Genomic DNA, 72089 nt, shown 5'->3' with positions numbered 1-72089 from the left:
GAGGATCCTTGGCACAGGGTGTGTATATTTTTAATGTAAACCTACTCAAACGTTGATGGGTACCTAAAAGTCTCTCTCCTGCTCCTCTTGTTTTTTAAATGCTGATGTGTGCTCTGAATACACAATCGGTGCTATTTAGTCTAAACTGGCAGATGCCCACAGAGAGTAAGGCGCTGCTTGCAGAGCAAGATGAGGGGCATTTATAGATAAAATATGACTTGATCCAAGCCCTTTCCCATAACAGATGCCAAGGCCAAACCAAAATTGCTTTGAAGAACTGAACAAGAAAAAAATTGGAACTGAGTTCACTTTAGGTTTTATTGCTTTTAAATAATCCTTAAGCTGAAGTATCTGTGCTGCTGAATCCTTGTAGCAGCTAGGTGATGTGAGAGAAACAGCAGACCAAGAAGTTGACAGATGCACCTATCATGCACCACATAACCACAAACAAAACAACAAGCAACTTATTGGTAGTGGAGGAGGGTAGGGCAGGGCCCTCTCTGAAAGAGCCGATGCTTGGAATTCCAGTTTCAACAAAATGGAATGTTGGGTTCCTGGTCAAAATGCTTCTGTAGGAACCCAACATTGGGGCATAGCAAATTAAGCCACCATCTATGATGCCAGCATCCAGCATGGTTGTTGGTTCATGTCCCAGCTGTTCCACTCTCCATCCAGCTCCCTGCTAATGTGCCTGGCAAAACAGCAGAGTCGGCCTCTGTCACCTACACGTGGTTTCTGTCTCCTGTCATCAGCCTAGTCCAGCCCTGGTCACTGAGGCCATTTGGGAAGTGAAACAACAAATGAAAGAGATCTCTCTGTCCCTGCCTTTCATAGAAACAAACCTTAAAAAAAATTAAAAACTGCCAATATAAGGACATGTGTTTTTCCACGTTTTCTAGATAGCTCAAGTTTTCTTAAAGAAAAAGATCTTGTAGCCTGGTGTACTTCCTTGAGAGGCCTGTGGCCACAGTTATACACAGCTATTTTGCCCACCCAAGGAATTCAACATGAACAAATACATGGCCTGTGAGGAGTCTCCATTTGTACACCTCAGAGACAGTGTGTAATCAAAGCAAAGAACCTTGCTTATCTGGTGCTCAGAAGAGAATCAGTGTGGTGCATGCTGCAAGAGGAGACCCCTGCCAGGATGTGAGGCTTTCTGCCAAGCCCTTTGTGCCTGTGTCAGTGCTGCCTAAACCTACTCACAGCAGCAGGAAGAGTCTCAGATCAAAACTGATGGAGCAGTCCAGAAAGTCTGCTAGGCCTGTGTCCACTCATCCTACCCCACCACCATCCCATCCACTCCCACATCCAGAGCAAGTAGTTACCATCAGCTGAAGGCTTCACCTTTCTTCAACCACAAGTAACAAACAAGCTAATTCACTAGTAGAAGTCAACCTATGATTTAGTTAGTGGCAACTCAGAAAATGACTGCTATGGAGATGGAAACACTTTCTGAGACTGAAGGGAGCTTGGGTCGACAGCATGATTATTCACAACAGGGCATTCCACAGCCCAGTCCCTAAGTGTTACAGGAACAACTGTAAAATACCTGCTTCAAGCCTGGCGCATGGTAAGTGTGCTGTGCTGCCTGCCTCCTAGGCAGCAAATCTCTCTCTGTTCTTTCTGATAGGATGTACTGCTGATGTCTGCCTACCTTGGGGAAGCTAGTCTAGTCAGATACAGGCAGGTGACCCAATTTGGGCCAGCAAGATGACATGAGGAATGTTCTAGAATTAGCTGCTCCAAACAGGAGAGGAATGCAGAATGTGAGAGCAGACATCCTAGGCTCATTCTCACTCTAGAAAGGAACAAAAAATTACCCATCTTCCAGCATTACTATAGGATTTTTGTGACTCTCTTTATAAAATCAGTTTCCCTACAATCTGATTTGAGAGGTTATTTTTTCTTAAATTATGAGTGAGCATTAAATGGTGATTGTGTGATATATTTTCTTTAGCTTGCTAACATGACATGGAGCTTTGATCAGTTTCCAGATACTGATCCAGGCTGGTCTCCACACTAGTTTATGGTGCATCATCCATCTTTTGTATTTCTGACTTCTATTTGCAAGTATGTTGAAGACTTCTGAGTCAATACCCAAAGGAGACTGGTCTGTGGGTTTCTTTTGTCATGCTCTTTTTCCAGCTTTGACTTCAGTACAGTGAATAGCAATGGGTCTTTCCTGTTCTGTTTTTCTGGAAAAGCTGGGTCATAGTTTATGTTCATTCTCTGCAGGTTTGCTAACACTTGCCGTGGGAGCTGTCTGTGTCTTGAGAGTTCTTTGGGGAGAGGTGTTTAATTATACAGTGAATTTCCTTAATAGTTGCAGGCCATTTAGATTATGTATTTCATAACTGGTGAATAGTGGGGAATTATTTTCAAGTACTTGGTTCATTTCAGCTGAACTTTTGAATGTATTAATATAAAACCATTCATTTCACTTTTTCATTTTACCTTGTCATCATCAGATGTCTGCAGAGTCCAGTTCACAGGATGTACCACACACGCTGCATCGAGCTTCATTTAGGGAGGGAAAAGCACCTGTAACTGTCACCAGGCCACAGATGGTCAGTCTTCACCCTCTGCCTCTGTGGTCACACCAGGGCCGCACAGAGGAGCAGAAGGACCTGGGCAGCAGCACCTAGCTCACTGCTGAGCTCCTTCAGTCCCTGCCCACATTACCTTCTTTTCACGGTAGGATCCCATTGCTGGTTTTGTTTTGGGATTGTTTGTTATTTTTAAGCAAGGATCATGGCATTTCTGAGGAACATAGGTTTAATATTTTCCTGAGCTTGAAATGAGCTCATAATTTTCTGATTGAAGTGAAAACGATTTCAACAAATAAGTTGAGAGGAAAGACATTTGTGGCGGTGGGGAAGACACCTGCTGGGACATTCCCACCCTGTATCTGAGTATCTGAGTGCCTGGATTGCAGTCCCTGCTCTGCTCATGATTCCAGCCGCCTGTTAATGTTCACCCTTGCAGGCAGCAATGATGGTCCAAGTAGGTGGGTCACTACCACCCACATGGAAAACCCAGGCTGAGCTGGATGTTCCTGGCTTCGGCCTGGCCCACCTCTGGCTATTGAAGACATTTTGAAGAGGCAACTACTTCATGGAGGAGATCTCACTGCCCCCTTCTCAAATAAATAAAAACCAATCACTTTTAAAATTAAGTGACTAATTCAGCCAAACTATCCTAAATAAATGTTTTATTAATGAAGTAATCATTCAGTCCAGCTACCTAAAGCAAATGAATCAGATGTATCCCTTATCCTACATGTTCGCTATTAAAAATGTTTCTGATTTGGCATTTTTCAGGTTGCGGCATGTTTGCACATATGTAATGAGATATATTGAGACAGTACCCAAGTCTAAACATGAAATTCATTTATGTTTCAGCTATGCCGTACACACATACTCCAAAGCAATTTCACACAGTATTTTTGAAACAGTTTTGTGTACAAAAGCATAGTTTGTGTAAACTGAACCATGGAAGGTCCTACAGGGAACCTTCTATGGGTGGTGTCATGTCAGTGCCCCGAAAAAGTTTCAGAATTTGGAGCGTTTCAGATTCTGAATTTTCTGGTTCGGGATGTTTAATCTGTCCAGACAATAAATGAATGGAATAAGTAAGTGAACTATACAACCAGCCTACCTTTAGGATTAACCATGCACTCAACCGTTCGATGCCTATTAGTGAGCATCGAGGTAAATGCGCCCGGCAGCATGCCTACCGCCTCGGTGAATACTTTCATTTCTGTTGAGGCTGCCATGAAAGTGTGCCACTTTTTCACAGCCCTGCCAGTAAGCAGCTTGTATGGTTATTCAAAGGGAACAGTCATTTTACTGAGGTGACACTCCCCTCCTGAGACACAGGCTTGCCTGTGACCTGCGGGTAGAGAAATGTTCCAGCATATTTGACTCAAACGTTTCCTCCAGGGTGTGTGTGTTGGGACGTGGAGGGGGGGGCGGGCAAGATTAGGGAAACAGTTCAACGCTACAAAGAGGGTTTGGTTCTCAAGGTGTTGAGCTCTGCCAACGGGCATTCTGGAAACACAAGAACCAGCCCAGATGTGAGGTCTGCAGCTGAAGTGTCCCCCGGGGCTCTGTTCCCAGCCTTCCCGTGCCGAGAGAAGAACAAGTGCATCTCAGGCAGAGTTTCCAAACCCACGCTTGCCCCAGCAGCAGACACCAAGGGATCCCTTGGCAGAGTGGGCTCTGTGGGTGTCAGGGTTGAATGCCCCATGACGCTGTCAGTGGCCCGTCAAAAACAGAACATGCGAGACAGGTCAGGCTGGACCTGGAAGGATTCCTTTTGCAGAATTTCCTTTCCAGGCAGTGCTTCTCAGGCCACACAGAGCACTAGAATTCATATAAAAAAAAAAAAATCAGTGGTTCCCAAACTGCTGAATTCAGACTCACATCTGGAGCTGTTCAGAAATACACTTCCCACGGGGTATTTCCCAAATCCGTTTAGACTCATTCTCTCCCACAGCAACTTGTGGTTGGGAAGTTCTGTGTGTTCAGCGGGTCCCCTGGATGACTGGAAGGAACCAGCAAAGGTGTGGGGCCCACGGGTACACCTGACTCCTCTGTCATCCAGAGAGTTAACAGCAAAGCCAGAAGCAGAAATGGGGCCTCCAGAGGCCGGGGTTTGTTTCCCACCGTCCAGCCTGTCTGGAGTTACTGCTGTTGTTGCGGTGCGCTGCAAACCAGACACTGCTTCCTCCTGGGTAGGTTGACCATAACCCCAAGGGCTGAAATCCTTCCCAGCAATGCCTGGGTTGAGCTAGGACAGCAGGGTACGTCCCTGGCCTGAAGACCTGGGCAGGAGGGAAGGTGTGAAGCTGGGAGCAGCCTTCCCAGGGTTGTCGACAGGAGGATGAATTACAGGTTCCACAGCCAGAGCCAGCTCCAGAAAACAGGGGCTGGCAGGTACGTGTTTTGTATCTGTGTCTGCCGTGCCGGAGACAGATCCAGGGGGAAGTCTGCTTTACAGAGACCAAGTTGAAGTTTCCAGTGAAAGATGGCAGTGAAAGCTTCTCTTATTATTACTATTAATTTTTTTTTTCTTTCTGGGCTCCCTGGAAGAGAGTCTACAGAACACTGATCCTTATCCAAGCAAGAAAAAGAGTGTGTGCTGAAGCCCTCGCGAGCAGGAGCCTGTGGGTTTGGGCCAGGAACAGGAATTTCCCGCACAGACACTGAGTCTGCTGCTGGAGACAGGAGGGGCGGCTCCAAAGAAGGCCACTGTGTTGGCTGCCACCGAGGAGCACGCATGCGCACGGCATGCACGCGGCCGCGAAGAAGGGATGTTTGAAAGGAGTGTTTTTTTTCCCTAGAATACACAGTGCTCTTATTTCCTTAGGGGTGCAGTAAAAACCCGCCATGAATAGACTGCCGCACGCATGTCAGGGAGACTGTTTATCTCCCCAGGCCAAGGGTGCTGGGATGGGTCACTGGGACAGACTTTGAATACTCAATAAATCTAAATGAAAGATTAAAATAAGAAAGCATTGGCTAAACATGTTTGGAAGGAGGATTTGGAATTGCTATTTTTTCCCTACCAAGTACTTCTTAGGGATTTGACTTTTGGAATCCAATAGAAAATGTATCTGTGCTTGAGGTAAAAGGCAAAAAAAAAAAAAAAAAAAAAAAAGCAACCAAAAACGTCGAGGGGGGGCGGGCGGGGACGGGAGGAAACAAAAGCATTTGATACTTGGAGCTCTTGTTTGCATGCATTTTTGAAGTCCAAGAAAATCCAGTTGCTATATCTAGCTGCATATGTTATACTAATAAGAAAAGCAAACAAACACACACACAAAACCTGAAACCTATTCTTAGCACACATAAATCCTTAAAAGGACCTATTGCAATACATTGTTTGTTTTCTATTTCATTCAATTATAAAAATCAGGGGACGTCATGGTGGCAAATAAAATTAAGCTATCTTCCATATGGGCGCCAGTTAGGGTTGCAGCTGTTCCACTTCTAATGGTTTGGAAAAGCAGAAGATGGCTCAACTTCTCCCCATAGAAGAACCAGATAAAGCTACTGGCTCATGGCATCAGCCTGGCCCAGCTCTAACCATCGTGGCCATCTGAAGACTGACCCAGCAAATGGAATCTCTCTCTCGCTTTACACATGAATAAAAAGCTCTCTTTTAAACACAGGGAAAACCCTAACAATAACTAAAAATATGATGGCACATGTGCTGAGAGCACACATTGGACATCCCTGGACTGCCAGAAGCTTGTTGCTATGGCCTGCTCTAGATAACACAGGCCTGGAGGGTCTCCGCACCCTCTGTTGTAACCTAACGAAGTCTTTGTTAGTTAGCGTAACAGGATGAGCAAAGCAAGACTGAAAGTCCTCCCTGAATTAGAAGCCAAAAGTCTGGCCTCACCTTCCCTGGACACAACATCCCAGCTGCCTCTTTTAGTGAGCCCCTCTGTGCAGCCCAGTGTGCTGCCTGTCTGCAGCTCCAAGCTCAACAAGGCACTGATAGCCTTATGATTCCGTCAAGGGCTAAATGTTTCTCTTACAAATTCCCACGGTGAGTAGGCATTACGCATCATGGTTACGGTGCCATTGAGGACCCACGTCCCATTTCACAGCACTTGGGTTTGAGTCCTAGTTCCAGTTCTGATCCCAGCTTACTGTTTTGTTTTATTTTGTTTTGTATTTTTTTTATTGGAAAGTACAGAGAAGAGACAGGAAGATCTTCCATCCTCTGATTCACTCCCCAAGTGGCTGCAATGGCCAAAGCTGAGCCAATCTGAAGCCAGGAGCCAGGAGCTTCTTCCAGGTCTCCCATGCAGGTCCAGGGTCCCAAGGCTTTGGCCCGACCTTGACTGCTTTCCCAGGGCACAAGCAGGGAGCTGGATGGGAAGCAGGGCTGCTGGGATTAGAACTGGTGCCCATATGGGATCTTGGCATGTGCAATGCAAGGACTTTGGCTACAAGGCTACCATGCCAGGCCCTCCAGTTTAGTGTTAATGTATACCTCAGCAGGCCGCAGATGAAGGCTCAGCTAGCTGGGTTCCTGTCACCCACACGGGAGACCCAGTTTGAATTGCTGACTCCTGGCTTTCACCTAGCTTAGCCCTAACTCTTGGGGGATTTTGCGGGGTGAGGAAGAACTAACCAAATAGATGAGAGTGCACTCTATCTCTCCATCCCTTTCTCTTTCCTTTTCAAAAAAGCACTAATTGTTTCAAAATGCATGTGTTGTATACCTAACCTTAGGATGCTACTATATGTGGTGACAAAGTCTTTAAAGTTATAATTATGGCAGTAAATAATTCTTTAGGGTGCACCCTGAGTCATTCTGACTGGTGTTCTTAGAACAGGAAATGACGACACAGATACTCACAGAAGGAAGATCACATGCAAACCTATGTAGAAGCTAGCTATCTGCAAGCCCAGTGAGGGGCTTCAGAAGAAATCCATCACACTGGCTTCTTGATCCTGGACTGGGAGAAAATAATTCCTGCTGATTGAGCACCCAGTCTGTGGGACTGTGCTAGAGCTGCCCTAACCAACAAATGGGACTTTCTATGCCAGATACTCTGAGTCCTGAGCAGAGACAGAGCTCAACATCTGTTGATGGATTTAACTGTTCAACTAACCTACACGATTTAGGAGAAAAGAAAGAAAAAACAATACGAATAAGCAAAATGAAAAATAAAATGGCAGTCTTAGGCCTTAACAACTCAAACATTACATTCCATTTAAATGATCTAAATATATGAATTAAAATAGATTGCTGGGTGGGTATTGTACTGTAGCACAGTTGTAATGGTGTTGTACTGCAAGTGGGTTAAGCTACACTCACAATATTAGCATCCTATATCAGAGTGCTGATTTGAGTCCTGGTTGTTCCATACTGATCCAACTCTCCGTGAATACAACTAGGAAGGCAATTGGGGCTTTGGGACTTTGCCTTCATGTAGGAGACCAGGGTGAAATTCCTAACTCTTGGCTTAAGTCTGGCCCAGATTGGGCTATTGGGACCATTTGAGAGGTGTAGGAGATCTCACCCCGTTTCTCTGTGCCTCACTTTCTCTCTGTCACTCTGCTTTTCAAATAATTAAATCACTCTTTTTAAGACAGAGAAATTGGAAAAATGAATATAAAAGCATGCCACAATTATATGCTTGCTACAAGAAACTAAATTCAAATGCAATGACATAAAGAAAAATAACAAAATGGCAGTTTAAGATGCAAATATGCATCAAAATAAAAGAAACATAGGTAAAGCAATGTCTTATGAAGTAGACTTGAAAGCAAAGAAAATTACCAGTGACACAGAATATCATAAAATGATAAAACAGACACATTAAGATGTGAGCAGTTGTAATGTATGTCTACATACCTAACATGAAGATGTCTGTTCTGTGAAGCACAATGGAACTGAACTGAAAGGAGAGGCAGAAGAGTCAAAGTTGTAGCTGGAGAGCTCAACATCTGATGGAACAACTAAATAGAAAATCAGCAGGAGCAGAAAGGAATTCAACACCATCATTAACATGATCTACTCATCACAGCAAGGGAAAACATATTTTGGGTCAGAAGTCAAAGCTCAAGAAATTTAAAAGACCTGGCCACTCTCAATGGAACTGAAATAGACTTAACAAAGGAAATATATGTAAATACTTGGAAACAGATGAATATACTTTTAAATCGTCCATGAAAATAAAGGGAAAGTGTTCTTAAGACAGAAAAAGTTCATCAAACTAGATGTAAATGAAAACACAACACATTCGAGTTTGTGAGGTACAGCCAAAAAAGTGTTGGGAGGTAAATTTATAGCACTAAATGCTTAAATTACGAAAGAGGGAAAGTTTTAAATACTAATTTGATCTTCCATCTCAAGACATTGGAAATAAACACAAAGCAAGCAAAAAAAGGAAAAGAACAAAAATAAGTGAAATTAAAAAAAAAAGTAACAGTAGAGAAAAAAAAATGAAATAAAAGGCAATTTTTCTTCTTTCAAGAGAGCAAAAAACTGACAAACCTTGACCAAGAATTATAGAGGCCAAAACAATGGAAAATCACAAATTATCAATATCAGAAATAAAGCAGGGGGTAGTTATTACTGAAGAACCTTGAGATATTAAAATGATAAATGAGCAAAATGAACAAATCCACATTTATAAATTTTAACAACTGAGGTAAAAGGGACATTTTTTTTGAAAAGAGCACTGTAGTCTTTAACTCAGCATCTTGAATCGTGCAATTTGCATAGCCCTATAACTATAAAGTACTTTAAAACATTCCAGAAAGATATCTCTAGACACAGATAATTTCTATAGAAATAAATTTTTAAATAAGAATTAACCCAAACTACTGAGAAATTAAATGCAGTGTGCATTGGCAAAGACAATAAGCATGTATAATTAATACTCAGGTGTGTATTGGTTTTTATTTTTAAAATTTAAAAAGATAATTTTTATTCTTTTAAATTATTTTAAATGAAGAACAAATCAATTAAAATGGTTTAACAGGTGTTCCAAACTACATATGTGGGTTATAATAATGAGAACACAGTTCAGGAAGGGATAATATCTACATAGCAGACATTCTGAAATACAGTAACTTTTAAAAACTTTAGTGTTAGTTATTTATAGTAACTGCACATCTAGTAATTGGAACTGATAAAAAATTTACAAGAAGTTAATGAACAACCAATTCTGTACCACGATTAATGACATGATTTGGATATAAGAGAGTATGTCGAAAAGTCCAGGGAAAATATATATTATGAAAGAACGATATGTGAACTTCGGTCTGTTCTACATCAAAATAAATGTGAATTCTAATTCCATTTCCCACAAACTTTTTGAAATACACTCACACATACTAAAGAACACAGAAATGGTGCCTTTGAAATACTTTATGGAGCCCGAGACCCTGTTTATATTGTGAACTTTAAGAAGTAATTCTTCAAGTGTATTGCAGATTGAAGCTGTGGCCAAACTATGATGACATGACCTGATAAGGCTGACTTAACGAAGTTCTGCTATAAACACAGACTATGTTCTGATCTGTTTTTAAAACGGTGATTCCTTCCTACCAAGGAAGGCCCAATATGAACTTAATATAAAATGTGATAAGCTCACACAGTATGCACGTGAGCTTACGTACATGGCTATTTTCAGCTATGCAGCTTCCATTGGTTCCCTTTTGACTTGTCTCTGCAGGGCAAAGCCTGCTATGCAACACATATAAATCTGCACTTGGGCCAAGACATAAAAACAGTCTGCAAACCAGACTCTAAGCAGGACTTAGGGCTCAAATGAGAGCATGTCCATGTCTGCTGTGAACACTCCGTGGTCGGGTGGGTGGAAACAACAAGCTCTTTACCCAAACAAGCTTGAGCCACATCCGTCTTCCCAGAGCCACAGCCTTCCAGGCACTGCAGCCGATAAGAAATGGCGAGTGATAAATGAAAGCTGTGGCATCCAAGGACAAACGACCTCTTGAAGAAGAGAAAGCCGGAGAAATTTCAATGAGAGTGATGCAGGCAAAGACATGCCGACCACAAACATCACATTCATGTGCACATATATGCTCAGTGCAAGCACACATGTGAACACACGAGGCATAGCCATCAGCCCCTCAACAGCTGCCCTCCTTCCTTCTCTAGCTGAGCAACTTCACCAGCATATCTGAGTTCCAGTGTCCTTCAGTGCAGAATAGGCAGAATCACGGTCCGTGCTGCACGGGATTCTCATGAGGACCAGCACTCTGTCAAGAGACAGCTGCTCAGAAAGGTGCCTGGTTTTACAGGACACAGTCACAGAATCTTAAATTAATCATACAACAAAAAAGGTAGATTTTTTTTCCCACCTTACTGCCTCGCAGTTTTCACCTGTTGTAACAGGAGTCTCATTTGATCTGTTGACAGAAGATTAAAATACTTGCAGATTCCAATTAGGAAAGCTCCAACTTCCTTCATGGAACAAATCTCTACCCTTAGTCAAGTTCTTCAGGTACCTCCACTGTGTTTTTAGAGGCTTTCTCAACACTCGCAATTCCAACTTAAGGAAAAAGAGAGGAAGCATCCTCCCCTCTGGCTGATCAGCTCGTCCCTTTGGCCCCAGGCAGAAATATCTGGGCACCAGCGGGAAATGAGAAACCTTGCCCCCACTTCCGGCAGCTTCCCTCCCACCCGCAAGGCCCAGTGCATTTTCAGTGCCAAATCTCTGCTGGAAAAGCACCAGCTGTTTGTGAAACAAAGTACTTCCTGAGACCAAGACAGTCCTTATTAGTCCAAGCACTGGGGAACGCCCCCAAGGCTCTTCCTCTGGAACCTCCTTCCCAGTTATTTTTAGGAATTCCTTTCTGCCTGGGGAGTTTCTCCCTAGCACAACACCCCTGACTTTGGGTCTTCTGCTTGGGAGTGAGCCTTGTGCTGGAAGACTCAGATTCCAGTGTGATGCTGTGGGCAGAAACCTCAGCCTTGCCACCTGTGCCATCCCAGGAGAATCCCATGATATCCCTGGGCAGCTGTATCCTCAGGCTGCAGTGCTGAGTAGCGTGGAGGTTAGAAGGTCTGGTCCGGTGCTTGCAGAGTAAGCCCAAAGGTGGGTGACATATTCTTCCCAGACCCCTGGCAAAACACACCCAATTATGAGTACAACCTCCAACCACAGAGGGTATGTTCCGAGACCTCCAGTGCATTCCAGCAAGTGGGGAAGCATCACCACCTCATGGCACTTGGTGAGCCTTGTGACAAGGTGTGGAATTCTTTGGAGAAGTTGGCAGTTTCCACTCATGCCTTCTTTGTTGGCTGTGCTTCCTGGTGAAAAAAAACAGGGCTGAGTGATATTAGACCAACCACCAGCCAGCAGAGCTGCGTCAAGCCTTCTGTGCACCTGTGACCCACAGGACTGGCCAACTCAGTTGAGCCTAGAACTAAACACCAATAAATGGCTGCGACTCAGGGTGGTACGTTTCACAGGGATCGACAACTGAAATCACCATAGACAGTTCCTCAATCATCCCAGCCTTGCTCTTTATGCAGGGGCCTGGCACCACTGCCTCCTCTCTTTCCAGTTTTCTTCGGTGTGCTTGACTCTCTCCTGTTTCTGATATGCTTGCTCAAAAGTAAGGACTTCCCTAGTACTCTAAAACTGAGCCTTCTCCCTTGAAATCTGTCATCTTCCTTTCTGAAAGCCTTGAGCTCATTTATCTAACACAGGCTCTAGTCTAACTCTCTGGTGGTGTGCTGTTTGTCTCAAGCAGGGGAATATCCAGCGGCTTTGGTCCTAGAGCAATCTCAAGCATACTAAGTATTGTTAGCTCAGGACAGCCTGGTTGCTGAACAAAGAGTTCAACAGCAATCAGGCATGTTGTCCAGGCTGGCAGGTCTCTTCTCCAAGACCCTTGGGGACATGAGATCCTTTTTGTGAACTACCCACAGCCATCTGCAAGGTTGAGTCCAAAGACAGGAAACCCTTTAGTCTCAGCTCTCAGGAAGGGAAAGTGAACCATAGTGGTCACAAGTTTACAGAGTCAGAGAGGCATGGCTCCCTGCTGCTCCACCAGGCAGCCACAACACTCAGCATTGGGGAGAAATCAAGACCAGGCCAGAGCTCCACCCACATGAGTACCTTTTCTGGAAATGATGCTGGAACATGATAAAAAGAAGAAATAAGATACAAATGTATCCCATTTTATGAAGCTCCTCAGGTAGAGCTGAGAGACCCAGGACTTAGTTGTTGGACTCTACCAAAGTCATTCTAGGAAAATGATCGCCAGGACTCACATAGCACAGGAAAGCACAGCAGGTAAGAAACCTGGATCCTGCCCTGCACCTGACTGGCTGGCTGCAGAACAAACTAACTGGCCACTCTGACCATTAGTTTTTCTCTCTAAGACATTAGGAAATACCTTTGAAGTATATGTTTGGTCATGAAATTATTTCATTAAGTCAAATGACTATGACATCAGGTTGAAGTTCAGAGGCAGCAAAAATATTGGTGACATGGAGAGGCGCCAAGTTTGGGGAAATACCCAATTCTCTGGAAGAACAAATGATTTTCTGATGTGGCCATCACCCTTCTCTCTACATAGTGGTAAGAAGGAAACTAAACTTAGGACCATCACAGAGGTCAAGACATGGATGATTTTACAGCCTATTTTCCTTAAATGTAAACAGACACTGTGTTTAACTGGTGAACTAACACAGGCCAGGCAATGCTTAGCGACATGTGAACCAAGAAGGGAAAAGTAATAGGGAATGCAACCAAAGCTTTCTGTCCAGAAGATGGCCCAAGCAATAAAGATGGAGTGGAGAGGGTGAGCTCTGGCCAAGCAAGCTCTATTGCCCATGTTGCAATAAGCCCACAGTCCTGTTGTAACATGGGACTGCTGGAAGCCTCACTGGAGCCAGTGGAGTAAGACTTAGCTCATGGAGAGTATGTGGCTTGCATTTTTCAGGGGAGATTTGCATTCAGAAACAACTTACAGCAATTGTTATCAGGGTAACCCTCAAAGTGTTGTGAAATATATTTGTTTATACTAAATTCACAATTTTACTGTGAGGACTGACCTTATTTTAAAAAATAATGCAAAACCTTACAGCAGATCTTCCTCAAAATCCAGAGAAAAGACTGAGAATGCTTTAGCAGCATGCCATTATTCCAAGCATCATAAAGGGCTTTTATAAGTCAGTTACCCTTGTGTTGTGTTTGTCCATTTTCCAAAGCTTTATTTTTGATCTAAAGAAGAAATGACTTGATTATTAACTGTTAGCTTGTTGAACTGTTTATACACACACAATGGCAAAAGAATGCTTTAATAAACATGTGATAGACATCAACAATTCAAACAAAAATTTGAAACAAACTTAAAAACTTGAAATCAAGTACATGAAATACTGTAAGAGTTAATCAATTTAAAAGGCTGTAACTACTCTGGCTTTGGTTTCAGTATGTAGCTCTGTGACCACTAGAAGGAGAAAAAAAGTTTTTAGATTGAGTTTGAAATTACAAGATTTCCCCAATTATCCAAGAGCAGCACAGTCTACTCTGTAAGAACCTCTTTAATGATGAATCATAGGTTACCCTCAAGTAGGTGCTTCTTGAATCACTCTCTTTCTGGTAAGGTCTACTAGTCTGTAATGTCTCAAGTACTTGCTAGACCCATAACAATCACTAAACTCATGAGCACCCACACTTCTCAGTAGACAGCTTTTTAGATGCAGCAACTGTTGCCTTGTAGAGAAAATCAACCAGTTAATGTCCAGGCAGTGATGAAGCTGTCATGTCACATGGCCAATAATTTAGCCTTCCCTCCCTAAACCATCTCCACCAGTTGCTTGCAAACAATGCTCTCTAAAATCAGCATTAGTCACACATTATTTCCTTGGACCATGGGTCTATATTGAATGGCCCCATTTCATAGGAATCCAAAAGACACATCAGTTGTGAGGTTTTATTGACAGAGAGCCAATTGATGCACATTTTCCACATGCCACACAGTTGGAGGAAAGAAGCAGAGAGACTTTGCACCCTGACCTTTTCCCTGTTGTGACTCCTGCAGTCATACGCATACAATCCAAGTTTCAATAAGAAATTCTTAGATTTGCCAAACCAAAAACTTGACCTCAATCAGGAATTTCCTTTATGGAGAATGAAGGAATAGAAAGAAAAATATCTTTGGCTCCTCCTTAAAAATAATAAAGCTAATGTCATTGTGAGGCCCCTGTAAAAATTAACATTTTATTAAATAACCTCTTGGCTTTGTCTCTCTGGTGTAGCTGAATTGTGTGTATGACTACAAGAAAGCAAAGAACGAGTAATGCTGTTTCCATTCATTATAAAGTCAGTGGGTAATGTAGAAGGGAGAGCTCAGTAATCCTGAGGCTGAATTGCCACCACAGCTAAAGAACAGGATGATGAGTAGCCAGAAAATTGTAGGAAACTAATCATCTGCAAGTTCAAACCAAATGTTGACATGTCAAATGATGTCATGACCACTAGAGCTCAGGTTGGAACTTTGTATTGTTCAGCACGATGTATCTTTAGTACAGGACATGATATCACTTTGCAGAACACAAAGCAGCTGGAGGTGGCACATGCTCAAAAACAATAGGAATGAGAAAAAATAAGAAAACTGATTTCCAAAGTTTCAAGGACATCATTTACTTGAAAGTAAATGAAAATAAAATGAAGACAGTTTTAGGTGATTTTTAGAAACATCAAGATGATGATTCTTGTCAGGAACAGAATACCTCTTCCCTTAAGACAGGAAGGAATGGAATGTGATTTGCAGAAGGGAAGACGGAAGAATGTGGGAGCTTCCTGTGGGATGGCTTCCACTTCCTGTGTGAAGCCAGAGAGGTGGCACCTACTGAGTGTTGTGAGGAACAAGTGAAACAGCAGCAGGAAAAGGCCTTCCAAATCACCGACAGCAGCATTTTTCCTGCTGTCACTCATTACATCACAAAGAGTTAGTGGAGGAAGGTTTCAAAGTAGCAGAGCCTTGATTATGTGAACAGCCACAAATGGCTAAGTCCTTTTCAGCTGCTGTAACAAACGGACAAACAGAGAGACTCAGATGGCAAATGTTCACTACAGTGCTAGAGACAGGGCTATCCAAGATCGTCTTGGCATATCTAGTATCTGTTGTATGGCCAGCCTTTTTCTCACTGAGGCAAAGGGGCATAAGGGACCTGTCCCTCAAAGTTAAGGTTTCAGTATTTGATTCTAGGGGAACACATACATTCAGTCCACTGGATATCCTAAGTTGAATATTCTGAAAAAGTAGAGGAAGTAATGGCAGTGCATTTGCTTCCAGAATGCCATAAGTGTTGGGATTCAAATTGCTTTCTTAAGCAGAATTGTGGTAGACTAGTTCTGAAAAACTGATAGAGAACACATACCACTGCATCTCAGAAAGCACTAATACTCAAAGTCCAAGAGTGGCAAAGCTTCCCTCTCTCCATCCCCTATACGCTCTCTGTCCACGAGGCAAAGTAAGAACCCCAATGGGTAGATATGCAACACACTGGCCTAAAGAAACACAAATATATTAGAAAGACTGATTGATAGGGAACAAATGAAGCACTGAAGAGGAAACTTGCAGTAAGTATGCACAAAGGCTTAAACTGTAAATGAAGGATGGCATCAGTGTGATAATTAAAATAAGTGTCTAAAACATGGCAGGAAATTTTCACAACTATTGAAAGATATTTAAACTTGGATATACGCAGTATTGTTGATTACAAGGTCTTTATTAGCATAATGAATCTAGTTTGAGGTGTTTCAGTGTTAAAGGGGGAAGGTGACAGATACATTTTTCGAAACACTTGTTCTTCCCATTATTCTGTATAGATATGGGTCAATGGGGATGGTTGTAATGCACAAGTTCCAAACACTAATGTTGAGAGCAAGTAACTATTTTTTTTTAGATGTATTCACTTATTTGAAAGAGTTACAGAGAGAGAGACGGGTACAGAAAAAGAGAGCAAGAGAGAGAGAGAGAAAAAGAGAGAGTGCTTCTACCGACTGGTTCACTCTCCAGATAGCAGAATTTGCTGGAGTTGAGTTCATCAGAAGCCAGAATTCAGGAGCTTCTTCTGGGTCTCCCACATGGGTGCAGGGACCCAAGTACTTGGGCCATCCTCTGCTGCTTTCCCAGGCATATTTGCCTGGAGTTAGATTAGAAGAAGCAGGGCCTGGCAGCGTGGCCTAGCAGCTAAAGTCCTCGCCTTGAACGCCCTGGGATCCCATATAGGCACCGGTTCTAATCCCAGCTGCTCTACTTCCCATCCAGCTCCCTGCTTGTGGCCTGGGAAAGCAGTCCAGGACAGCCCAGTGCATTGGGACACTGCACCCGTGTGGGTGACCTGGAAGAGGTTCCTGGCCCCTGGCTTCGGATTGGTGCGCACCGGCCATTGCGGCTCACTTGGGGAGTGAATCATCGGATGAAAGATCTTCCTCTCTGTCTCTCCTCCTCTGTATACCTGACTTTGTAATGAAATAAATAAATCTTTAAAAAAAAGAAGAGGAAGAAGAAGTGGCCCATATGGGATGTGGGGGCTGCAGGCTATGGCTTTACCTGCTATGACACAGACCCAGCCCAGATCTATTTCCTACTGACTCATTGTAGATTACCCTTGGGCCAAGGCTGCTACCACTGTTTCCCCACATCGCACAGCATCCTGTACTTCCTTTGCTTCTAGCTGCACCCAGGAGGGAAACTGAGACAGAAAACCAGAAAGATTACATGGCCAGGCCTAGATGAGGTTTCTCTAACTCCTGCCCATATTCCAGTGGCCAGAGGTAGTTACATTGTCCCAATTCAGCACAAAGCAGCTGAGAAATGCTGGATTCCATGATTAGCAGGAAAACTGTAAGTGTGTTTCAAGCATTATGAGCTTAGGAATTTTAGTTAATTTTAAAAACAATGTTTTACTGAAAACCTGTGAGGCTTTAACCAGAATAAAATACAAAACAACAAAACAAAAGCCACAGGGAAAGGCAGAAGAGAGAGCATCAGAATAATATAAATCTATTGCACAATTCACAGGCAAAGTACTCTAATTCAAAGAGAACTCAGTTGTATAGCTACTATTAAAAACACAAGCACTTAAAAAGGTTGTGAGATCTTAACAGTAATTCAGAATGGTAGAGGTGTAATGATGTGCCTTGGTCTGTCACATTGATTTTGCTGATCATTGAGTGCCAGAGTACAACAAGCTTTCAGAACTGGTGTTGTGACCCAGTGGGGAAAGACATTGCCTGTGATGTTGACATTCTGTCTCAGCACTGCTAGCCCGAGACCTAGATGCTCCACTTTAAAGGGAGGCAGTAGAAGACAGCGCAACTACCTGGGCCTCTGCCACCCGTGTATAGGCTGAGATGGAGTTTCTGATTCCTGGCTTTGGCCTGGCCCAGCCCTGGCCATTACAGTCATCCAGGGAATGAACCAGCACAGGCAAGTGGAAAGAAGGGAGGAAGGGAGGAAGGACGGAAGGAAGGAAGGAAGGAAGGCAGGCAGGCAAGCAGGCAACAAAATCAGAGCACAGAGCAATGTGATTGCCTGTCTCAACTACCAAGGAGTTTACAAACTGACTGCTAGATCTAAATGAAGCACATGTAGCAAATTTACAAAATACAAGATCAACAAAGATTGTGCCTATAGGTCCTGGCAAAAAGTAATTGGAAATGATTTTCAACTTTCTGAATTACGAGTTCTTTTGAAAAAGAAGGAATTACATCTATCACAGAATCAAACACATAAAGCATGGAGCAATAAATTCTTTAAAGTACAAAATACTGCTGAGAGAATTACAAATGACTAACACAGAAGAGTACAAGTGCACCATCAGATTCAGTATTTTTATAGCCTAGGTTTCTTCAAAATTAGCCAACAGAATTAATGTTATCTTTAGCGCAGCTATGGCAGGTTTTTGCATAAAAACCAAAGCTGATTCCACACATAATTTTGAAATGAAAGTGCATTTAATCACACTGCTCCACCAAGGAATAATTTTTAACGAGATCCAAAATAACATTTAGAATTTTTACTTCCAGTCTGTTCTATTTTTGTATGTGTGTGCTTGTGCATTTTATAATGTAGGAGTGCATTAAAATAAGTATCTATGAACATACACAAGAATCTGAACAAACATGTTTGGAAGTGTATGCACCTTTTTTGCTCAAGGGATGGCAGAAAAGCATAAACGTCTGGAGACTCAGAGCAATTTTAAATGCTGAAAAGTATATTAAGGCAATTTTCATGAGACTATCATAAATTAGAGAATTATTATTATTCCATTACAACCTCCAAAAACCTCAGGCTTCAAGCACCTAACGCGCAGTTCTGCTTTGTAAAACATAATGGGAATTTGCTTCTGGCTCAAGTTGAGTAACAGGGATCAGATGTGCCCTCCTAATTAAACCAGCAGAAGAGCTGGCGAAATACATCCAAAAGGCTTCAGGCTTTGGGCAGGAAGCAGCAGAGGATTGTGGTCCCAGGGAGAAGGGAAACAAAGGGTTGAACACTTCACCCTCCTTGGAGGCACTGCCCCTACCAGAGTGCAAGGGCAGCAGGTTCCTGTGTGAGTTGGCCACAGCTTCGACTTTGTGGAGTCCAGAATGCCTACAAGCCAGGAACACCAGTGTACACAGGCAGGTCACTTTGATTTTTGGCTGACTCTTGATCTATGCAAGTGAGACAGGGAATTATCCAGCACTGGAAAAATGAGTTTCAGAAAATAAAAGACAAAAACAGAGCTTATGCAAAGCTGAGAATAGTTTGCGGCCTCCCAAATCTCACTGCCTGACTGAAAGAACTCCAACTGGGACAGCAGTTTGAGTCCTCAGAGGAGCACTACCCTTGCTGGTGTGGTACACTTGTTCTAGATAAAGGACTGCTCTGGGTTCCTCTCAATAAAGTGTAAAAGAAGATATCAGGAATCCAATAGATTCCAAGTAGCATAACTGGGCACAAGGAGAAAATCATATCACATTGCAAGCAACACAGAAAAAGTAGTTTAAAAAAAAGATTTACAATATTTAGTGTCTACCCCAATAGATTGGAAATGAACATGAAAACATAACATACCAGTTTTGTGAAACACACAGTTAGTTTGAACTTAGAGGAATTTGTAGAATATTAAAGTTCCCTTTAGAAAAAAAAATATCAATATTTAAGTTTTCCTAGGAAAATTAGAAGAAGAGCATAGTAAACCCTGATTAACAAAAAGGAAGGAAACGCTAGAGAGGAAATCAGAAAATAATTGAACAGGGACTGAAAAGAGAGATAATCAATGAAACCAAAAGGCAATTCTTCAAAAATAAGCCTCTATCCAGACTGTGTAGAGGCACAAATTGTCACTAACAAAAATTTAAAAGGAGACATCACTATAGATCTCACACTCCCTAAAAGGACATTAAGGTGATGTTATGAACAACTTTATACCAGTGAACTTAACACTTCATGTGAAATGGACAAATTATTTAAAACACCCAAGGCATCATTGCTCACTTGAGAAGAGGTAACCTGTAACCTCCTAACCTATGTGTTTAAAATTGTTTTAAACTTCCTCTAGGAGAAAAATTCAGGACGAGACTGATTTACAAATGAATTTTATCAACCACTGAAGTAAAACAAAAAATCATTCCAGCGTTGTATGACCACTTACAATAAATACGAAACCAAGAGATACTTGTAAATTAATTTGATAAGGTCACCATCACCATGAGACTAAAGCCTATCATTTCACAAGTAAACCATGTATCTCAAGAAGAGAGCTGCAAATATTGGAAAACTACATATAGTAAAACTGCAAGCAGGTGGTTAGCCTCGTAGTTGAGATGTTTATGCTGTAAATCAGGGTACCTGAGTATGATTCTCGGTTCCTGCTCCTGACCCTTTAGCCTCCTGTTAATACAGACCATGTAAGGTAGCAGTCAGGTCAAGTAATTGAATCCTTGGTACCATTTGGGAGTCCTGATTGAATCATTGGCTTCCAGCTTTGGTGCCAGCCATTTGAGAGTTTGAGGCATGAGCCAGAAGATAGTGCAGATCTCTCTCTCTCTCTCTCTCTCTCTCTCTCTCTCTGCATCTTTCTGCTCACTCTAAAGTACATAAAAAGTTACTACATGTATGTTTAATTGAACACAATAGTGTATAAACAGAATAACACATTATAACCAAGTGTGTAGTTTAGAAACACAGAGTTGATTTTAAATTAAAAATTAATAAATGCAGTATTTTCTAGCAGCAAACAAAAAAAGAAAAACCCATGATCATCTCAGTAGATTCATGAAAATTGACCCTTTGGTTATGATAAAAATATCAATAAGATAATAATGGATGATATCTTACTTATCTTTGTAAATGATGATACAAAAATTTATACCTAACATTAAGCCAAAATTAAAAAAAGAAAAAAAACAATAAAACCTCCCAAGCCTTCTTTTCTCCTCTTTCTCTGAAAATGAGATATGGTAAGGATGACCAGACAACACTTCTATGGACGATAGGTTCTAGCCAGGACAAAAAAAGATAACAAAGTAGAACTGCCTTTTTATATGTAGACAACATGACAACTCTATATGGAACTTAAAAATAATCAAATAGGAGTAATACATGAGTTGATCATAGTTCCAGAATATGTGATAAACATATAAATAATTATATATGCTATCAAAAAACAATAAAAGGCCTGTTGAATATTGCATTCATATCAGAATGAGAACATTTGAGAGTGTACCTAGTAAAACACTTACAAGCCTGCATATTTACACAAAAATAAGTAAGACTTGAATAAATTAGGTAAATGTCATGTGTATAGGCCATAAAAATCAATATTGCTATGATGTCAATTCCGTATGATTCAATACATAAATATAATGCAGTCCCAATCAAAACCTTAGCAGGAGTCTTGTAGAACAAGACAATCTGATTCTAAAATTTATATACAATGGAAAAAGTGTTGATAATCAAAACTATCTAACTTTAAAGACTCTTAATAAAATAACCAAAATCAATATTGCATGATAATGTCTTAGGATAGTTATAATAATCTATGAAAAAAAGAACAGAAATCCCCAAACCAACCCAACACTTACTCAGTCAACAGACAAAAATGACAACATAGGCGTGGAAGTAGCAAGTGGGCCACATGAATAATATGAAAAACAATAAACCTCAAAAGTTACTTTAACATATACAAAAATTTCCTGAATATATTAGAGATCTAAATCTAAAGGAAATCTTCCACCCTCTGGCTCATTCCCTAAATGGTGTCTACAAAAAGGGCTGGATCGAGCAGATGCTAGGAGTCAGGAGCTTCTTTCCAGGTCTCCCACAGGGATGCTAGGGGTCCAAGTCCTTGGGTCATCTTGCACTCCTTCCTAGGTGCAATAACAAGGAACTGAGCTAGGAACAGAGTAGCCAGGACTTGAGCTGGCACTCACATGGGAAGCCAGCCTCACAAGCGGCAGCCTAATACACTGTGCCACAATGCCAGCCCCTCATAATTTTGCTGGTTCTTTGGAATTTGGACACGTTTCTAAAAATAATTATAGTGCATGTTGAAGTTTAAAATATGAGAAAGCATGGTGCATTTATTTTCTGTTCTTACAAGCTACCATAAGTCTGGCGATATAACAATTTCTGCTGATGATTGCATATCTTTGTGGGATCATTGGGGTTCTCTGCTCAGAATCTCATGAAGCAAAACCAAAGCATCTGCCACTTGGAAGCCACAGGTGATGGAGACGGGGATTCTGCTTCCAGGTTATCAGGTTGCTGGGAAAAGTAGGTTCCCTATGGCTATAGGACTGACAATCTCATTTCCCTGACATGCAGTCAGTATTTGTGCATTCATTTGATTTTTTCCATGCAATGCATCTCTCTGTCCATATCCTGGCAGAGAACAAAGCTTCCAGGATAAACTCCTTATTTTAAAATCAACTGATTAGTAACTTTCATGACATTCACAATGCCCTTCTTGTCATGTAAGGTAACATGGAGTCTGGCACCTCCCTGTTCTCTTCACTCCCTCTATAGGTCCTAGTCATCTATAATAATATACCATCACATCTTCTCTCATCATCACATTTGAATGAGTGTACTGTAGCTTTTAGGAAGTGTTGACTGGACTAGCATATCCCAAGGACTTAATTCCTTTGTGGCAACACTGCATGAAGCATAGTTGTTTTTTTGCTCAAGTCCCAACATGGAAGATCAGAACCCATCACACTGAACTAGAAAAACATCACTACATGATGCTTTTCACAGCAGGCTCCTAAAACCATGGTATGAGTGAATGAATGAATGAATGAATGAATGCAACACGTGGAAATCGATCTCCACATTCATGTAATTTTTTAAAAGCCTGCTTTCCCTGAAACAGACTGAGGTGACATCCACCGTATCCACAAATAAAGAGACAATAACATTGGTCAAATCCTTTCAGCAACTTGGAATGTACACTTGCCTTTCCTGGTTTTCTGGCATTTCTAGTGCTACAGAGAAAGTGTCCTGAAGATGTCCATTACTGGAATCCGTATTGGACATATTAGCAGAGCAGGAAAAAGATTTTCTTTAAACATAGTTGCATTTCTCCTGTGCGACACAAGGTGTGCTCTGAACAGTGTGGTCGGCAGCATTAATTAGGGGAGGCCAAAGAATATCTCATCAGACCTTGTCGATAGTAGTCTCCTGGGACAACAAGAATAGACTGCTTCAGATACAGCCATTTGGTATTCCCCACCAACACGGAGAAAGCAGAAAGAAAAACACCTCAATTACTTTTTACAGTACATCATAAATCTAGAATGGGAATCACAGGGAATTTGAATAAGGGATTGCGCAGCTATATTAAATCCGCAGATAGAAATCTCAAGTACCTAGGCAAGTTGAAAATGTTGAACACATACAAAAAGATGCAACCATGGAATTGATTATGGAATTGTAGATTTCCGTGGCTCTCAGTGGGCAACTGATGACACTGTCATAAGGTTCCACCTAAGGAAAGAACAGTTACAGTACATGGCTGTCATCCTCAGTTTTGTTTTCCAAAATTATAAAGCTTGAAGACTCTTTAAAAATTAAATCCAACTTTCTCATCTCAAAATTTGTGTTAAGGGAACAAGTATAGTGTGATAGGTAGAGTCACTGACTGCAGTGTAGGCAGCCCATGTAGGGACCAGTTTGGGTCCCAACTGTTTGGCTTCATATCCAGCTCCCTGCTGATGTACCTGGGGAAGCAGTGGAGAATGGTCCAAGTGCTTGGGAGCCCCGGAACCCACGTGGCTGACCCAAAAGGAGCTCCTGGCTCTTGGCTTCCAATTGGTTCAGCACCAGCCATTGTGGCTATTTGGGGAGTGAACCAGCAAATGAAAGGATCTTCTCTGCCTCCCCCTCCATCCCTCTCTGTAACTCTACCCTTCAAATAAGTATCTAAGTCTTAGAAAAAAAAGCTTGTGGTAATAGGAGTTGAGATAAACGTAAATATTTACAAACCCTCCAATAACAGTAGGATAAACAAGTCAGAAGCCAAATTCTCACCATTAGGAAGAAGTACCCACAATAGGATGAATATCACCTTTATAGTTTATTGTTCACTCTGAGTAGTTCTCAGTGCCCAGTGCTTCAGGTCTAAGATAGCTGCTTGAGCTCCAGCCTTTACACACGTAGAATCGGATCAGAGAAGATATGTACAGGCCTGTCAAAGATCAGATTTTGGAGAATGTTGAATTTTAACTTCCTGGTTCTGGGAAAGCATTCAAATATGAACCAGAAGGAAGCCATGGGTGGAATATTTGGGCAATCCAGCTGACAGTTTTAGGAAACACAAAATGGAAGGCAGTAGGTGAATGCAGAAAAAAGGTTGAGTTAAAGCAAGAGCTGCTAGCAACATCATACTCTGAGATGGGTAGATGGGTAGAAAGGATAGAGCCACAATGTTAAGGAAAAGGTGATACAGTGTTCTAAGACTTCTTCGGGCTGAGTGAGGGGGAGGAGGTGATGAGCTTTTGCTGTAGAACTTCTACAGCAGTGGATTTATAAAGGAAAGGTGGAATCATTGCTCTGTCTACGAGCAGAGCCTGGGACCAGAACTAAGGATGGATCCATCCACCACTTGTGACGCTAACAGCCTGTACTAGAGCCGCAGTTTGAGCACCTTTTGAATGAGTGGCCCTGTGGATAAAGCTTTTTCTTAAAAAAAAAAAAAAAAAAAAGGGAAAATTGAACACAAAAGACTTAATGTTTATGAGAGAAAAGTAATTTTTTGCACATAACTAAAATGGGTTAGAGAGAGCTAGGTTAAGTAATGAAGTCTCATGAAAGATTAGGATTGTTTGAGGGGATTCCAGCCCTTCCTTTTCTGACTGACTGAAACTGCAGAGTTGGGGAAACAGCTAAAAGGGCCTGGTTGCAAATACTCCAACAAGTCACTTTCAGGTCAGCAATTCCAGGTCCACAAAGAGCCTGTTACAGCCTGAGGGAGAGTTTGCATCCCGCTCTGAAGCAGGTGCATGCGGCTGTAGAGCTCCCAGGTGACGGCCAGACTGGATGCAGTCCCTGCTCAGGCCGAAAGGAACAGATACGTACATTCCCCAAGGTGACTGCACACACCACAGTAGCCATGGCCTGGAATGCAGGTGCTCGTGACCCAAGGCTGCATGGAATCAAGCCCAGCAAAGGCTGCAGGATTTCTTGGGCAAATCTTTGAGGCCTAGAAGAGCCAGCTTCTGTCTATGCTCAACCTGTGCCCATCATTGCTGCCACAGCAATTACTTATCACAGGCCACATCTTAACGTACCACTATGTAAATTACATGTCAGATATAAAACGCCCCACCTTAGGAAACCATAGGCATTTGCCTTTACTCACTGCTCAATTGATTGCACTTGTTAAAAAAAGGTCTGGAAATGTGTTGACAAAAGTCTAGAAAGATTCTTCCACGGGTGATAGTACTTGGGGGAGAAGCCAGTTGTAGAGATCCCTTGTTCACCTCCCAGCAGCCTTGTGCACACTCTCTCTGCAGTGTTCCTGGCTGTTTATGGTGCCTCTGTACAGCCACTACTGTAGGGTACAAGGGCCAGCCTTCTCCCCGTGGGGCTCCTTCTACCATCTTCCATGGACACACAGGCTCTAACCCAGCTGGTCATACCACACTTCAGAGCAAGAGGCAGATGATAGGCAGACACAGAAAAACAGCCATTCCAACAGACTTCGTCATAGGAAGATAGAACACCTTCATGTACTGTATAGTCTCCTATAAGAAGGGATTAAGAGGAGCAAATTAAATCGCTCCCTAAAAAGGCAGCAGTCCCCAGGGAAAGAATGACTAATAGAGAGGGATTCCCTTGACAGAAGGAAGCCAAAAGAGCCATTTGAAGAGTTGCACTGTGGAGAGCCGAGGTGAAGGCTGTGAAGAAGTTGTGAGGGAAAAGGGTGCAGTGGGTCTGAAGGGCCGACAGCAGGTTGCCATTGCCATGGACTGCAAAGTGAGAAGAGACCGTAGTGATGAAATTTTACTTTGCACTTTTGTCACTATGTCTATACAATGAAGTTAGAAAAATTGAATTTAAGTTATGTAGATAACAAACCCTTCGATTTCACTTTTACTGATGCAATTCCATAATAGACTTGTAAAATGCTTGGAGATCAATTCTATGATGTCATTTCCCAAGCAGCTTCCAAATGCCTTCATCCTAAAAACTTCAAGGCAAGGAAAACACTCTCATGAAGTCAAGGTCCTAGCTATTTGTCATGGCAACATTCCAGTGAATGGCAAGCCAGAGGGAAGATTGTTTCACATTCAAAATGAAAGGAAACATTATAGCATTAAGAGTTGCTTTGATGTACTTTTAGCACAGACAAAAGTATTCCTCTCTAGGTTGCTTCAGTTTCGCAAAAGTTTATGATCATATCACAAACAGTAAAAATTGTGTACAAAACGAATTACAAAATGCAATTTTTTATTATTCCATTATTGGTTGATTTGATATGAGGTAACCATTCAACCTTAATTGCCTTACTCTAAGAAAGCCCCTGGGGGAAGCAATCTCGAATGTGCTCTGCACTAACCGCTAAGAACTACAAACGAAATTTCAACTTGCCTTGAAACGTGATCATCCAACTCCGTGAGACCTACAACTTGGGGCTGAAGTCTAAAAATATCAAGTTCCCAAACTCCACAAGAATAGAATGAAAGCCCCGAAGTTCACCCACAGGTTGACAAAACATGCCTCCAATAAATATTATGCTCTCTCAGAGAAGGATCTGCACGCTCATGCAGTAAGCCCACTTTCAGAGCAGTGACTTTCACAGAGCAATGCATACAGGATTTTTAGTTTTGCTTCAACTGCCAAAAAAAGAACACAGAAAAAAGAAAATTGGGAGTTTAAGATTCAAGTTGGTCATAAGGCCAAGGGATTTTTGCCTCACATTATAGGCCCCATACCATCATTATAAGACATCATAGCAGATGTGTCCCTAGGCCTGAAGTTGTAAAGTGGTAAATGATTCATGCACCTGTTTCACCAGCAGGTGCCTAGTGTATGCGTCCTCTTCAGATGCCCACTCTATCAGGACACTCACTTCCTGTAAGCTGGGCGAGTGTTCATACTTCACCATGTTTCTCAACAAATTTGCATTTGGAGGTGAGGAAGGGCACACGGCTTGGCTTAACAACCTCTGACAACCACTCCTTTGGCTTCCTGCCTTTGGAAATCAGCACTTCAAGAATATCCTTGACTTAAACATCTGCTACAATTCTAAAATCAAAAAAATAAAACGCACTAGAGCTTCCACAGGTAAGTGTAATTAGAATGTGTGCAATCTTTCCCGTGTGTTCTCCACCATTTCAAAAATAGTGGATTCGTGTGACTACTATTTAACCAAAGTCTTCTTGTAAACTCATCCATCATTTCATATCAGTGTGTTGGTCTCAGGGAGTTTGCTCTAGGGTAACACAGGCCCTATGGCCATCAAGCATTGACATCCCTGGTTTCAAACAGGGTCCCAACCCTTCATTCCACACACAAATGAAACAGCAAAGGGAAACCAGAGACCTCAACATTGGAAGTGTTTGGTTTTGGATTATCACTCTTGGTTGGCAGATTTCTGCCTTCATTCTGAAGGTGACAGTCTACACGCCATAAAATAGTCCTATTCCCAAGGCATTTGCCTCACTGGAGTTAAACAAGCCTGGAGAACCCTTTAGGTTCTGTGCTGTCACCAGATCTAGGCCAGCTCCAGCACAGCCAGCTTAATGTAAAGAGAATCTGCCATCTGAGGCTAAGGGAAGCAGCAAATCCTCCCGTATGGCAGAGATTCTGTCTGTCCTTTGCTTGTGGACACAGGATCTGTCTTTAAATAAGAAAAAGATCGCTCGTCTTTCCAGAAAAGCCAGATTGATAAAAATAAGCCAAGTGGCACTTGTCAGTTTGTTTCTATTTGGAAGGCTGCCTCCTTAAGTCATTGTACACTTGCTAGAGACTTCTATGTTTCACTGACAACCTCCACTTAATGCAAATGGGACTGGGGTAGAGGAAGAGAACTGTTCCAGCTTCCCCTGGCTCCCAGAAACGTCATCAGGAGTTTGACGACATCATGTGTTAAACTCCTTCCTCGCATTACAACACAAACAACGGCAACCTAATAGATGGCCCGGAAGCTCCTCATTCTCCTGTACAAGCCCCAGAAAAAAACAGCCTATTGGTTAACACACGTGTCACTTATTGTGCACTCTTCCAGGTCTCTGAAAACCTTAAACCTCTGTTTAACATAGGACTTTCACTATTCAAAACACCCCTCCCACGGCTGGCACATCGTATTTTTAGACCTTGATGCCTGACACTGCAAACAAAGCAGCTGTGAACCCAAAAGGCAAGGGAGAACTGCAAATTAAAATTCCAGCAGAGGAGCCCGTGCACGCGCCAAGGGCTCTGACCAGACAGCCAATCAGCTACAGGCCCTGCTGTTGCCATGGCTGCAGTACATATTGGGCGTGTCTACAGCTCGTGCGCCCCAGCCCGGGAGCCAATCGGGGGCCGGCCCAGCCGTTGCTATGGCCACACTGTTTGTTAGGACTGCGCACGCGCTCCCGGAGACACAGTCAGCCTACTCAAGCTAGGGTCCACGTTGCTGAGCCTGAAGGCAAGCAGGATTAGGACCGGATAGCTTGAGCACCCGGCATGAACCGCAAAAAGCTGCAGAAGCTGACGGACACCTTAACTAAAAATTGCAAGCACTGTAAGTAAGAGTCAAATGCTAGAGGAGTGCTGAGTCAAGTGTGGGTCAGGCTGGGTGGTAAAATCCAGGGCTGCACCTGCTCCTCCTCGCAAGGACCTGTGTGAGGATGGAACTCGCTCCACAGCTGCCAAAGGACAAGTCTGGAATGGAGTTTCAGGGTGCCAGTTTCCTGCGGTGAGCACGCAAACCCGCCATCTTAGCAGTTCCTGTCCATCCTACACACCACCCCACCACATGCACCTGCTTGCTTTCCAATGCCTCCTCTAACTTCATGTTTCATCATAGAATGTGACAAGTATGTCTGCAATGACATGGGATCTAAGCCTGAGACGCGTTGTAAAATGAATACTAAAACCATAATACTTGAGAAAAGTAGCACAACCAAGGGGTACCATGTACCTCACTCTACAGACCCAAAGTCTGTAGGCTCACCAAGAGGGTCATAGGGGAAATGGTCATCTGAAGTGGATACCACAACTTGGAGCCCAAAAGATGGTGAAAACTGAAAAACTAAAATTGCAGTATGAGCCATCTGAGTGCAGTGCCTGGCTGGAAACCCAAGGACTCAGCAGTGATCAACACACAAGAAAACATCAGGTCCCCTCAGTGGGATTCCACTTGGTTGCTTGCCAATGGGGATGAGCTAAAGGAGAGTCTGGTTGAGCACTTGGTAGAGGTATGGGAATAGGGCAGTCCTAGAATCTCACAGGAAACTCCAAGTTTGTATTCCAGGCTGAAAAACAGACTTGGTGTTGGGCAAGGGAGTCATGGATATGGCTTCGAGGTGGAAGATAGTATGTGGTAAACAAGTTGAAAAGTTGTGTGCTGTTTGCAAAACCACTGGCCATTTGAGGATTCAGGAGAAGCTGAGATTCCCAGATTGGTTTCCTTGTGTAGAGGAGGAGTGCCCATGGTTTACTGTAGTTCTACAGAAGGCAGCTTTTGGTACCTGCTGGCTGTTGTTAGTGTCTGAGATAATGAACAGTGAGAAATGGCCTCTCAGTGGGATGGTTGTCATTAAAATAGAGGTACTGTGTGCATAAACATCTTAAAATTCTTAGATAAAGGGCACACTGTAAAATGATCTTATAGTTATTATAGTCTATTGGGAGTTTTGTTCTTAAAGCACTTTGATTTCTGGGAAGGAAAAGACCCAACATTCTTTAAATATCTGGTAAACAATCCTGATAAATAGTCATAACCAATGCAATTACTACTAGACTAGATACTGAAGCTGACTTAGGCTCAGTCTCCTAAGTTTGAAGTACATTGCCAGCAAACACTCGGTAAGCGAGTGGAAGAGGAGAGTATATTTTTAAAGAAATTCAAGATTATGACAAGTGCAGAGTCAACTCTTTTGATTCTTTTGTCCTTATATGAAATTCATAAACCCAACTGTAAGAACTTTTACGAGTTAAAAGCAAAAGTTATACTATGAAATCATTACCAGTCTTGGACATTATATAATCCTTTTAAATTTTCTTGGAGAACTTTTCTCCTAAAGTCAGTTTCTGTTTGTTGGTAGATGAAAGTGCTACCAAGTTGAAATGGAAATGGGTCAATTTTGTAGAATCAAAGACAGAACCTTAAGTGAGTCTCTAGCTAATCAGCTATTCCACCAATACGATCTGCTGGACACGTTTAGAGCATTCCAGAAAAAAAGAAAAGCCACCCCGAAATATTTCTTAATTTCCTTGTGTCCTAGAAATCAAGAGCATTTTATCAAGAATGGTTTTCTTGCATCTTATCTTTGATGTATGGTTTTACGTCTGTGGAGATATAGGTAATGTTCTCTCTGATGGCATTTCACACACATGAGACAAGGATGCCAGTCTTCCAGCCAGCTCTTCTGCCCCAACCACTAACATTATCATGTTGAGTTGTTGGTAGAGCATTGTATTCTTTGGTTAAATATATATAATACAGAATTTATCATTTAAACCTTTGCGAGTATGTAGCCCTGTGGTTTGAAGTACAGTAATCCACTTTACCCTTTGTTTCAAGACCCCCAACAGATTCGTGAAAACCATGGGTGATACCATACAACCTATACTCTGGTTTTCTTTTCTGATATATGCATTTATATCTGTGATAAAGTTTAAATTGTAAATTAAGCATAATAAGAGATTAGCAATTACTATATTTTAGCAAAGTATTATGATAAGAGGTATTTAAAATTAAGGAGTTGTTTGCTTCTGGAATTCTCCATTTAACATTTCACATCATGGTTAAAAAAATGTGTAGCAAGCTATGAGCAGTAAAGCCACAAACAGGAGGAAACTTCCATCCACTCACACCGTTCTACAACCACAACCATCTCCAGGACCTTTTTTTCTTTCCCAGTTGCAACTCTGCACCTATTAAACACTCCCAACTCTTCACTTTTTCCTTCCCCAAAACCCTAGGAACCAGCACTCTCTGTCTCTACAAATTTGACTGCTTTGGGTGGCTCATGCAAGTGAATTCATTCAATCTTTATGACTTGCCTGGTGTATCTCACTTAACAGAGTGTCCCTAAATGTTGAGACACATTGTAGTCACGTCAGAAGGCCCTTCCCCTTTAATGCTGAATGTTTTGCTGTGTGGACACATCACATTTTGCTTAGCCATTCGTTAGTCTCTGATGATTTCTTCTTTTAGTTATTGTAGTCCACATTACTGAGAACATAGGTACAAGTTTACCTGAGTGTGTAAGTACAAGTATACAAGTAAGAGTACAAGATAGTTCCAGCTTTCAGAATTCCTGAATCTTGTGATAATTCCTCATCATTTTTTGAGAAACTACCATATTATTTTCCATGACAATAAGCAGTTCCTTTAAAATACTAACATTATGTTCTTTACTTTACATATATTAAATATTCCTTTTCCAAAGTTTTTAACCTTGCTGTTTTAAATATGGTTCTCACAGCCAGAAAGCACATCCAAGCCTCTCTGACCCGTTGGATAAGGTATGACTTTACCATTCAGGTGTGCTGTCTACTCTTATGTGCACACAACTTTTGCCTTTTTTTTAACATAATCATAATTTTCTCTAGTTTTGAAATAAAATTGCCCTCTCTCTGCCCATACTTCATATTTATACTCACTTTCATGTTCTTAATGTCAAGCAATAATCCTTCCACCTACATACCTCAAATGGCAGTTGGAACACAAATAATTAACTCAGTGTTTATAAACACCACTCTTTATACAGTTATGTGTACGGGCAAGTAGCTGTGTGTCTATCCTTCCTCCAAAATACTACTGAGTGGTTGTGTGTTCATCTGTATAAAGACCATAGAGACTACTAGGAGGTGCTTACAGGTAACTTTGTTGGAAAGAAAGCAGTTGTGATTTTCAAAATCTCGGCTATGAGTTCATTCAGATTACAATAAAATATTTTTTTACTTAGTTCTCGGGAGTCTAATGTATACTACCAGGGAAAAATGAACTTAGAAGTGTCATGAACCTATAGTTAAATTGCTGGGAAAATTGTTACCGTTCTTATTTTTAAAGACTTATTTCTTTGAAAGGCAGAGTTACACAGAGAGAAAGGGATTCTCTATCCAGTTGTTCACTCCCCAAATGTCCACAGCAGCCAGGACAAGATCAGGTTGAAGCCAGGCACTAGGAGCTTCATCTTGGTCTTCCTGTGTGTGGCAGGGGTCCAACTACTTGGGCCACCATCCACAGAATTCCCAGGCACATCAGAAGGGAGCATCCAGGACTCAAACTGGTACCCATATGGGCTTCTGCTTTTGCAGGTGGCAGCTTAACTTTCTATGCCACAGCGCTGGCCCCACAATTCTTATCAACCCTAGTGGCCCTGAAAAGTTTGGGACCTGACACCACTATTCTAATTCAGGCGACTTGCCTAATATCCTATCTTTTTCCCTAAACATTTATTAAGTAGCGTCTCTGTCATTTCCAAGACATGTTTGAAGGGAATAATGCTACTGTTAATTTCAGTGGATAATGAAACATTGCTATCTTCTATTAATGGTGATAAATCCCAAAGCTGAAGGATTTTTTTTATTCACAACTACACATATGATATAATTGACATGTTGGAAAATTCATTAAGCAAAACTTAAATTGGGTTTAAGCATGCTTTTTCATATCTTTATTTACTTTATTTACAGTTAATAAGTTTGAAGTAGGCTGCCTGATAAAGCTTTTTTATAACTTGGTGGGAGATGTGGTAGAGCGACCAGGTGTAGTCATTGGATTAGATCGTAACTCCTTTCGCAACATCCTGCATGTGACGTTTGCAATGACGGATGACATGATTATGGACAGAGGTAAGAGACAACAGATTGGCCAAATCCAGCCATGAAGTCTGAAATTTGGTCATATTATTGATAGAAAACTTAATTCAATTCTACTTGAATATAAAAATGTAATTCTACAAAGAGAATAGAAACAGAGGAAATATCCTCAGATTAAGTAACTAAGCTTCCTTAACTTTATATCAGAAAATCAGAAAGATTTCTACTCATAACTAGCAAACATATTAATAAATAGATTGCAAAGGATATTTGAGTTTCCTTACCCATAGAAAATAGTCTAACAAAAAATAAGACACAATCTCCTCAATTAAGCAATAGCAATATTTTGCCAATATCTGTAACTAATAAATAATTTATATATTTAGATACCCAACTTTTCTTTATTCCCAAAATATGAAGAGAAAATTTGAATAAATAAATATTGTCTTTTGTCAAGTGAGGTAATTGGACCACTTGATTCTGAGGTTTTCCCAGAATTTTTTAAGTGAGTAATACCAGTGTGGACTCAGTACAGAGAATTGTGATACTGTGTCTCTTTCTTTCTCCAGTATTTCGAGGTTTTGACAAGGACAATGATGGCTGCGTAAATGTATCAGAGTGGATTAATGGATTATCACTGTTTCTTCGAGGATCTTTGGAAGAAAAAATGAGATGTAAGACTGCTAGCATCCTATTGCTTTGTACATTGTGTTTAGCATGTTTAGAGCTATTAAATCTGTGCCCTCTTAACCCAGCCAATGAAGTAGGTTTGATTGTTGATTCATTGGTTGTTCGGTCAGTGGGAATCTCTATTAGCTTCTTTCTGTAAAGATTTAAATTGTTTGAAAGGCAGCATTACAGACAGAGGAAAAGACAGAGAGAGTGAGAAACGTCTTCCATCCATCGGTTCACCTCTGTGCCACGCCAAAGCAAGGGGCCATAAGCTGTTTCTGGGTTTTCCAGATGGATGCAGGGGCCCAAGTGCTTAGTCCATATTCTGCTGGTTTCCCAGGCACAATAGCAGAGAGCTAGAGCAGAAGTCAAGCAGCTGCTTCAGTCCCCCCAACACCTTCTTATAAGGAGTGAATTCAACTCAAAAAAGATAGGTGATAAGTAAATTAAAAGGAAAACCAAGCAATCCTGATAACTTATGCAAAAAAACTCCACATAGATTACTAGATATGCTAATTATGTGTGTATACATTTACATATAAGATGTTTTACATATTAACATTGTGTGAGTTATAACTATAAACCCAGAGCATCAATTCAAGTGCTCTGGTTCTCGATTAGTTCTGATGAATGCTGAATATTTCAGTAAGTTTTCCAAGAGTTTCAAGATGAAAATGTCCAAGTAATTATTTTTCAGTATGCTTTTTCATAGATGAGTGTAAGGAAACTTTTTGTAAGAATTTTTGAATTGTACTCAGCCAGTGTATATTAGCATTTTTATGAAAATCAGACTTCACCAAGACTTCTGAAGTTGGTAAGACATCAACAAAATGGACCTGAGCCTGAGAAATTTATCAAAAAAAAATATTATCTTAGTGATACTATTAGATTTGTTATTTGTTTGTTTATTGGCTTACTTGAAAGGAAGGACACAAAGATTAGTTAGTCCTCACTAAGGTATTGAAGATTTCTCTGTACACCCCTCCTAAAACTGTTCTGCACTTCAGCTGTTGACATATGCCTTGTTAGAGTTATAAGCCAGTTTAGACTGTCCCCAGATCTGCCAAGTTCAGCATAATTAAGCTTCAACACTATAAAGTGCTGAATGCTAAAATGGAAATAGTTACGAGACAGCTGAATAGTATCCTATAGCTATTTTAAGGTGTATAGCAGACGGTTCTGTGTATAAATTAAAATTGAAATGTCAATGAAGTAGTCACAGGATGTGGTTAAGAACTTGCATTTTTTAACATGTTTGTTACTCAATACCATGTCAATTAATTCCATAATGTTGTAAATTGATGTTGATGTTATGTTGTGGCTTTTAATTGATCGGGATGATATTCTGCCAGCTCTACTTTCAGACCAGAGATGGTCTCCCCAAGAAACCGTTGAATTTATCTGGACAATAAGATGCTGGACTCTATGCTTGCAATGAAAGAATCTTGACTGAATTTCAACTGTAATACTGCAATAAGATGGAGGAATCCACCATGGGGGGAGGGTATGGGAAGGGGTTGGGGGAATCCCAGAGCCTATGAGACAGTGTCACATAATGCAATGTAAGCAGTAAAAAAAATAATAAAAACAAAAAAAGAAAGGCACTGAGAAAGGATGATCTCCCCCCTACTGCTTCACTCCCCATATGCCCACAACAGCCACTTCTCAGTCCAGGGCTCTCCCATGCATGACAAGGACCCAAATATTTGCACCATCACCTGCCGCCTCCCAGGGTGCACATTAGCATGAAGCTAGAATTGAGAGTGGAGCCAGGACTTGAACCTAGCACTCTAATATGGACTGCTGATGTCCCATGCAGCATCTTCACCTTTGTACCAAACATCCACCCTTTTGTGTTTTTAAGATTGCTTTGAAGTGTTTGATTTGAATGGAGACGGCTTCATTTCAAAGGAGGAGATGTTTCACCTGCTGAAGAATAGCCTTCTCAAACAGCCTTCCGAGGAAGATCCCGATGAAGGAATTAAAGACTTGGTGGAAACAACACTTAAGAAAATGGTGATTCTGCATAATGTGGAATTTTATAGACCAGACAGGAAATAGAAATAAGAATTCAATTTGTAGCTGTTAGTAGCTTGTTTAGTTAGATAAAAATACTTGAATTGGGCTCTCTAATTCAATAAAACTAGTATGTGTTGTGCTAAGTATTCACATGGTTACTGACAGCTTGCTGGTGTGCCCTCTCACCTCTCTCTGGCCCCAGGACCATGATCATGACGGGAAGCTGTCTTTTGCTGACTATGAACAGGCTGTACGAGAAGAAACCCTTCTTCTGGAAGCTTTTGGACCATGTTTACCTGATCCAAAGGTATCAGTTTCTCTGAGCAATACCCACCCTGTGACCTAGGTAAATGTCTATTTTATGTGAAAGACAGAGATCTCCCATTTGCTGATTCACTCCCAAAATGCCTGCAACAGCCAAGGGTGGGCAAAAGCAAAACTAGGAGTCCACAACTCAAGCCAGATTTTTCACATGGGTATCAGTAACTCAAGAACTTTAACTCCTGCCTTCCACGATGTGCAGCAGCAGCAGGAATGTTGAATGCAGAGCAAGACTCAAACTTCAGTCTTTCTCTTTGCAATGTGAGCACCCCAAGCAGCACGCTAACTGCTTCACCAAACGCTTACCTTTACCCAGAAATTCTTGAATTGATGAGTGGTGGATGATGAAGCCTGCTCAAGAGGAACCTGCTGGTTTATTTCATAGCACTTTTTGTAGCCCAGTGCTGTTAACATGAACATTCATTTAGGTTAGATACAATTAATGAGGGTTAGTGTGTGCCAGAAGCACAGATGAAAGACTCAATGACTATCCTTCAACGGCTCATATTTTCCTGGGAAAATACAGCATAAAAACAATTGCACAACAGTGTGATAAGTGCTATTATATTTATGACTTTTATAGTGTTTCCTGTATGTCAGACAGTATCATAAACACTCTGCATATAGCATCTCCTTTATTCCTTTTAAAAGCCCTTAAAGCAATTAGTCTTAGTATCCTTATTTCTCATATGAGGAGATGGAGGCTCAGAGAACTCAGGTAGCTTGTCGGAGTTCACTCACTAATGGACAAGGTCCTGGATGCCATGGTGCTGACTCCACTGAGATATATGCACTGGTGTTGTGATAATGGAGAAAATGGGCATTTAAATCAGCTGTCTGGGATTGTTGGTAGGACATGAAAGGCTTCTTGGAAGAACTGAGTTTCAAAGGACAAAATGGGTAAGGATAACCGCAGCAAAAGAAATGGTAGATATACAAAAAGGGAGAGAGGAAAGAAGAAAGAGAGCAAGAAGGAATTGCAAGTAAGTTTGTGTTGGGAGGGCATACTGTGTGGGATGTAGCTGCTGATGAGCTGCACGTGTCTTCAAGGACCAAGTCCTGTGAACTTGGAACTTGGTTTTTGTCCTGAAGGTGTTAAGGTTTCATTGGAGGTGTTTAAGCAGGTGCAGTGGTTTGTACATAAATATAGCTAGGTGGTTTTTCTTTCCAGTTGTCTATGAAATATGTCCACTTTGACTTTAATACCCCTTCCCCAGTCCTCCCTGTCTGAACAAATGATATGCCCATACACTAAAAATATGTCCTCACATATAACCTCTTCTCCACACTTCTACTGGCCACCAAACTACAGCAGGCTGCCATCTTGTGTCATCTAGTCTGGATCATCAGCCCTCTCGCTTCAATAGTACATGTTATGTGTTGATCAGAAATCGAAACAGTGACCCCTTTTTCCCCGGTCGCATCTCCCACTCTCTCTTTCTTGCCTGCCATTGCATCTTGGCCAGCCATTTTGCCCTGCCTCCTTCAGTGCCTTTGTGCTTCATATTTTCTCTGTCCAGAAGTCCTTTCCCAGACCCTCACATGCCTTAGTATGTCACCTCCTCACAGAGTCCCCCCAAAGCCTCCTCCACATCCTGTCCCTAACCTTGCATTCTTTCTTATTTGCAGTATTGTTCATTACTTGAAACATATTATTTTTTGTCTCATGATATAGATGTAAGCTCCCTGAGATTAAGAACTTGATCCTCATTTCAGTGATTCCCCCTATATCCTTTGAGTCAGTGCCTAGTGGTAGATGTATAGGTAAATTGATGGATGGATGGATGGATTCATGGATGGATGGATGGATGGATGGATGGATGGAGTGCCTGGTAGAAGAGTTCCAAACATGTCTCCTTCCATATCTTCAGGATCTCCTTCATTCTTTATATATACCCAAGACTTTGAACTTCTCTCCTCTCTAGTTAAACCTTCCCATTCATACTTTTAGAGCTTCAAAATTGTCCCATCTGAAAGATAAACAGGTGAGAGAAAATAAGAGATGGAAAAGACAGCTAAAAGAGAGAAAGGATTGCTCTTTTCTGTCAATGGCTTTCTTCTCACAGTTAAGTGTCTTGAACGAATTCTCCAGAATTAAAACCTGAAAATGAGTTTACCTTAATTCCACACTGAATTTTTCTGCCAATGGCTTCATTCTCACAGTCAGGTATTTTGAAAGAATTCTCCAAATTTAAAACCCACACTGCCATCTTCTCACCCACCCCTGGGTCTACCTTCGCCAAGATCATCCTACTCTTATTGTTAACAAGTCTCATGAACATTCGTGGGTTCTTATCCTATGCGAATACACCTCTTCTTTATTCCCCAACCCCAATTCCAGCTTTTAAACTGACTTCTCCTGCCCAAGGAAGCACTGATTCATGCTGTTTACCTTCCTAAGCCCACTCTGTGCTGAGAGCTGCCGCAGCCTGAGGAGCACTAAATTGGGCTCCCAGTTTCTGGCCATTGTCACCACTCAGCTGGGACTCCTGAAGACCTGAAGCGTGTGTATGTGGCCTCGTTCATCTATGCGGCCCCAGACTGAGCACTGTACTTTTATGTAGTCAGCACTGATAAGATCTAGGGTAAGAAATGAGTGAACTCCTGAAGTTCCCGTTGCCAATTCTCCATTCAGCCCCCCTGGCTCTCTTTCTCTGTACGCTAAGGAACCATACAAGATATTTTGTATGGCTCTGTCTGTTTTGAAAGTTATAGTCAGTTGGACACTTTTATTTTACAGAGCCAGATGGAATTTGAAGCACAAGTGTTCAAAGATCCAAATGAATTCAGTGATATGTGAATGGCTAAATGTCTGTGCTGTCTCAAGTGAGTAAAAAAGAAGGTGTATACGCATTGTTTATTTTTTCTGCTTGGCTCAGAAAGATCGTGTTGAATGGTGTGTTCAGAAGTGGGAGATTGGATTCACTTACACGTTTGATTTAACTGTGGTATAAAGTACAAGTAAAATACTTGGAGATGGAACATAAGAAGCTCCTTATTAGATGATGTTGGGTTTAACAAAACAAGTTAACATCACCAGAGACTTCATCACAGGGACTATCTTTTTTAACTACGTAACTGTCATGAAACATCTGGACTCATTCAATCAGTGAACAAATTATATAGTCATGAAGTATAAATATTCTTCATGTCATAGAGGCACTAGGTATACTCCACACTGAAAAATCATTGAAACCACTGAGTTTCCTTTAAGTCAATAAATAATTAAGATAGCATCAAAAGAATAACAGTACTGGCATGTAGCCTTGGAACACCTTTCTGCTAGTCGCTGAAGGAGATAAAGGTAAAAGCCACAGGGAGCAAATAATATATAAACCAAGTCATCACCTACTAGTGTTCTGTCATTTCAGGTTTGTCCCCAAAGGTGATTGTCATCATTTCATCCAATTATGATTTACAGGAGGCTATTTCCGAATGATGGTGGACAATGGGCTAAACAAATAAGCTTATTTTGGTGCAAAAAATATATGTTTAAACCCAGAGAAATTTTATTCTTCCTGCCTATTTGCCCATGAACTTTTTTGAAAATCCCTTATTTGCATAGGTTTAAAATATTCAACACCAAAATAAGCTTTAATTTCAGATTGTCTTCAGACTTTCAGTGCCCTCATAGTTCCATGTGAAACTGCTAAGTCCTCCTGTATTTTAGGTGTCCGGGTAGGCTTAGCAACCAACCTAACTAGCTTGTGAGAAGGAGGGTCCCAGGAGTTTTTGTCTCTGCATCTTTTTATGACTGTCGTGGTGGTTGGTCCACTGTACTTGATGGGCCCTCAATGTGTACCTCAGATAGGCCTGAAAAATACAAAGTACCATGAGATACATGCAAACCTGTGGTGAGCAGAGGAAGAAGCACATGCTCTCTGGTTCTTAGCCTTACAGGCACAGTTTCCAGTTTCTATCTGGAGTCACTCCTGGCATCTCTAGCCCTGCACTTCCGTTGGCTCCCAAAGCCCACATCTCCTATGGCTTCCGGTCTCTTTCTAACCTGAATTTCGTTTTTTTCCCCACAACACAGCCCGAGTGCCCAGTGCATCCATGACCCTGCTATGTGAGGGTTCCTCCTCTGGCACACCCCATCACCAAGGGGTTCTATTTGGTCCAGCTGGCTGTGACTTCTGAAGACAGAGCTACATCCCCCACACCTGACCCTCTGGCAGGTACATCATGTGAAACATGAGAGATGAGGACTGATTAAGATTATGTAAGCTCGTTTCCTCCAAGTCAGTAGACAGCAGCCAATAGGTGTACTACGCATGAACACAACATGTGCAGGCCACTTGGCATGGGAGGTCCTTCCCATTACTACTTACATGTGATTAAGCTTAAGCCCAAAACTGTATTATGTAAGACTACCATCCCAAATAAATGAAATAAATGAAATAAACATCTTCATGAAATTTCTAAGAGTATGTTTTCCTGTGCAATGATTCTCCTAATGTTTTAGATTCTTAATGTTTAGATTCAAATATATTTGACAAATTTTTCTCTCCGCAGTAGTGAATAATGTGACATGCAATGCTTTTATGGGTTTTTTATGTTTTTATTGAAAGATAATTGACAGAGGTATATATGTTTAAGGCATGTATCTTGATGTTATGGTATGCATCTAAGTTATGAAACATTGCCACAATCTGATTAGTATATTATATGCTCATGTGAAAATCCTGTTTTCCAACACCATTTGTTAAGAAGCTATCTTTTCCTCAACGTGTATTCTTGGCACCCTCGTCAAAGATCAGTTGACTATAGACTCCTATGTTAATTTGGCTTCTGAATTTTGCACGATGCTTGTGCATGTCAATTTTTATGCCACTACCATACAGCTTTGATTACTATGGCTTTATTGTATATTTTGAAGTCAGGAAATGTGAGGCCTTCAAGTTTGTTCTTGCTCACGATAGCTTTGGCTATTAAGAGTAAATTATGGTCCATGTTAATTTTGGATTTTTTTTTTCATTTCCAGAAAGAATAAGATTGGATTTTGGCAGTAATTACACTTGATCAAAAGATCACTTTGCTAATACAGGTGTTTAAACAATATTAATAATTCCAAGCCATGATTGTGTGACTTTCAATTTATTTGTGCTTTCTTTAATTTTCCTCATCATAGTTTTTATACTTTTTAGTGTATAAGTTTTCTCACCTGTTCATTGTTGAATGTTTCCTTTGCTGTGAAGACTGTTTTTACTTTTTTAGATTGTTTTCCTATTAAATAAATTATTCTTTACTTTGCTATTGATAACAGGACTTACCTTATTCACCTCCTTTTCAGATAACTCATTGTTTTCATGTAAAAATGTAGCTGGTTTTTAATGTGCTGATTTTGTATATAATAATTTTAATGATTATGATGATTAATTCTTACAGATTTACTCATTAGAACTCAGATGATTTTAACTTTTCCTCTTCAGTTCGAACACATTTATTTCTGATTAGTCTGGCTAGGACTTACAGTTCTGTGTTCAATAGTAGTGGCAAGAGTAGGCATCATTGCCTACCAATTCCTAGAGGAATTTTCTTCATTGATTCTAATGCTGGTTGTGAATTTTCAATTTATAATTTTATTATGTTGAAGTAAGTTTCTGCCATACCCATTTTGTTGAGACTTTTAATCATGATTTAATTTCAAACTTTAAAAATGCTTCTATTTTGCCTCTGTTAAGATTATTATGATAATTTGTTTATCTGTTATGGATCACATTAATTGATTTGCTTACGCTGAATATCCTTGCTTTCTGGGAATTAAATATTACTTGTTCATGGTGTGTGGTCTTTTCAGTATACTGTTGAATTGTTCGCTAGCATTTTGTTGAGAATGTTTGTGTTTGTGTTTATCTGGGATTTGTGTGTGTGTGTGTGTTAGCATTGTCTAATTTGAACATGATGCTGGCTTTACTAAATTTAAGTTGGGAAATAATATCTCCTTGCATATATATTTTTTTGGAACAAATTTAAAATTGATTCTGTCAATTCCTTGAATGTTTGGTGAAGCTCCTCTATAGAACATTTGGTCATGGGTTTTTCTTTGTTAGGAGATTTCTGATGAATAATCCAATCTCTATCTGTTATTACTCTACTTAAGCTTCCTGTTTCTTCTTAATCCCATTTTAGTAGGTTTTATGTTTTATGCTTATAGGAATGTGTTAATCTCTTCTAGGCCATCCAACTTGCTGGCATGTAATTGCTCACCCTCCTTTACGGTATACCAGTGTAACCACTCTGCCTGCTGCATGAGAATGCCAATGTCCCTCCCTTGTAAACATCGTGAACCACTCTAAGCACAATTTCAATTTATCACTTGAAGAACTGATCTGACGTATCTGTGTCTAAAACTTTTTATTTATTTTTTTGGAAGATAAATGCTACATTTTAACCCTTAAAACATGGCAGCCAGATTGCCATGTTATTTCTATGCAGTTTGAGGTGATCAGCATTTATCAGCATAAGGTGATCACATATCAGTTTAACATGAACACCAGTATCTGCTCAATCTTTGCTGGTGGATCCTGGTCATAATCTTCCCACAATATTTCCTTCTAATACCACATCTGGGTTTCCAAAGTCATTTTACTTCATTATTGCCATAACTGTAAGTGATTTCAGCTTGGAAAATGCACCCACTTGGCAGATCACCTGTACTCAGATCACCTGTAAGAGGGCACACTCTCACTGGCTCCTGCACTTGGGCCCTCATCTCCTACTTCCACATGTGGTCTGACCCCCTTCTCAGTGCACCCTAGTCACTGCCTGTTTTGGGGCAGTAGGTTGGGTCTATGGGTGAGTGATGATAATGAGGAGGACCAGTGTAGCCTTCCTCTCACTGGTTTCCTTGGTGGGCCAGCAGGAAGCCCAGCTGGATCCCTTCACAGAAGATAGCACATAACCTTGGAGAGATTCTGTTTGGGAAACGATCAAGTTTTGTTGTTGTTGTCATTGTTGTTGTTGTTTTAACTACAGGACTTAAAAACCACCTCTGAAAACTGGTAGCCCTGCATTCTTAACCCACAAATATCTCTGTGTACAAGACTGCATGCACTTGTAAGAAACCAGGCCTGCAATTGCTTGCACCATAAAATCATCCAAAACATTCAATAAGTTCCCACTTTGTATGACACTGGGAAGGTTAATGTATTCTAGCCACTTGTCCCTGCATTCGCCTAACATTGTGACGGCAAATGACTCTATCACTCTGCATGCTAGTGAAGTCTTCCCCACCCCTGTCTGGACTCATGGCCAAGGCTCCTCTCCAATCTCCACCCAGTTTTGTCATTTTTAATTAAAGAACTACATTTGAAGGGAACTGAACTCGAAGCTACAATGGACCTGTGAAACCAACCAACCGGGAAATGCTTCTTTGAGCTTCTCCAAATCCAGTTTTCCCAGTCTTGTATTTTATTTCACTGGATTCCACTTTCTTACAGAAACCTCTCCTAACTTCTGCACAGTCATTCAGGGCCAATGGTTAATTTTTACTCAGCTTGGCCAAGAAATGACTGGTAATTGTGTTAGACACAGAAAAACTATGAAAAACATATAATAAAGAAGAAATTTCACTTACACATTTATTAATTACTATTAGTAAATGTGAGGATGGTTTAGTAACATCACTAAACCTCTGGGTTTCCAAAGTCATTTTACTTCAAAATGAAGCAATATATTTGCATTTTCTGATTCGGCGACTGCTGTCTATTAGAGAAGGAAGTACATGATTGCTTGCAGTGTTTTCCAGTCTTAAGTAACCTTTGAGGAAGGAGTCAACCCAAATACAGATCAATTCCATCAGAGTCCCCATTTATAAGATAAATCTCAAGGAAGCCTGGTCGGTTCCAAGAGAGGATAAAAACGGGAGGGAAGCTAACAGGGAACTCAGCGGAATGAAACTAGACTCGCTCCTTCCTTTAAAATGTCTTTATCAGGGTGTCACTACCCTGAGCAGCAGTTAACTGCTCCCGGTTCCTGGTCATTTGCGGCTTGCTGTGTACCTCCTGCCTCCTACCTAATCGGTCAAGAAAATATTCCTCCCCCTAAGACACACATCCTCTTGTTTATGTTGACCTCCCTCCTGCCTGTTGAGCTCCACACTGCCGCTATTATGTGGCCCCAGCCAGGCTCACAGAGAGTTCCCTGGGGTGAGAGGCTGTCAAATTAAAGGACATTTGAATAAATTGGGTGCAGTGCAGGCTGTCCTCCCTTTAACCTGAAGCACGCCTTCCCGTCTCCCTGCCCTTGTCTCCAAGTAGCCTGTTGCCTGGTAAGGACACCACAGCTCCCAACCACATGGCATGAAGGCCAGCAGGGGAATTTGCAGCCCTCTGTGTGAATCCCTGCCTCCCAGGAGGCACACTTAGCCCAAAGCATGGGGCAACCCAGAAGTTTAATTAAAACCATTTGGTTGAGTCTTTCTTCACCAGTCCTTCAGAAATGCAGTGAAATAAGAAAATTAGAATAAAATAAATAACCCTCGTCATTATTTTACACTCTTTCTTTAAGAGAAAATAATTTATTTAAAAGACAGAGTAAAAAGAAACAATGAGCTCCCATCTGCTGGTTCACTTCCCAAATGGCCACAACAGTTAAGACTGGGCTAGGGCAAAGCCAGGATCCAGGAGCTCCATTCAGGTCTCCCATGTGGGTGGCTGGAACTTAACTGGTTGAGCAGTAACGTGCTGCCTCCCAGGATATGCATAAACAGGAAAGCAGCATCAGAGGCAGAGCCAAGACTTGAACCCAGACACTCCAATGTGGGATGTTCCCAAGAGGCATCTTACCCACATGTCTCATGCCTATCCCAGTCCTCCTACTCTCAACAGTGTGTTATATAAGCACCCGGTGAGTGTTATTATTCCAGATTCTATACTAAGCCCTCTATATTACTCTTTCACCCCCTTCTCACAACTATTATAAGCAATAAACAAACATGATTGATGACTTTCATCCTAGAGACTAAGGAAATAGAGTTGAAGAAAATCCAACGCTTGCTATGTCCCAAACAAAGCGGAGGTTCAGACGTCACCTAATTCTCACCTCTAGGACCTTTATCAAAAGCAGCATCAGTTGTATGGTCTCAGCCCTGAGCTGTTTGGTCACCTAGTGTCTCTGGCTTCCTGGAGAGGCTCCAGCTGACCCCCCCCCCCAAGGCTGTGGGTGGTGGCCGATATGTAACATAGGTGTGCCCTTACTGAAGTCATTGCCACCTCTTTCCTGTCCACTCTTCCAGTCTGAACACAGCTTAGGGTTTTCTTTCTGTCACTGGAAGTTTCCAGTTTGGATGAGAAGGCTTGCGTGCTTGGTACTAATAAGAATTTGGACATTAGTCTGGGCCTTGTCTCACCCTCAGCCCAGATGTCCTTGGAATGCTGTCCAGGCTGTGCTATGCTGTGACTACAAGGTCATGGGAGGGAAGCAGAAGCGAGGAGTATCAGCAGACCACAGAGGAAAGGCTGAGAGCATCACCGACTGGTGGCGGGGAAACGGCAGAGGCTGAACCTCTCAACCAAAGAAGAAGGCACGTTTCTTTGGCTCATGCTGGATGGTGTCCAAGAAGGTGGCAGTGAAAAGCACCACATCTGCGAGAGCCAACACTAACAGCCTGATGTGGCCCTCCCCAGATGTCACAGACCATGGTCACACAGTGGGCCCTGGCTTGACATTAGTTCTGAATCTGCAGTCCAGACCCTGAGCTGGGCTCTGACCATGACTGCCACTCACTGTCACCTAACACCATATGGCATTGTGCAGATCCAGGAGCTTTGGAAATCTGGTATTGATGAAAAGTGATTGATAGAGGCAGGGGGTGGTGGTGGTAGAAGGAATCACGGTTTTATCATCTAAACTGGACTGGTACTGACCATGAAAGGATGTAGTCATAATTGTGCCAGGACTGGGTGACCTGGCATTGTCCCTGGCACAGCGGATGTGTACCACCCACTTCTGGGATAGAAACTACCCCACAAATCACAAGATTTATGAGACGAAAATGTGGCCTGCTCTCTCTCTCCCTGCACCTGACAGGGCTCTTGTAAGGGAGGACAGGATGCAATAATGTCTCTTATGTCATTTTGTAAATGGTTAAGGCAGCATCCTTGCATTGGTTAGTGAAGGGAACCACCAGACACTGACCTGAGTGCCCTGACCTGGACACAGTGTTCTCCACAGGAGCTCATAACCAGGGCTTCAACAGAATTACCAATACCTGGAAGTGAGAAACACTGTTTTTGAAGTTGTACCTTATGCTAAATGTGTGACATTTAATAAATTGAATGAAATTCCTAAAATATCCTTCATAATTCATTTAATTTAGAGAAATGGATCTCATGAATCTACAGTAAAGTTCCAATATAAACATCACTAGACTTTTCCTGAGTCAGGAATAGTGAGATGCCCCCCACCACACAGAAAAAAAAAAAAACGCATGGATACACACCATCTCCCGCATCATACATGTGAAAAGCAGCATGGTGTGGTTGTTGAGACACTAATCAAGAAACCCATACCCCATATTGGAGTGGCTGAGTTCTAGTCCCAGCTCCACTTTCATAGCAACTTCTTGTTGAGGTGCACCCTAGACAGGCAGCAGATTAAGACTCCGGGGGAGAGACCTGGATTGAACTCCAGGTTTTGTGATCCAGCCTGGCCCAGCCCCAGTGTATTATGAACCTCAGGGGTGTCATTCAGTCAGCAAATGGAAGATCTCCATCTCTGCTTCTCTCTCTCTCTCTCTCTCTCTCTCTCTCTCTCTCTCTCTCTCTTTTCCCCCTTTCTCTCTCCCCATTTCCATTTCCCCCCCTCTCTTTCTCTCTCACACTCACCCTTTCTCCCTCTTTCTCTTTCTATATCTTTCTCTCACCCTTTCTCTCTCTCTCTGTATCTTTAAAATAAAAATAAAAATACATAGATATGCTTAGAGGTTTATGCCATTAAATGGACATATTAAAGCTTTTCTCTCTCATTCTACCAGAATACTGCTAATACCAAACCAATTGGCACTATACTCCTAATCATTGTTCTAATCAGCTGCAGTCAAAACTTAATGTGTTGGTACGCAGGCTTCCAAGTGCTGAAAGATCAAAGAGAAACTAATGAGATACATGAATTGTATGCAAGCATGGAAGTCTAGAATTCCATTGAGTCATTATGGACTTGCATCCAAGTTATGTGCACTCCAGCTGACCAGATTTGCACCACTGCACTGTATTTGCCATATCCCAACATGGATAGTGTAAATCTGACCACAGACAGAGACTGCTTCCCTCTCTGCGGTTCTCAGTCCTAGCTGCTGTGTCTTGATTTATGCGAATGCAAAGAACAACACAGAGCCCTAGGAGAGTTAGTAGGTCTGTTAACCAGGAACGGAAGGCAATCTCCTTACTCACAAGAAACCTCCAAACCATCCTGTTTGCATTTATACAAGTATGTGCTGACTCCTAGTAGCTGCAGACTCCTGAAGACAACAAAAGGAATATGCAAGAGTGGCACTGTCCCTCTCCCAAAAGCACATGGGACCTAGGAAATCAGAGTTGCCATTATCCTGAAACAAACAAACAAAAAAAAGGCTAAGCCAGGAAGAGACAAAGAAGAGCAAAAAAGACTGGGAAGGAAGAGGTGAAAAAAAAATGCTAACTGAGTATGGGAAATTTCACAATTTTTTTCTTAAGAAAACAGAGGTAAGCAGGACAGTTAAGGGGTGAAGTGGGTGAACAACTTTTCTTTCATGCCTTCCTGAAGATATGAAACAAGTGGCAGGCACAGGAGTGTCAGAGTCACTTCAGCAGTCTGTTAAGAAGGTGCACAGCAAAGAGGGAGACTCCCAGGCAGGGCAGGATGTGGAGCAGGCCAGGGCCTGCACCAGCACCAGGTATGTGGTGAGAGGCAGGCGCTGGCCCGCGGCAGGTGCAGCACAGCCAGTGCCCGGCGGCTCCAGGAAAAGCAAACCTGCAGGTGCAGTCGGGACATGTCCTGTGCTCCCCAGCCACGCGTTTTTCTGAATAGTTGTCCTCTCTTTATTGTCTGCCTGCAAGACTTTTTGTGGCTGGCAGAGTGGTGGAGGGACAGGTGGGGGAGGGGTGCGGGGCAGGAGCTCTTTGCTGGAGTCTGTGATGCTGGTGGCTCTGAGGAGACACACAGGCTGTTTCTGGCTGGAGGGGTGGCTGGAGGAGGCTGTGGGCTCCACATGGGGCCGATTAGGGGCTGAGGAGTGTCAGAGTATCAATGAGAGTACACCCCAGCTCCGTGGAAGAGCCAGGTCTCCTGACTGGCAGCTCCCCGTCTCAGCTTCCTGTGCCTAGACAAGACAGTTCTCCCAGTTGGTCATTGCCTGGGAGCATTCTCTCTGCCTTCAGGCACCACAGTGATAGCCTGAGCTTCCCAACACGGAGTGCATAGTCAGAACACTTCCAAACATCATTCAGATTCTCTTTGCCTCTCCCAGGACGCTGGCAGGCAGGATTTCCGACACTGCTGCCTATAAGCTCTTGAAGTTCTCCGCTAAATTACCTCTCGAACGCCTGAATTGGAGGTCATGCTGCAAATAATAAAGGATCAGATTTAACCGCAAAGAGGAGCAAGTAGTGGAGGCCATGGGTCTTGGGCCACCTCTGACTCTATGCCTGATGGAATGCCCACCTAGCTGGGTTCCAGAAGGGAGTCCCTGGGACAAGGGAAAGGTGAGGGCCTGACTCTTTTCAGAAAACAAGTGAAGGTGATGGGAGGAGCTGTTGTCACACTGCTGGTGACAGGTGACTGGTGGGGCCAAGAGGAAGGGACGGAAAGGTGAGGCATGGCTCCACCCTGAGCACAGACAGGACAGAAAGTCATAAGGCACGCAGGTGTCACGAGAGCAAAGGTTGGAGAAGGCGGCAGATTATAAGCAGGCTCCCTCATGGTGGAGTCCCCAAAAGCAGGGTAGGTTCTGAAAGCCCCAGAGCTCTCAAGCTGGAGGAGCCAGACCGTGAAGTAGGATGAGGGAGTGTGCAGGAGAGAGTTCTGATCCAAGAGCACCAGAGGGGTGCAAACTGGTCCCTACATCTGTCAGAGATTGCCCCTATGGCATTAGCACCCTCCTGCAGGCAGGGAGGGGACACAGGAGCAGTGGTGCCTGCCTGTGACAGGGTTCGGGCTGAGCCCCTCCTATCTGGCTGCCTGTTGCCCTCAGCCCTCCCTGTGTGGTGGCCTCAGTCCACCTGAGGCAAGCAGGCGGCTGTTCTAACCACACGCCCTGTCAGGACCTGTTGCTTCGGGGAAAGAATGCAAGAGAACACAATCCCTTCAAGGCGCAGAGAGGGGGCGAGAGGGCCATGCCTTGTGGTGGGGTGTGGGCAGGGCTGGCATGAGATCAGAACAGAGGGCAAATCTAAGACCTGATCCCAGGACCCTAAGAGAGGGACTTGGAGAGCCCCTCCCCCACTTGGAGAGAACTGAGTCTTCCTATTCCTTGATCCAGCAAGGGTCAAGCCCCTTGTTCCCAGCTACAGGTGGACACTTGTCACACACCCTCCTCCCTCCCCAGCCCCATCAGGCCTACACATAGGCCCTAGAATCAAGCAAATGCCCTTCTGGTGGGGCCACTGGGTAAAATCTCTTCGGGACCACACCCTCATCAGACGCCTTCCTTCCAAAGCCTTCTGGCAACACCACATCCCTCCTAGACCTAGCATCCAACAGGAGCAGTTGGGTGGTCTCTATAATCAGATGGGACTACATCAAGGGTTCCCAGGCCTCCCCTGGTACCCTAATAGGTACATGGTAAAAACCTTGTGCAATGGACAGAGGTGGGCATCAGACTACCTGCCACACTGGGCAGGGATCTTTAAGCAAGTACATTGGGAGCACCCCAAGAATAGGACCTGGCACATATGAGTTGCTCAGTAACAGGTTGGCTCTCATGGTTGCTACATACAGATGAGCAATCATATAAAGATCTGTGTGTCTTGGCTGCCTGACAGGGCTTTTGCACCCATCTTCCCCTTCTATGTCACCTTCTCAAGAAGAGCACCGATATCGGTCGTTACCTTGGCCACCCCTTGCAGCGTTCATTCAGGCAGCCCTGGGTAAGTGCCGCTGGCTGTCTGCCCACCTGCCGTGCAGTTCCGAGCAGGCCTGGAATTCCTCCAGGGATCTGCGTCCTGAGTGGGCATGCCTGGGAGAGCCAAGACAGGTGCAGTGCAGTTCAGCTGCTGCAAAGAGGTGATTAAGAGATTCCTCCTTCTATGAGGCACACAGCCCTCTCCTGTTTAAAAAAAAAAAAAGCAGCTCAGCCAAGAATGCGATGATGTGCTGCCACTGAACACACACTGTCAGTCCAATCCCTGTCCATACTGCCTGACAATCCAGAGGCAGCCTCGTCAAGAAGACAGCATCCTGGACTTGGGGGAAAAAAGTCCTTCCTGTACCTATGAGGAAACAGAATTGTGGGAAACAATTAAAAGTCTACTTGGAAACAAAAATGTTTTTAAATTAACACATATGATGAGTCTTCCACAGGTTCATGCATCATGAAAAAAAAAAACAAACAACACATGACTTTCAAAAATTTGTACCAAAACATATTTGACTTTTAATTTTGTATTTCACAGACTTTTTGATGTGCAGTTGCATTGTTAACTACCCAAGTGCAACTTATGACTATGAGTTTTAAAGCTGTTTATGTTCCAATCCTCATTTCAGCTCTTGGCTAGGCAGGCAGGTGTGTGCTGGGGTGTATGTGTTGGTGTGGAGGTGTGTGCGTACCAGCACACACGTCCATGAGGTCATCTTTGTGCTGGCTGGGCCTCCCCCTTCGCTGATTCTGCACACAACCTCCTACCCTGTTCCTACACTTGCATGCTTGCTTTGTGGATCAAACCTCCAGATGGATGCACTGGCCTTGTTGACCGTTTCCAGTCACTTCACAGGAGATTGTGAGAAAGTTGACCTCAGATAACAGCGGTGAGCTGGACACAGTCAGGAGATCACAGACAGCCGCTCTGTCTCCAGGGCTTTGAGCACAAGCATCTGGCTCAAGACTGGCCCTGAACCTCAGCTGCTGAAGGTCAAACTGCCCACAGGCAGCCCTCCTGTCCGGCTGGCCGCAGGCATAGATGAGCAAATCGGCTGGCTGACGCACTCAGCCGAGGGAGTGGAAAGGTAAACCCTGTCTACGTGCTCACACCCAGCTAAATCCTTAAAAAAGATCTGAGACCACAACTACAAGCATTGCCGGAGTCCCAATACAAGCAGCACATACACTTGTCCTTCAACAGACAATGAGCCAGTCATAGGTGAGCTGAAGATAGGACAGGAACAAGAAATGGTGAGAAAAGAGAAGGGACAGCATGAGCCTCACCCTCACCTAGGCATTGCTGGTTGTGTGGCGGGAAAAGCCCAGAAGGGATGGCACTTGCAATGGACAGGTGTGGAAGGAGCTAAGCACAGGCTTCTGGAATAATCGACAGGCCAGCCTGCAAGCTGGGCAGGAAGTCGAAGGGGATGTTCCAGCGTATACCATCTGTGCATGGCATACAGCCATTCCCCATGTATGTGAGGACACAAGATATGGAGAGTTCTTGGGAGTGCAGTACCTACTCTGGGCTCACTCATCCCCCTTGGTCAGAATGCCACGGTGGTTGGCACAGGTAAGCACAGAATGATCTCCAGGTTGTCAGAAGTGGCCCACGTGACTGGGAGTGTATACTGCATGGAGGGAGTCTCCTCTCTAGAAGGAGCGTCTGGAAGGACTAATGGCCCAGATCAAGCACTGTTATAGGGAACTGGTGGGGATGCAGAGTCCCAGGCCCCAACCCTGCTAAGTCAGAGCTGGCATTTCACTGCATCACAGTGAGGGGCACCCAGATTTGTGGGAAAAGGCCAGCCCCTGCTGACCAGGCAAACAGCCAGGCAGGATCCTCAACGGTGGCAGGCATCACACACAATAATAGAGAAAGCTCTCATGTGCCTCGGAGACATGAAGACAAAGGCTCAGGCCATTGGCACTGAGTCCTTACAGAACAGCCACCACAAACGACAGGAAATTTTCTCACTCACAGTAGAATCTGATGTGATGAGCCACCCCAGAGGGATCACCTTCATGGCAGCTAGGAGCCACCAGGAGGTCATGACTGGGGGATGGGGGAACACTTGGATCACCAGCTCATGAGGCAGTCGCTTTCCTAAATGGGAGAGGACCCTGAGGGCAGAAGCAGCCTGGATTGCCAAATCATTCCCCGACTGGAACAGGTATGCTCCTGAGGGCCTGCCAGGAAATCATGCTCAGAAGAGCTCTTACTCCATCCATCCTGTGGGTGGAGGCCTCCTGCGTTAGTTAGCTTCATCCCCACATGAGTTCCTGCCTGGGACCCCCTGCAGATAAGTTCAGGGAATAGCAGCAGACAGCTAGCTGCCTTGGGTCTTTAGGTACAGAACAAAGTGGCCCTCTTACTTGGTAATTTGTGGCTGGCTGGGTACCTCATGCTGCAATTTAATCCATCAGGAAAATGTTTTCTCCCCAAGACACACAGCTTCCTGTTTGTGGATACCTGCCTCCAAACTCCTTTTTGCTCCTCACTGCCCCAGCTATACGTGCAGCCCAGCCACACCCATAGGGTTGCCAGGTGTAAGGACACTTGAACATACAGGTAAACATAGCTCTTCCTCCTGCCCTTCCCCCAACGGATGTCCTTGTAACTCACCTTCTCTATAATACCACCAGATGTCTACAGAGGACAGATCCTAATGGCCACTCCCTTGTGCTGTGGGAGGAGCCTTTTCCCTGTCCGGGAGGCCACATAGAGCCCATGGAAAGTACATTGCCTGTGTGGCAATGTCCAGCAAAGCAGGAAGATGGTTTCAAGTTCCTATTACTGGAGACTATTTAGCGTATTTCACACTACTTAAGTCAGAAAAGATAGTGGCACATGCTCAGTTGTTAGTAAGAAAAGTTCTCGCTGTTTCTGCACTGAGTACCAAATCCCACTCGTAAATCACACAGATGTTCCCAGAGCTCATTTGAGTGGGGCAACATTCCTAGGAGACAAATGTGTGCCCCCTCTGAGTCAGCTCCTGCACATCTTCTGTGTGCACTACTCACAAGCTGTGTTCCATCATTTATTTATTAGTATCCCTTAGCTAGCTTTTTTTTTTAATTGAAAAGTTAGATACATGGAGAGGAGGAAAGACAGAAAGGAAGATATTCCATCCGTTGATTCACTCCTCAAGCAGCCGCAATGGCCAGAGCTGAGCCAGTCTGAAGCCAGGAGCCAGGAGCCTCCTCCAGATCTCCCACGTGGGTGAAGGGTCCCAGAGCTTTGGGCCATCCACAACCAGGCCACAAGCAGGGAGCTGGATGGGAAGTGGGGCTGCTGGGACTAGAACCAGTGCTCATATGGGATCCCTGCTTATACAAGGCAAGGACCCCAGCTGCTAGACTACCGTGTTGGGCCCATTTGGTCTTTCTTGACAAGCCAACCCTGTAGCTGTCTCTCAGAGCTTGAAAATAGTCCTGAAATTTTCTCTTTCAATTATTTATTTACTTACTCCTTTATGTGAAAGGCAGAGATATAGAGAGAGAAGGAGAGAAAAGGAGAGATCTTCCAACAGTGGTTCACTACCCAAATGACAGCAATGGTAGTGTCTTGGTTAGGTTGATGCCAAGAATTCCATCCAGGTCTCCTATGAGGGTGACAGCAGCCAAGGCACTTGGGCTCTCCTCCCACAGCCTTCCCAAGTGTATTAACAGGGAGCCAGATTGAACTGGAATTGGTGGGTCCCAAACAGGGGCACTTTTATGATGTCAGTCTTGCAACTTAAAACTTAGTTGGCTGTGCCACAACCTCAGCTCTTACTAAATTGTTCAAGACCTCTTAATAGGCTGGCTTTGGTTTTATGAACATATCTAATAGGGAAGAACAGCTGGCCACTTCTCAAAAGAGGCTCTGATTCCAACTATTCTCATTTAGATAGATAATTGATATCATTTCCATGACCTTGGCATAAACAGAGTTTGAACTCTTAGAAGAGAAGGCAATGAAAAGTTTCTGGGAAATGCACATTGTGAAAAAACTGTATGCTAATGTTAAAAATTTTGCACCAAAATAGACACCTTTCATTTTGTAATATTTATTTATTTATTTCAAAAAGAGACACATCTTTTTCAGCTACTGGTTCATGACACAAATGTCCACAATAACTGGGGCTGGACCAGACCAAAGCTGGGAGCCTGGAGCTCAATGCTAGTCTCTCCTGTGCATGGCAAGGGCCCAAGTACTTGAGGCACCACCTGCTCCCTCCCCAGAGTGTGCATTAGCAGAAATCTGCATCAGAAACTCACCTGGGACTTATGCCCAAACACTCCAATAGGACATGCAGATTTCCCAAGCAGTGACCTACCCACTGTGTCAAACTTTTGTTTTAATCCTATTTTCAGCACCTTTTTTTGATGCCATTGTACATGGCATCAGATTGCTTCTTGAAACACCACAATCAGGAAGGAAGCTGGTGGAAAATGAATGGCACAAACACAAATGAGACTTCCCACAGCCAGTGGTGGGCATGTTGGGCAAAGAGCATAGACCTTTTCTTTCTTTCATGCCTTCCTGAAGATATGAAACAAGTGGCAGGCACAGGAGTGTCAGAGTCACTTCAGCAGTCTGTTAAGAAGGTGCACAGCAAAGAGGGAGACTCCCAGGCAGGGCAGGATGTGGAGCAGGCCAGGGCCTGCACCAGCACCAGGTATGTGGTGAGAGGCAGGCGCTGGCCCGCGGCAGGTGCAGCACAGCCAGTGCCCGGCGGCTCCAGGAAAAGCAAACCTGCAGGTGCAGTCGGGACATGTCCTGTGCTCCCCAGCCACGCGTTTTTCTGAATAGTTGTCCTCTCTTTATTGTCTGCCTGCAAGACTTTTTGTGGCTGGCAGAGTGGTGGAGGGACAGGTGGGGGAGGGGTGCGGGGCAGGAGCTCTTTGCTGGAGTCTGTGATGCTGGTGGCTCTGAGGAGACACACAGGCTGTTTCTGGCTGGAGGGGTGGCTGGAGGAGGCTGTGGGCTCCACATGGGGCCGATTAGGGGCTGAGGAGTGTCAGAGTATCAACGAAGTTGGGAAACCCCCTACTAAGAGGGTACACTTCCCTCCCAGACTCTCTCTCCATGTTAGATTGGGACCCTTCCCCCGCCGCCCTTCACTTCCTCCACAAGCTTTCCACCTTTTGCCACTATTTGTAATATCTCTATCAGTTTTTTGTGTGAAAATGTAACACAGAGCACTTAATTAAGCTAATAAAACATTAGAAGGTAAAAGTGCAATGCCGCCATGGCATCTTTGCTGTTTATTCTCTTAATTCACTTTAGCACCGGGAAGAGAGGCTGGGCTCCACAGCCAAGTCCACAGAACAGGCTGCGAGTGACAACACAGCCTCACCTCACACTGCTATCCTTCTCAGCTGTGCTTTTTTCCACTTACTTCTTTCTCTTTTTTTCTTCTACCATGTGCAAATTCATAAAAAAAAATAGCCCTCCCCTGTCCAGTTCATGGTGATTTTACATTGGTCTGACATACTGTAGGCTATCCATTGGGAATTGTGTCATTAGCAAAGGACTGGATCGCAAGGCATGGCATTACTGGACTTTCTATACTGGTTCTCAACAGAGCTGGCAAACCAGTGTAAGATTTTGTAGGAAAGTTGGTGTGGCACTGTGTTGCACGCAGCAAATACATCAGGAAAGGCTGCCTCAACTACCGAAGTCTCAACAGACGGTGATGGCATAGGTTTCCTGCACAAAATCAAGAAGAGGAACCAGCTTTTATCCCAACCATAATTTCAAGGAATGAACCAGTACAAAAAGCTCTCTGCCTTTTCTTCTGTCACTCTTTCTTTTCAAATACATAGATAAGCCTTTCTGAAAAAAGTTTATTAAAAGTGCATATCAATTTAAAAAAAAGGTTTATCTTTTATTAGAGAACAGATTTACAGAGAGAAGGAGATAAAAAGAAAAAAAAATCTTCCATCTACTGGTTCAATCCCCAAATGCCTACAACAGCTGGAGCTGAGCTCATCTGAAGTCAGGAGCTTCTTTCCAAGTCTCCCATGTGGGCACAGGGTCCCAAGACCTTGGGCCAATCTCTGCTGCTTTCCCAGACCACAAGCAGAGAGTTGGATGGGAAGTGGAGCAGCCAGCACACAAACCAGCACTCATAGAGAATCCCAGTGCCTACAAAGGGAGGATTAGCCAGTTGAGCCATAACTGTCAGGCCCAATAGCATCCACTTTTTTGTTGCTATTGTTTTTACACCAAAACAAACTTTCTTTTCATTCCATTGTTTTCCATAATCTTTCTGAGGTTAATTCAGTTCTTTCCCCATTTCAATAAACAACTTGAGCTGTCACTTAGCGTGAAGATTCCAGAAGCCACCTGGGCAGGATCTTCAGAAGGGAAGGGTTTGCAGAAGACAGGAAGTTGTCTGGATCCTGGAAATACAGAGCCCTCTGGAAGTGTTACTAAGATCTAAAAAACATATATTCTGCTTGGGTCCTCCTCTCCAGGCTTCAAACTCCATGTGAAGAGAACAAGCCAGGTCTGTGTTCTGGAGCAGACTCATGTGAAGAGTTTGCCATCCTCTCCCCTTTCTCCCAGCATGCAGTGCAGCCATTGTTCCTTGAAGACTGTTTCTCTCACAGCCAACCACCTGCTGGGGCACTCTCTACCTGTCCTAGGGGATCACAGATTCCCCACAAGGGTGTGCCACGCAGGAAAGTAGTCTGTGGCTGGTTTCTTAGGGCAAATTCCAAAACATGATTCACATCAGCGCCCTCAATGAATTGTTTTATGAGTCCATCCTCCTTGCCTCTGTCGACTCAGAGTCTACCCATACTTGAAGGTGTATGTCAAATTCTACTCTTTCCATGACACATCCCCAGTCCGGGCTTTACCAACACAAACAAAGCTTGAAAATGAGCAAGGTGGATGGGAAATCCCGACTACCTCCTGTGAATCTTGATGTCATTGTGGTGGCATGTTTTTGTTTGTTTGTTGGTTGGTAATATTTATGTATTTGAAAGAGAGAGAGATAGAAAAGAGAGAGATGGCTTTCCATCAAGTTCTACCTCCACAAATGCCTGCAATGGCAGAACCAAACCAGCCAAAGCCAGGAGCCAGGAATTCAATCCAGATCTCTGGGATGAGTAGTGGGGATTCAAATCCATGAGCCATCCCTGAGACCTCCCATGGTTTGACTTATCAGGAACCTGCTTGGAAGCAGGCACTCCAATCTGGATTGTGGGCATTTGAAACAGTGTCTTAACTGCTAGGCTAACCACTGACCTCTTTGAAGGGCCTCTTTGTTTGGGCCCTTGATTTAGCACATGTGTTTTAGATCTGAAAGGTTGGGACTTGTACCCAACATGCCTCTATGCAGATATATATTTCAACCTAAAGACATATGATCATGGTTGCTCCATGGGTCCTGTAAGTATTGGCCCATTGATTAACCGAAAAAAAAAAAAAAAAACCAAACTACATACTGATAAAAGGCAAACACCTCCCAAAATGCTGAAGACCTGCATTTCTAGTTAGCAGGACCATCTGCTATGAAAATTACGCCCATTTCCCAAACGCTGTTTGTTGGCGGGCCACATCCTGAGTCAGAGGACTGGCAAAGCTGATTAAAGACTATCCTTGCCCTAACTGGGGCAACTGCACAACTTTTATTATTCATCTGCTAATCATTTTTATACCTATGACTTCATTTGATCTTTGCAGCCAGCCTGGGAGAAGAAGGGGCAGATGTAGTGATTCAGGGATGAATAAACTGAGGCACAGAGAGGTCAGGAGACTTCAGCTCCAAATCTGTGTAAGAGAAAGGAAGGGGCAAAGATGTAGTGCTGGCTCTGGAAGACTCCTCAGCCCAACAGGACATGCAAAAATCCACACTGGACCAAGTTCAAGGGTGTGACAGAAACAGGATGAGACCCAAATGCTCAGATGGCAGAGGGCAATGCAAAGATGGCATTTACTGCTGTTGCACTCTGAATCCCAAAGCAGCTCCATCCTGAGAGCTCCATGGGCCTGAGCAAGAACTCAGGTCCACAGACCTGCTCAAGTGCTACAGGTTCTGGAAGGATGAAAGGGACTTTGAATCCATGAGCCACAGTAATTATGTCTGCTTTCATGGAGCAATGCCTGCTTTTGTTGTGCTATGGTGCAAAGGCCTAATTATTCAAGCGCAGCCATTAGTTCCCACACAGCCAAGATGAGATGACGGCAGATGTTAATAAAGATAGCATCTTCTGGCCATTTGCCTACCAGGCTCAGCCGTAAGGACGCTTCAAATTCAAGGGCAGCTACGGCCAGGTGTGTCCACTGCAAGTCCGGGCATCAGAGCTCAGAGAGGACCTGGGACCTCTAGAGGAAAGGAGGGGCCTCTGCATGGCTCCAAGGCAAGTGAGATGTGGCAGGATCTGGCTAGAAAGTAGTGACCCTGTCTGCATCCCACTGGCTCTTTCCACACAGGCGACTGGGGCACTGACACTGTATCAGGCACCCATTTCAAACACAAGGATGAAAGGAAGTCATTCATTGCACTGGGGGATGAGAAGTACCCAGAAACCCATCCAACTTCTTGCCACCACCACCAGGGTAAAAAAAAAAGAAAAAAGTGCCCCACTGAATCTGTAGGTCTACTATTGCTCAAACTTGACTTCTTCAGGAGCAGGCACTGGCCTGCCTGCATTTTTCCTATCCCAACCCTTCTATGAGTAACTGTTAGGAAAACACAAAGGGCTTTAAAAAGTTCAAAGAATTTTTTTAATGAAGTGACTACATCATTATCACCACCAACATGCTCAATATTTAAACTTCTGTAAACTGAAACAAAATATGTGTGTATATATATATATTAAGTCGAGAAGAGAATAGGTTATTTTTTCCTCTATACCAGTCATAGCAACAAGATTTTCTGAAAACAGACTCCCTCAAGAGTTTATTATCTTTTTCCTCTGCATGCACACACAGGTACACGTGTAGGTACCGCACACCTGTCTCTGTAACGTGTAACTTGCCTGGAAACTTGAGAAACCTGGAAAGAAAAGATACAGCTCCCAGAAATACTTCTGGACAAAGATTTCTACCACCCTATTCTTAAATCCTATTTCCCTCTGCCCTCTGTCATCAAACAAGAGAAGAAGCATCTCAACACCAAAATTGAGGCATGGGGAATTCTCAGTTTAAAGGAAGAAAAAGGGGAAAACAAAACAAGACTTGTCTTAATGAAGAAAGAAGCCAGGCTCCATTCACACTGGCAAAGACTTTAATTGGACCATGCCCTGCTCTGTTGTCCGCAGGAAGCGAAGAGTGGAAGGTTGCTGAGGTCCTGCAAGTGGCTCCTCCATAGCAGTGCACTGACCAGCCCTGTGTGGCAAAAGGTCCTGCAGCTCAATTTGTTACTTCTCTTCTTAGTTTGATAAGCAGAGACAGACAGAGAGATGTCCCATCTATTGGGTCACTCAGCAAATATCCATGATAGCTGAACCAGGAACCCAATCCAGATCTCCCAGGCGAGAGTCACCCATGTTGCCTCCTAGGGTCAGGCCTGGAAGGAGGCTGGAACCAGGAATTAGAGTCAGACAGTGAACACAGGTACCTCAGTGTGAAAGGCAAGTGTCTTCATTGATGCCTTAAGCACTACGCTAAGAGCTAGATTCAAAAACAAGCACTTTTCAAGAAGATGCAATGTCAAGAGGACTGCATGCCTAGCTCTGTGATGACTGCAACAGGATTGTGTCCACCTTGACCAAATGCATTGCATAGGACTGGAAACAGCTCTGAAATGAGAGCAAAAGTCACACTGTAATGCCAAAAGTGAGAACCTCAGAAGCCATCAAGCAGCAGCTAGGGCATCAGGATTAGGGCGACCTCATAAATCAAAGGCTGTTGTTTACACAGGGAAAACAGGCCTAGCAAGGGACTGGCACTGTAGCACAGAGGACAGGAGCTAAATTAGCGCCAAGGTACAGATGAGAATGCAGGGCTGGGTAACGGCCAAAAGTTTATCAGCTCTTATCCAGTGCCCAGCAGTTCTGACCCACATTGCTGTCTGCAGAACAAGCTCCCAAACTGGCACAAGATGGCTCCAACAAGTGGTGGTGTTAGGTGCAGTTGAGTATAGATAATAGACTGTCAGGTAAATCAAGATTAATGTCTACAAGTCGTCTCCAGTAAAATGAGCTCCTTGCCTCACACCCAGTGAGTGCTCCGGCATGCTCCTCCGCTCATGCTACCACCAAACCAATCAATACTTGGCTTTCCTTATGAGTCTGTTCTTCACCAACAGATTGGTCTATTTACATTCTACAGGGAAAACACTGAAGCCTGGCTAGAACTTCTGCAGCACGTGTATGTAGCCACAGGTGAGAGGGAGCTACATGTCTCAGAGTGAAGAAGAGATGCTACTCCACCTGCATCCACACCTACAGGCTCACTGTGTGGCCATACCCTCACTGTCTGCAGCCGGCATTGCTCAGCATTAGAGAAGAGTGATACTAGGTTATCACACATTGATCCTTAGGAACCAAGACCAAGTCTATTCTCCCACGAGGGACACAGGATACCCTTATCAGGCATGTCCCACTGTCAGAATTTGCAGAAAGAGGTCAGTCTTGGGGCCGGGGTGGGAGAATTTGCCTTCCATTTGGGGACCAGGTGCCAGGCTTGAGGAGTTCTGAGATAGAGGGAGGTAATCATATGAGAGGATTCAAGGCCCAGAATCAATTGTGGGAAGTCCTGAATGACTAGGGGTACCTGAGGACACTTGGGGCGGGGGGTGATTCTTACTCATCTCACAATATTATAAATACACAAAATTGAATAACATTAAAGGAAAGATATTACATGGAAACAAGTAGTATCCATGCACTCCTTGGTTAAGAATGTATTAGCAGGCTCAAGTGACTTGAAGTGCAGTATTAAAGTAAATGTGTGTACATAATGCACACCCGGATAGTAGCAGGTGATGGCTCAAATAGGTGCAGTTGACCCGCACAAGAAACCTGGATTGAGTTCCTGGCCTCTTGTCTTTGGCCTGAAGCAGGCCTAGTGTTACAAGTTTTGGGGGAGTGAACCAACAGATGAAAATCTCTCTATCTCTCACCACTTTTCAAGTAAGAAAAAAATAAGTTCAGGAGTAGGGTCAAGGTATTGTCAGAGCTGATTTTCTGATCTCGGGCCGTCTTGGGCCTGGTATTTGTGATGAAGGATATCTGATGCTTATAAGGCATTCAAATCAAATGACCCCAGGCCTGAGTATGGACTCCAAGGTACTTAGATTCTTTATCATACTCAAGTGCCCTGGAGCAGGCTAAAAAGTGAACTCAAATGGGATTTCCCAGGATACAAACATTTTGGGAGAATCACATATTTAATCAATCACAATGAATAGATTTGTTTAAGAAATATCAACACAATCTTTTACATAAAGACTAGTTTTCTTAGACAGTGCTCAAATTATAAACAAACCAAGGATGTTCCCAGAGAGACGGACAAACATAGGATATGGAGGATTCCATCTGAGTGCTTGTCTCTGTCTCCATGGCGGCTTTGCAATGGGTCATCCTTGCCAGTCATGTAGAAGATGCTTGCAGAGCCTGACTGCAGCTGCACTCAGATTGGCTTGCTTAAGGAGCTTGACCGGCTCACCTGCTCCTGTGGAGTGCCATGGCTCCAACGGCACCTGCATAGTCATCACCCTCAGAGCTGTGTACACAAGCGAGTCCAGGCCTGCTGTGGGTTGCCTGTGGTGATCACAGACTCAGACACACGGTGCTGTGGAGGAGCTCAGAAGCCACACCCTGCTCCCCAGACCAGCACCAGGACCCTGGCCTTGCCTCTCCTCCTGGCTGCTCCTAGGCCTGGGCCACAGTGATCAACTGGACACACCCCACTCAGATCCAACTCCCCACACACCATGGACCATAGCCTGTCTTCCAGCAACTGTTACAAATAAGACAATTTGACACAGGCAAGTCTAGGACCTAATGCATAAAACCCTTCAAGGATTCCAGCTAAGAGTCCTTAGATCCCAGACAGGGACTTCCTGGTCCCATGATGCTGATGCATCTTTTGTACTCACTGTGGGTAACCAGCGGTGCTGATCATCCTTCAAGAGAGACCTATTACATGTGGGGAAGACACATAGACTCCCACAACCAGATCGAGTTCCCACTGAGCTGTGTTTTACACTTAATTTGTAGGCACAGCCTCTTAAATGTTCAGAGCCTCACTTTCAGAGCACACAGAGGCCTGACTGACTTCCCAGAGGCAGGGGCATCTGCTCTGGGGACATTTCAACAAAGTCAATTCTTCCCTTCCCATGGATCCAACAGTTTTTCACGCTTCAGCAAGCCCTGCCCCATGAAAGGCCCATATGGTTCCTGGTGGGTTGGGCAAGGGATGAGCAGAGGGTTAATGTGTTCCAGTCCTTACGAAGAGGGCCTGAAAGAACCCTCCCACCAAGATTGAAATCAAGGTGGTGTTTCAGTATCAAATATATCAGTTCTTTGAAAGCTGTCAACTGAAAGTAGTCGTCCATTTGACAGATCCAAACATCTGTGAATAAACTTCCCATCTCTGAGGATTAGATGAAAAGCAACGACGAAGGCACACAATCTAGGAGCAGGTAAGCTCAGGGAGACATTTTGCCCCTTTCATTTGTTTTATCTGCAAGCAATGCAATCTTGCTATGAACTTCTTCTGGGGGGAAAAGCAGAACCACAAAAAAAAGTTCCCATTGCTGAGTTTTACCATACAGGAACATTTGACCTCAAAGCAGCCCAGGTCAAGAGCTGAAGGAAATGCTGAGCTCTGATTCCTGACTGCCATGCAAGACTCACAGGGAGCTCCAGGTGAGCCTCAGACACCTGTGCCTCCTCATGAATGTACGGCAGGTAAGCACTTGAAAAAGCCCTGGCTCTGAAACCTTGGCAAAGGACACCAGGCTTTCACAAACATTCTTTTGTGCATCAAAGCTCGAAGTGCTGACCTGAAGCTTCCAGGCGTCTTGGAGTGAATCTTACAGAACACCTCACAAGATGACATTGGCAAGCAGGTACCCTTGCCCTTTCCCTCTTGAAACACGTGTGTGAGCACCCTTCCCCTGCCCGCCCCCCCATCTGCTGTCACACAGAGCCTTGCCCTGACAGCTCTGCATCAGGGATGTTCCTCCTCAAGCCCCTTCTACACTGGGCAGGTGCACCAGCACTTGGCGAGAAAACAGATGCTATAACCCCAAGACATGTTTCCTCCCCATGTCACACACAGCCTCCTTGTGTTCATAGACCTCATGTCTCCTGCTTGTGATGGTCATGTTGACTCACAAACACAATTTTGAGGAGCAAATGAGTGGTTCGCATTAGTGTGCTCTGGGCTTAGACAGCAGTGTCAGCTTTACGATTCTTAAGATATCATCACTCAAAAGCATTTTGTCTGATTCCTCTTTGGTCCCCTGAGATATTGATCCCACCCCTGTACATTGCTTTCCATAAAAAGGCCTCATTACTTTGGCCTGAGTTTAAGCCCTTCTCATTAAGCCCATTAAAAAATTTTTAAAAACCACAGCCATCAAATGAAATTTGTCAAAATGTGGCGACCGCCTTAGAAAACAAACACAGGCAGGTTGTCGTGGCCCCAGTTGACGGCAGTGGTGTGCAATGATTGTGTTTTTGAGGTGTGCTTTATTTCAGGCCAAGGGAGGAGGAGTTACAGAGAGAGATAACCCATCAGAATCGGTTTCCAACAGCTACCGGTTCTAGAACAGGCACCTGTTCCTATAAAAGGTTCCAAGTTCCACCTCCTCAATAATAACTGCAATCTGTGTTTTCTTCATATACAGACCAATTAGAGTAAACTCCAGGATCCTCTGGGGGACAGCACATCTGGGAACTCCTCTTGCAGCATGGGAACTGAGCAATCAAGCTCTTCACACCCATTGAAGGTGCAGATTTAACGACGCCAAGGGGGGCTGGGCGGTCTCCCCATGAATTTGTTAATTGTGTTTACTGTACATACGGTCTACCTGTGTCTTTGAGGCTTGGGATCGTAAAGTACAAATGACAGCATCTCCTCTGCAGAGAGGTGGTTCCAACAGGTCAAGGTTAGAGGAGATTCTGTTAGCAGCACCACTGTAGGGTTCCCAGCCAGCCAAGGAAATTCTACACCCCACCTGGAAGCATCCAAGCCACTGCTGAAGGAAAATATGATAGCATAAATATGAGCAGAATGCCAAATGGAATTAGTGATTCAAGTTTGGGGAATAATTCAAAAACAAAAAAGAAGAAGGAAAAGGTAGAATACTTGCATATGTCTGCTACCAGCAGTTACAAAGAGCAGTAGCTATAGCTCCAAGTGCAAAGCAACTATGTGCCCCCAGCTGCCCCAGATGCAGACTGGGAGGAACCACCCCACCACCATCCCAATTGCAAGGAGAATGACTGAGTCTATGGGGATGTCTTTGCCCCAGATCCATGAATCCCCCTTGTCTGTCTTCCTGCTGACAGGCAGTGAGGTTTATCTGCTCTGCACACCACACATCCATATATCCCTCACTTCCCTTCATCTGAAAAATCAGGCAAGCAGGTGCAAGCCCCAGCATCTGTCACCTGGCGTGTTTGCACACGCCAGGATAGGCACAGTCAACTGAGTCCATAATTCAGTAACTAATGATTTGTAAAGAGACAAGCTCTAAAAGAAGTGGGTACAGAACAAGCCACTTTATATTCAGTGCAATTGAACAGAGAACTCCCTAGAAAATTTCAAAGTAGCCTGGAGACCAGAGATTTCACATTTAGATAGTGTTTTTGAAATTTTCCCCATATCTCTATTTACCCATTGGCTGGTAATGACTCAGTAATCACTATCTGCCAAAGACTCCACCTAGGTTCTACATTTTTCTATTAACCTTATGATTAATTTTAATTGTCTCAGTGGTTTAAATATAGATCAGACATTATCTTACTCGTAGACTGTAATAACTTTAGATGCAAATTACCACAAAATAACTATATGAGGAAAGCTTATTTTACAAGAACTTAGGAGAGCTTAGCCTGAAATTTACAATCCATGTTTTGTGTAACTCGACATTCACCATCAAGGTGCAACCCACCATCTCAGCTACTAATGACTGCATCAGCACATTGTCTCACTGTGGCAATATGCATGCCTGTATTGATCCATTCAGTCCAAGTCACCAGACAGGTTATGAGGTGCTAAGGTAAGTCCATGCAAGGAATGAAGCCAACCGAAGCTTTGGGGAGTCAAATATGAAATACGTTTAGTAAACAAAATGCTATACCTTGTAGCTTTCTTAAAACTAGACGTCTATTTAATCTTAATTGTTATGCCACTCACCAACCCCAACAGGGTGATTATAAAAATACATGGAAAATATCAAAATATCAAATCAATGCTAAAGTCAATCATGTGTTGGATCTGGCTTATAAGACCTGGCTTATAAGATCCTAGTAAGAAACATCTATTGACCTTTCTGGAATTTTGTGAGCTACCTGACAAACTCTGCCATTATTAAGTATCATATTATAGAGACATAAGCTAATGAACTATGTTAATGAAACAAGGAGTAAGAACTCAAAATTCACTGCTTTCAATACATTTTAGCATGTTCTGTGCTCCTGAGGTAATTTACACCTGTCATACAGGTGTGGGAGGAACGACACTGTTTCCAGCCGTACCTGTTTGCTCGGTGGTGTCCCATAGCACGAAACTGGCCAGAATAGCAGTATTTACACCATCGGAATTGGCAAACACATGCATCAGAGCTTGAGTGATTCTTTTGTTGACTTTTTCGAACTCACAAAGGGAAGAGGAAAATGCTTATGATGCAGATTAAACAGGAGAGTGCATTGTACATATATAGCTGTTATATTGTGCAATAGCAGGACAAATTCAGAAAATATTCTTCCAGTGTTAAAACAATCCAGCCAACTCAGCAAAGAAATCACACATCAGGGCTGATGTTGTGGTGTGGCTGGTAAAACTGTCATTTACGATGCTGGCCTCCACTATGGGTGCTGGTTCAAAGACCAGCTGCCCCATTTCTGCTCCACCTCCCTGCTGATATGCCTGGGAAAGCAATGGGAGATGACCCAAGTATTCGGGGCCATATATCCAATTGTGAGGCACACAGGAAGTACCTGTTTCTTGGCTTCAACCTGGCCTAACACAGGCCATTGTGGCCATTTGGGAAGTGAAATAGCAGCTGAAAGGTTTCCCCTCTCTCTTGCTCTCTTTCTCTCTAATTCTGCCTTTCAAGGAAATAATTACATGTTTTTTTTTTCAAGATTTATTCACTTTTTTTACTGGAAAGTCAGATTTACAGAGAAAAGGAGATAGAGAAAGATCCTCCATCTGCTGACTTACTCCCCAGTCCAAAGTCAAGAGTCTCCTCTGGGTCTCCAATAAGAATGCAGGATCCCAAGACCTTAGACCATCCTTGGCTGCTTTCCCAGGCCACAAGCAGGAAACTGAATGGGAAGTGGAACGTCTGAGACACAAACTGGCATCCATATGGGATCCTGGCGCATACTAGGCCAGGACTCTAGCCACTAGGCTACCGTGCCAGGCCCAAATAAATCTCTTTTTTAAAAATATACAGGTCACTGAAAAACAAGTGTAGTTCTAACATGTATCTTCCTTGTTTCATTTTCCTCTATGAATATATGCACCAATCTGCATGTCAGACTAACATCTGCAAGTCAGTTGTAGCACTAGCATGGCTACAGATTTCAGCAAACATCAATGAAAGCATTTAATTGAGAATCAAATGGGCTGTAGCATAAGGAATAATATTTGTACTTATTTACAAGTTGCAAGCAATTTGTCTTTATATAAAGACAACTGATAATAAAATTACATTGGTAGGCATGAGCACTTTATTTCCTACACAGCTGGTTGCTAAACATTTACCAGTACCTCAGAACTGGTTGCTAAACACTCACCGGCACACCTCCTGTTTGTACATCTGAAAATTTCAGCCAATTTAACAAAGATTTATGTTTCTAAATAGTCTCCCTCGGGAGACAGTAAGGGGTGTACATATGGAAAGAAATAGTTCCAGTTAAGAAGTCAATTCTCTTGGTGATATCTACCAAAAGATGATTTGCCAAAAATGATTTAGATGCCTACATCTTGGTGTTACTGTTCATCAAAAGGTTACATTGCTGTGTATCTATTTGAACTAACTTGTACCTCCTACTTTGTGACATAGTTTTGTTTCTGAAGCTTCAATTACATACCACCAACCACGATCTGAAAATATTAAATGGAAAATTCCAGAAATAAGCAATTCATAAGAATTAAATTACATTCACTTTAGGATGAGGTAAAAATGGTCCCATTCTGTCCGTCTCTGGGACCTGTGTCATCTCTGCCCAGCATATCCTCACTGTATATGCTACCTGACCAACAGACAGGTAACAGTTCAACCAGCTTTCAGATGGATGCTTGCGGTATCACAACACTTGTATTCAGGTAACCCTTATATTACTCAATAATGGCTCCAAAGCAAAAGAGTTGTGCTAGCATTTGGATATGCCAAACAGCAGCTATAATGTGTCTCTGTATAAAGGGGAAAACATAAGATACTTTGAGACAGAGAAAGCATGCTACACTCCCACAACTTTCATTTCAGAAACTTATAAAAACTGCTATTTTATTAGTTATTGTTGTCAATCTCTTATTGTGCTGATTTCTAAGTTGAACTTTTTCACAGGCACGTATGTGTAATGTACAGTGAATGTACAATGCACTGCTGTTCATGGTATCCACTGGAGACACACATGCCCTGCATATGGACGGATGACTCTATGTGCTGCCTCAATGCTTAAAGATGATATAAACTGCGGCATTTCAATTTCATCATAATTTTTCTAAAATTATTTATTACTGTTTAAAACAAACCTACCTAGGTGGGTGACATTTCAAAAATTCCATGGGAAACTGGATTAAAAGCTCATTTGGATGAAAAAAAATGCATTTGAATGAAAAAAAAAGTGTTGAGATCCATGTAAATGAGAAATCCTATTGAAAGTACATGAAAAGTACCTATTGTGAAAAAATTGTGCATAGACACTACGCATACACACTCACACACCATATATATTGCTATCTGGGAAGAAAATGAACAGAATTTTTCCAACACGTTTAGTGCACAACTTCTTCCTGGTAGTGCAGCTCTGAGCATCAGCACAGAGGATCACCCGACCCTGCAAAGAGGACCACTTTACTCAGTTTATGGCATGTCCCATGCAGTTAGTCCTGTTGTTGTTTTTTTTTCCATTGCTGTGGGGAGACAGAGCCTCCGAACTGTCAGGTTACCCAGCATCCCCCAGTGACAGATGGTGCAGCAGAGATGGAATCCGTGAGACTTCAAAGTCAAGCTGTCAGGAACACTGTTGGAGTCGAGAGGGTAGGAGTTTCCAAGAATGAGGAGGGAACCGGTGGGTGCAGTGAGGTGTACGAAAGGCAGGGAGGCCAACAGATCCTCCTGGGCTCCACCGATGACCTCAAGTGTGAGAATTGACTGTACACATTCTCTAATGTCTGTCCCAGGCCGAGGCCTTCCTTTTACCAGGTGGCTAAGGGAGGAGGAGGAGGAGGAGTGGTTCAGCTGTTTGTTCTCTGCACAAAGGCTAACCTTGAAGGAGAGAAAAGTTGTGAGTACCCTGAATAAATGAGATCTGCTTGTTCAGACAACAACTGAAGATGCAAGATTTACTCCAAACTAAAAGGGCACACTGAGAGGGTAAATCTTTGCATTTATTTACAACTCCCATTCCTTAATCAGGAAATCAAGTAGATGGGGATGCAAGGCTTGACTCCACCAGTTGGTAATTGTTAACCTTGAGAGAGAGAATTTCCATAGCCTCTTAGCCTAGCACATAAGTAGCCTGTGTCCCATAACCGGAGTATCTGGATTCAAGTCCTGATTTAGATGCTTCCTGCCAAGGCAGACCCTGGAGGTGTTGACTGAAGTACCTGCGTTGCAGTCACGCACATGGATGGGAAATTTAGATTGAGTTCCTGGTTCTGATTTTCACCCATCCCAGCCCTGTATGTTGTAGACAACTGTGGGAGTGAACCAGTGGATAGAAGATGTGTGTGTGTCTCTCTCTTTCTCTACCTCTTTAAGGCTTGTGTTTTTTATTATACACAATATGAACAATCCTTGGATTATTTCAAAGCAATTCAGTATTCTGTTAGGCACATACAAAACCATCTGCAATGCTATGCTTCCTGTTGGTTGGATTGATGGCATTAACCTTGGGATCATTAAGGACCAGATACCCTCTAGCGCAATCAGGATGGAAAGATGTCTATTGGTACAGCTTCTACCACAGAGAGTTCATTGGGCAGAAAGTTGTGCGGATGGAAGCTGTTGTTCCACGTAAAGATGAAAACAGTGCACCCTGCATACCGGACCAACTGATAAAGTTAATCACTGTAATCTTCATACTCAAGTTCAATTCTAAGAATCATATGAAAAATGTGAACCTCTTGTGGGCAGACATTGTGTCCATGAGATATGACAGAACTTGGGATTCCTGTGTTCTCTATCAGAGTGCCTGGTTTAAATTCCAACTATGCCACTTCTGAAACACGTATCTGCTAATCCACACTTTTGATAGGCAGTAGTGATGGCTCAAGCACTTGGATCCCTGGAGCCTAGGCGGAAGACCCTGATGGAGTTATTGGCTCCAGGCTTTGTCCTGCTCCATCCCTGGATGTGTGAGCATTTGAAGAGTGAACCAGCAGGTGGGAGATATATATTCTCTTTCTCTCTCTCCTTCCCTCTTTCTCCTGCTCTTTCTCTCTCTCTTTCCTCTCAACATTTTAAATATTAAAAAACAAAGAAAAAAGAAAAATGTGTGCCCCAGGTTCCACTAATTCATTCCAATTATAAATTGAACCTGGATTCCTGCTAGTCATGAGGCATTATTCAAGACTCCAAGTCCTAGTTTTTCTACACAGAGAATGAGTTCATATCTGTGTCATATAAATTTTATGAGAAATAAATCCAGTTTAGAAATGACAGCCCTTTGTGCCTGGCACGTTAGCGTAATGATTAAAGTCCTCACCTTGCACGTGCCAGGATCCCATAAGGGTGTCGGTTCTAATCCTGGCAGCCCTGCTTCCCATCCAGCTCCCTTCCTCTCTGTCTTTCCTCCTCTCTGTATATCTGCCTTTCCAATAAAAATAAATAAATCTTTAAAAAAAAAGAAATGACAGCCCTTTTAGCTACTTTTCTGCTCAAAGACAATGCATTATTAATTTCATTTATTTGTTTTATAGTTAAGAAATCTGAAGAGTTTGAAGTCCCAACGAGTATCTGTGAAATAACGTCATCATAAGTGTGACTATATCGAAAATTTCACAGGAAAATGGATTAAAAATAAGGTTGATCAGTGTGGGGTTTTTGTCTAGCAGGGAAGTCACCACCGCTTAAGACACTTGCATGCTACTTGGGAGTTTGATTCCATTCTAGCTTGGAGTTTGACTCCTGACTCCAGTTCCTGATTCCAGATTCTTGCAAATGTAGACCATGGGAGGCAGCAGTTATGGCTTAAATCCCTGCCACCAATAAGGGTGGCCTACATTGAGTTCTTGGCTCTTGGCTTTGAAGTGGCCCAGCTCTTGCTGTCAGAAGTATTTGAGGAACAAGCCAGCAAATGGAAGCTCATTTCTCTATCTGTGTCTTTTTGCTCCCATATGCATATTTTTTTAATTTTCAAAAAAATGTTTTATAAAATAAATTGGAAATTCATGCATAATTTTTTAGAACTTTCCATGAACTTTTTGTAGATTCCCTCGCGCACATAGATTTCAGCAAAATTTTCCGTGAAATAAACTTACCTTTCAAACCCATTTTCCCAAAGTTTCTGAAGGAGCTTTGTATGTAGAGGTAATCAGACATAGACAGAAAACAAAAGCATGACATGATTTTTATTTTTTAATGGAAAATTCCTTGTGTGGTATGGAATGTAGGAATTGGAAAGTATTTCCATTTGTTGCAAGCTATTTCTCAAAATTGTAGATGTCATAGTCACCCTTGGTTGTGTTCCTTTCCAAGTGGACATTTCTCCAATGTAAACTCTTATATGTGATTTTCCTTGTTCTCCAGCTTTCAGCATCAATGGAAACCACCTCAACTTAGTGGTGACGATCAGTTCACCTTGCCCAGGGATGGTGCAGGCAGCTAATCCATGTCTAGCCAATTAAATATCAAGGCAACCTTTTGAGGGCTGCTAAGAAAAATGCTCATCCTTCTCAGAAGGAAACCTGACCTGTGTAGCTCCTTCCGTGACTTTGCCTCGTCTCAGTCTGGATGTGAGACCACATGAGCTGTAACTATCTTATCCTCACGGTGGAGAAAACAACTAACACAGAAGGCAGACACTTGGTCCTTGGCCTGGGAAATCGACCAAGCTGACACCTGACTCATGATTACACTTCTTTTCTGGTGATCACACACATCTTTATTACTAGAGCTTTGTCTTGCAACTCAATGAAATCTTGACCAATTCTTGCCCATGGATCAAGGAATTAAACATAGAGTGGTCTTAGAAGGTATTCAGTATATCAGCGTAGGTGCTGCATGGGAAACCCGTGTTCCATGTCAAGTTGCCAGGGTTCAAGGTTTAGCTCCACTCTTGGTTGGCTTCTACCTGGACTAACTCCAATTTTTGTGGGCAGTTGGAAAGTGAACCATCAGATGGGGGTGCTCTTTCTTTTCTTGCCTTTCTAAATATGTGGATAAGTAAGTAAGTAATTTCAGAAGAATACCGTAAGTTGCATCTTGAATAATTTCTTTTGAGGCACAGTGCCATGATGGCATGCAATATGAAAACGAGATAACTTTGCTCTCCCACAAATTAAAAATGACTATCTGCAATGCAAGGGGCAGTGTAGCTGCTGACAGGTGCACCTGGGGTCATTTGAGCCTGCTCAGGATCTGTCTGCTCTCCCACATGTGACTTACGTGACTTCTTGAGAAATACACTAAGCAGAATGTATTTCTGTCCTCTTGTTTTATCTTTGA

General features: G+C 43.1%; 1 protein-coding gene across 1 annotated transcript; it reads left to right on the top strand.

The window, feature by feature from the left end:
- The first annotated feature begins 28615 nt into the window (after window positions 1-28615).
- On the top strand, window positions 28616-40433 carry CLXN (calaxin). The gene is made up of 7 exons (XM_004580605.4): window positions 28616-28746; window positions 32871-33029; window positions 33566-33670; window positions 35533-35684; window positions 35890-35994; window positions 38749-38834; window positions 40045-40433. The coding sequence occupies exons 1-6, from the start codon at window positions 28689-28691 to the stop codon at window positions 38806-38808; spliced, it is 639 nt and encodes a 212-aa protein (XP_004580662.1). The 5' UTR covers window positions 28616-28688; the 3' UTR covers window positions 38809-38834; window positions 40045-40433.
- Window positions 40434-72089: the final 31656 nt, after the last annotated feature.

This window comes from Ochotona princeps, chromosome 9, assembly GCF_030435755.1.
Source record: "Ochotona princeps isolate mOchPri1 chromosome 9, mOchPri1.hap1, whole genome shotgun sequence".
NCBI classification, from domain to species: domain Eukaryota; kingdom Metazoa; phylum Chordata; class Mammalia; order Lagomorpha; family Ochotonidae; genus Ochotona; species Ochotona princeps.
The sequence above is the reverse complement of the archived record's forward strand: the minus strand, read 5'-3'. Positions and strand labels throughout refer to the sequence as shown.

What these genes read in the sequence shown, in the direction of transcription:
- CLXN (XM_004580605.4), top strand. Translation starts at nt 28,689, where the DNA reads ATGAACCGCAAAAAGCTGCAGAAGCTGACGGACACCTTAACTAAAAAT. An exon ending in AACTAAAAATTGCAAGCACT is followed by an intron (nt 28,747 to 32,870) that starts GTAAGTAAGAGT and finishes CTTTATTTACAG; the next exon opens with TTAATAAGTTTGAAGTAGGC. An exon ending in AAACAACACTTAAGAAAATG is followed by an intron (nt 35,685 to 35,889) that starts GTGATTCTGCAT and finishes CTCTGGCCCCAG; the next exon opens with GACCATGATCATGACGGGAA.